The sequence below is a fragment of the Anomaloglossus baeobatrachus genome, chromosome 1 (assembly GCF_048569485.1).
Source record: "Anomaloglossus baeobatrachus isolate aAnoBae1 chromosome 1, aAnoBae1.hap1, whole genome shotgun sequence".
In the NCBI taxonomy this organism is placed as follows: Eukaryota; Metazoa; Chordata; class Amphibia; order Anura; family Aromobatidae; genus Anomaloglossus; species Anomaloglossus baeobatrachus.
In genome coordinates, this window is record NC_134353.1 from 433,201,115 (window position 1) to 433,273,203 (window position 72,089).

Here is a 72,089-nt window from a genome sequence, read left to right on the forward strand (position 1 = left end):
TACAGTGCCTACAAGTAGTATTCAACCCCCTGCAGATTTAGCAGGTTTACACATTCGGAATTAACTTGGCATTGTGACAGTTGGACTGTAGATCAGCCTGGAAGTGTGAAATGCACTGCAGCAAAAAAGAATGTTATTTCTTTTTTTATTTTTTTTAAATTGTGAAAAGTTTATTCAGAGGGTCATTTATTATTCAACCCCTCAAACCACCAGAATTCTGTTTGGTTCCCCTAAAGTACTAAGAAGTATTTCAGGCACAAAGAACAATGAGCTTCACATGTTTGGATTAATTATCTCTTTTTCCAGCCTTTTCTGACTAATTAAGACCCTCCCCAAACTTGTGAACAGCACTCAAACTTGGTCAACATGGGAAAGACAAAAGGAGCATTCCAAGGCCATCAGAGACAAGATCGTGGAGGGTCACAAGGATGGCAAGGGGTACAAAACCCTTTCCAAGGAGTTGGGCCTACCTGTCTCCACTGTTGGGAGCATCATCCGGAAGTGGAAGGCTTATGGAATTACTGTTAGGCTTCCACGGCCTGGACAGCCTTTGAAAGTTTCCACCCGTGCCGAGGCCAGGCTTGTCCGAAGAGTCAAGGCTAACCCAAGGACAACAAGAAAGGAGCTACGGGAAGATCTCATGGCAGTGGGGACATTGGTTTCAGTCAATACCATAAGTTATGTACTCCACCGCAATGGTCTCCGTTCCAGACGAGCCCGTAAGGTACCTTTACTTTCAAAGCGTCATGTCAAGGCTCGTCTACAGTTTGCTCATGATCACTTGGAGGACTCTGAGACAGACTGGTTCAAGGTTCTCTGCTCTGATGAGACCAAGATCGAGATCTTTGGTGCCAACCACACACGTGACGTTTGGAGACTGGATGGCACTGCATACGACCCCAAGAATACCATCCCTATAGTCAAGCATGGTGGTGGCAGCATCATGCTGTGGGGCTGTTTCTCAGTCAAGGGGCCTGGCCATCTGGTCCGCATCCATGGGAAGATGGATAGCACGGCCTACCTGGAGATTTTGGCCAAGAACCTCCGCTCCTCCATCAAGGATCTTAAGATGGGTCGTCATTTCATCTTCCAACAAGACAACGACCCAAAGCACACAGCCAAGAAAACCAAGGCCTGGTTCAAGAGGGAAAAAATCAAGGTGTTGCAGTGGCCTAGTCAGTCTCCTGACCTTAACCGAATTGAAAACTTGTGGAAGGAGCTCAAGATTAAAGTCCACATGAGACACCCAAAGAACCTAGATAACTTGGAGAAGATCTGCATGGAGGAGTGGGCCAAGATAACTCCAGAGACCTGTGCCGGCCTGATCAGGTCTTATAAAAGACGATTATTAGCTGTAATTGCAAACAAGGGTTATTCCACAAAATATTAAACCTAGGGGTTGAATAATAATTGACCCACACTTTTATGTTGAAAATGTATTAAAATTTAACTGAGCAACATAACTTGTTGGTTTGTAAGATTTATGCATCTGTTAATAAATCCTGCTCTTGTTTGAAGTTTGCAGGCTCTGACCTATTTGCATCTGATCAAACCTGCTAAATCTGCAGGGGGTTGAATACTACTTGTAGGCACTGTATGTAAAATGGTGTTCAGAAGTCAAGAAATGGGGTACACAAAGTTAGAGTAAAACTTTGGCACTCAAAGTGAAAACGAGAAAAGGTTTTTCTTTCTAAAGATGCTTTTTTATTTTTGTGTGATCAAAAAGAAAAAAAATGTAAATGTTATTTAGTTAAAATGTTATTTATCCATGTTATTTATTAATTACCAACACTGAGATCAGATTATATATGCACATATCTGCTACGTATTATATTGCCTGCAATTTCATTGGTTTCACTGCTGCATATACTCATGTCTTTCTCTTTGGAGGAGTCAAGCCATCTGGAAACAATCTCCCTGGCAGCGATCACTGCATCTTCTACTCCCTCTGATGACCTCATAGTCTCACCGTTTCATACACTAGCATTTAGCGCGTCAGCACATGCGCAGTTGCGCAACTGCAACTGCGCATGTGTGACGCCCTGGCCTATCAGGTCATCACAGGGTATTGTGCAATCTGTCCTTCTGTGCAATATCCACCTCCTCCTTGGTTACGGGTCCCCAACTTATGGTGTTGCCAAAACCAGCTAATCAAAATCCTAGGAACACTCTGCACCACACCCACCAGACACACCAGTGGACGGCCTGAGTGGAATAGGGTCGCCCACTTGGGAGGTTGGTAAGGGTAGGTCAGGAGTGTCAGGAGTAGGTCAGTGAAGTGTAGGAAGCAAAGGAGAGAGGAGGTCAGGTGCCGGACTCCTTGGAAGTAACTAGGTGGCAGACGGTAGTCTGGGCCTAGTAGGAGCTGGACCCCCGGTCACAGGGGATCGTGACAAGGGGCACGGAGCAGTCAAGGAGGACAGCCAGCGGCCTTGTACCATCACCGGGCTGGGACCAGGGCACGACGGGGTACATGGACCTTAGGTCAGGGAGTAGCTTCAGGCAACCTGACAATTTACCCGATGAGGATGGAGCCTTCAAGATCCTCTCTCCATTCGCTCTAAAATCGGGGTACTAGTGCAACAAGGGGGATAGGACTTTCCACAAAAACGGTCCAGAAAATCCCAAGTGTGAACCCTGAGAGCAAGCTCCCACAGTTAGCCATGCTGGGGAGTGGGACCTGACTAGTTTTACACTACAGGGGCCAACTAGCAAGAGAACTTAGTGCCAAGTGAAAGATTACAGATCATCAGGAAACACCAGTGGGAACGGAACCCAAACTAGCTCTCCTCAGCGGCAGCGGTGTCCAGAACTTTCGTTTACCAAGTTGTCGGTGTCAGCTTTATGGACTGAGTGAGTATGCAAGTGACCCTTCACTCCCCATGGCACTCCCCGAACACCATCACCGAGTCCCGGGGTATTCCCCCTACCCATGGAGGGTTCTAACACCTGGCTGCCCCACTCAATTGCCCCGGGTACTCCCAGCTGCAGTGGTGGTACTCCACCTTACCAAACACCATGGGTGGCATCACGAACTTCAAATATACCATCCCCTGAAAATACCCCCTTTATTTGAGTGGCCGCACGACCCCCAGGTCCGGACGCCCCTTGAGCTACCGCGGATCTGGATCCGAGCAGCCTGGCTGCTGATGTGGGGGCGGCACACATGCGCCGGCGTGCTTCCACTTGTGTTCCACAACCCGGAAGTAACATGGCCACCATCATTCACATATCACTACCGCTCACTATAATAGCGGCATCTGCACCTCTCCAGCAGTGCTGCCACCACTGCTTTTCCGGACATTATTAAGTAACATTATTCTAATACTCTGTATGGTTATGTTCATATACCGACATGTTAATCTTGGAAAAGGCTACTAGCCAAAACGTTGATTGAACAACATGTCCTACATTTTTTCCTTTTTGATCGTGCAAAAATAAAAAAGCATCTTTGGAAAGAAAAACCTTTTCCCATTTTCACTTTGAGTGCCGAAGTTTTACTCTAACTTTGAAGAGGAGGAAAGCAACTGCACCGATGCACAAAATCTTAGCGAGTTGGATCCTGGCAAAGACAAAGTAGGGTTCCAGAAAGAAGAGGAGTAAGACAACATAGATTCTGATGATGAAGTTTTAGCTCAAACTTTGTGTGAAGCCAGAGTGACGCAGCTGTGTAGCTCAGCAGATAAGTAGGAGGAAGCTGAGGAGGTTACATTGGCAATTCTCAAATGGAGTCTTCATTCATACGTGTATGCAAAGGCCGCAACACTGTCAAGCTTAGGTGTAAATGAGTCACTCCAAGTCTGATTATGTCTTTACAGTGTACATGAAAAAGATACCCTTTCTTTCCATCTCACACAAAGATATTTTTGTCTGTAGTGCCAGTCTTCTGGGAGCAAGAAGCCTACACCAATCACTGTTGCATGTCTTCCTTTTTCAAATTCTAATGCCGCACCACAGCATGTGTGTTGCATGGACCGTACCTCCTCGCTCTTTTAAAACCCTATGGGGAGGGGTCCAATTGATGCTATTGTACTGCTGACTGCCAGAAAGGTTTTTAATTCTCAACTCTCTAAGCAGGGCCGTATTTTGCTTTCCTGCTGCCCTAGGCAATATAAGTGATCGCGCCCCTTACTGACAACGTAAAACTATGAGTCTGTGCATCAGACATCTGTGTAAGGCCGATCTACTCAGTAACACACTTGTAGACTTGCTAAACGCTAAAAAAAATGAAGATCTGCACTTGCTGAGTAGCACAATACAATTTCAATTTTAAAAAATATGGCAGTGTTTCCCAACCTGTCCTCCGCCTGAAAAACTCAAAGGATGTGTAAAGGCCATGGTGTGCACATACCCTTTAGATATAGTAGTTAAGGTGCTCATACACAGACTACAATTGGCCGAACCCAGAGATAGACAGTATTGTCCGACAGTCTGCTTGTCAGGGAGATGAGGACCCAGCAGGTCGTATTTTGGAGATCAGACACCACCAGAGATGTCTGGTAGCGTCTGTCTCATAGAAAACATGAGCACTCACCAAAGTGAGTGCTCCTCTGTATGGGAGAGTCAGGTAGATAGCTGCCAGATGAATGATGAGACAGCTGTCTATAGTGTATGGGAGAATCAGGGAGACAGCTGCCAGCCGAATGATGGGGCTGCTGTCTAGAGTGTATGGGAGAGTCAGGAAATAGCTGCCAACTGAGTGATGGGACACCTGTCTATAGTGTATGGGGGCTTTATTCAAATACTCGTTTGGCTGACGTATGGACTCAAACAGCTATATATTTAGTCTGGCACACTGACCCTATAATGATCTACTATCAAGTCTAATTAAATATTGCTACATCTACATGACTACATCCCCAGATCCAACCGCAAATCATGATAACATTACCAGAGCCACCATCTGTACACAGCTACATCATCATAACCAACTGAAGTCACTACTAGAGATGAGCGATGTTCGAGGTTCACCAATTTCATGTTCGAGTGATTTTGGGGGCTGTTCGAGACTTTCGACGAACTCAAGCTTTTTGCTAAAAGCTCAAAGTTCGACTTACGTTCAAGAACGGTTTGATCAACAAAAAGCCTAGCTAGTTACTAGCTGGCTTTTCACTCTAATAGTGTGAGTCACTGTGAATCACGCTATTATCAAAATTCAGCGTATAGTGTGCGGGGGGACGGGGTTTAGATCAGTGCTGCTGCTGAGTACTGAGAGAATGCCGATCGCCATTTTTTTTCCCTAACTGCGTGTACAGTGGGGCGGGCCAGGCTGTCAGCAAATCACAGAGACACACACTGCAAAGTGGATTTTTGCCAGACAAGCAAAGGCATGTGTCATAGGCTGTGCATGTGTCACATGTCCTTGCCTTATAAGACACGGCCATTTTCCCCGTCGCCACCATTATGTCTCTGCTGTGTGAGGGTGACAGTCACCGCTCCCGCTGCTGCTGCTGTGTGCGCTATAGAGATACAGTGCAATCTACACAGCTGTGAGGACATAGGGATATATTCTGAGTTATAAGCCATATTCCTATAGTCGCCATCTTGTCAAGGTACTCAGGCCTAAGGAAGCTTCAATCAGTATGCTAATTAACTTGAGGAAATTGTCTGTGTGACCAAAAGGCAATTTCTTATGATATGGAAATTAGGTGAGCTATTTAGGCCTGAGAACAAAAAGGGAAAGGAAGACCCCCCTCTGTCACTGAAGAAGAAGTTTCTAATTAATTAAGGGGCCTCCTGTACACCTGAGACAGACAGGCACCAGGAATACATGTGTAATATCTCGTGCTTCCTGTAAATATGTCAAGCAGAAATATATGGCATCCCAGCATGCTGACAATTCCAGCACATGTTTTATATAGGTGTGGGACCTCGGTAGGTATCCCAAACTTGATATGGGCCAGTGAGGTACCAGCAGACTACTCATGTGTCCTATTATTGTGAAGGTAATATCATAACTGTAAAAATGAGAGCATTGGCATCCGCCTACGACATTCCCAGGCAAAGTTATGGCCAATAATCACTTTGGGATATTATTTTAGACTCTTAAGCCAGGGGTGAGATCACCAAAAGAGGAGGAGACATGGATTGTAGCCAGTTTGATAAAGGCAATGCGGCCATGTTCTGGTTTGTCTTTACTCGGGGGTGTGGTGTACTGTACACCTGTGAGAAAGTCCATGAAACCCTGGTCGAACGGCGCCCCCCCTGTAGCCAGACGCACAAGGTAACTGCATGATCTGTATGCCTGATTGTGATCCACAACTTACCTGTAAATGTAATCTGACCTATTGATATATTGTAGTTTCTAGTGTGCCTTAGGCCGATTAAAATATATAATTTAATCTTGGGCTCTTTTGTTATCCGAGTCCTGAATCCCACGTCTGTGTGCTCGGCATAATAGTTATCGTAATTGATTGGTGGCAGAGAGTTTATGCCAAGGATCATTGTGGGCCAACCAGTGAGATTTGGAGAGGTTTAGATATATTCCGTCCGCAGAGGTCGGGGGAATATATACCTTACTCTCACCGGGAATCCTTCAATCATCGGCATAGTAGAATAGCGGCCTCCTTGCTTATCGTTAGGCAATTCCATAATTGGCCTGACTAAGAGGGGCGCTAGAGAGCACGTCACGTGCTCGGTCTGTCAGGTGGTGAAAAGGAGGGGTGTAACTTCCACTTCCTACCCCCCAATCGTGACATATTGGTGGCCAGCGGTGGGATCGAGATAATAGTGTGTGAGTGTGAGACCCATACTCCCAGACACTAAAGACTGCCAGTAGCAGCTGTGGCTGCTGGGGTCTTAAGTCCAGCTCAACACTAGAGTGTCAGAGTGCAGATACTAATGATAAGGATAACTGTGGAGAAAAAGGCGCAAAATAGGGTCTTACCCGGTATGACACGTGGGGGCAAGTGTGGGTTAGTACACTCACCTGAAAGGGTTGTGCAAGTCACAACCCCTATGAAGTCACGTAGTAACTCTGGAAGGCAGCGGTCCCGCAGTATAGATGTATTCCAAAGAGGTAGAGCAGAAAGCAGGTTTCGAACAAATAAAAAAAATGAATGAAAAAATAAAGAAAGAAAGAATTTACTGACAAACATCTGGATTCTTTGTGGTTTGGCGCGGATTTTGAAACCTGCTTTCTGCTCTACCTTTTTAGAGTGCAGATACTGTAAGGTGTGTGGGTGCATCAGGTGTCAGTTCTGTGTCAGTGACCAAAGTCTGCAAGAATAGCTGATGGCACCAGGAGCAGAGCTATGCAACTGGCCAATGCTAAGGCAGGAGCCGAAGAGGGGGAGGACGGTGTTGTGCGCAGCGATGAGGAGGTTGTCCACGAGTCCTCCAGGAGCCCGACGCCAGAGAGCCGCTCTGCAGAGGACATTGCACAACCTGGCAATGATGGACAAGACGAGGAGGAGCTCACCCAAAGGTCCTCAGGGAGCCAGATGCCAGTCCTCCACCCTTCAGCGGGTCCGCTCATCACCTGGCTCTGCAGCGTGCCGCAGATCACCACTTGCCAATCCTCTCAGCCTGAGAGGTTCAGAGGCCCTCCTTCAAGCTGCTGTGGCCCGTCTTACAGCTGGTGACCAGAACACCTACCAGATACTCATAGCAGAGCATGGGCGTCTGGCAGCGCGGGAGGCTGCTGAGAGACAGGCAGGGTGTGAGGCTGCGGAGCGACAGGCAGAGCATGTCCACCAGTTGCAGCTAGCTCAGCTCCAGCCCTCATCATCCACCCATGACCATCGAGACACCAAGCTTCCAAAGGTCCATGTTGAGGACTTCCCAGTGCTGGAGAAGGAGGGAGACTTGGACTCTTTTCTGACGGCCTTTGAACGGACTTGCCTGCAGCACCATCTGGACAAGGACCAGTGGGCCAAGTACTTGACCCCCCGTTTAAAGGGTAAGGCCCTTGAAATCCTTGGGGACTTGCCTGCTGATCTAACAGTACAACCTTACTCTGGAGTCCTACCGCAAGAAGTTCCGGAGCCTGCAGAAGGGACCGAAGGACACCTGGGCTGACCACAGGCGGGCCCTTGCCAGAGCTGCCGACCACTGGACCCAAGGCCTGCAGCTTACCACCGGACCGGAGATCCTGGATTTGTTCATCACGGAGCAACTCTTGTGGAACTGCCCCAAGGATCTCCGCCAGTTCATCCGAGACCAGAAGCCAAAGAGGTCCACTGCTACAGCTGCCCTGGCGGATGACTACACCAACAATCGGGCCCCGGAGGCCAAGAGAGCAGCCGCCAGCAGCACCTGGAGAGGGGGTAAGATGAATCCTGCGACTGCCCCACCTGCCCCTAGACTGCAGGGGGTGTCCCCCTCAACTCCCCTCCAGGCCAGTGGCAGAACCAAGACGGTGCCACCAAACTGGACACTTCAAGGCCATGTGCCCCCAGAGCCCCAAGGCCCCGTCCCCAAGACCGCCCATGGTGATGTGTGTGGGTAGGGGTGGTGTTAGATCTCTGGACAACTTCCAACCTGTCACAGTCGGCCGGTCTACGATCCTGGGGCTGCGAGACACCGCCGCTGAGAAGACTCTGGTATGGCCTGAGATGGTGTCCCCCCAAGACTTGGTAGCCGGAAAAACTCTCGCTGTCTCCGGGATTGGAGGCATTGAACCGGCGCTGTCCGTCGCCAAGGTTTATTTGGATTGGGGCACAGGACGAGGAGTGAGGGAGGTGGGAATAACTGATAGGATTCCCGCCAAAGTGTTACTTGGGACAGATTTTGGGCGGATAACCTCCCAGTTTGAGGCCCCCGAATCCCCAAGGGCTGATCTGTCAGCCAGTACTGACATAACACATCAGCATCGCCAGGGAGTATCTATACATGATGTAAGGGATGAGGGAGTGAGCTCTGGGTCTTCTGCTTACACTGACACCACACACAGCTGCAGCTGTGACAGGGGAGGGGGTTGGAGAAGGGTGTGACAATGCCTTTACAAGTGATCAGCCAGTGAGATGGGATCTGTTGCCCTCTGCAGGGATAAGCAGAGAGCAGGATACTGCAGGGAGAGAGCCAGTGTGTGAGGTAGGGGCTACCACAGCAAATGCGGGGTCCCCAGAGATTTCACAGCGGAGTTCTGTTGCAGCAGGGGGGGAGGGGGGGGGGGAGACAGGCAGGCGAGATTGGGGCTGGCCCAGGAGCGGAAGTGCTCCCAGGTAAGATCTCGCTGCAGGTTTCTCCCACAACCGGGGTGTCAGGAAGCCAGGTAGGTCTACCTGAACCGGCGACTTGGTCAGGAACGGAGGAGAAGCAGGCACGCCCCATGGTAACAATGGCCGTGGCTGCTGTCACCCGCAGTGGGAGTGCTGAAACCAAAGGGGCCTCCCGGAGGTCGGATAGCTCTTCCCCTTCTGACCAAGTGGCAGCAGAGTCAGGCGGAGGCCAGGACACAGGTCCCGGAGTACTGACCAAAGATGTGACAGTCTCGTCCATTCTGGCCACATCTACTCAGGGGTTTCAGGCAGCGTTAGAAGCTGATGACAGCCTGAAAGCTCTTAAGGAGCAGGCGGCACAGCCTCCCTCAGACTCGGACCCAGAACAAGTGGTCTGGGACCAAGGACGGCTGTACCGAGTCACGGTCCAGCAGGGTTCACCAGAGGCGTGGCCCAGGGACCGACGGTGGTACCCTATCCAGTTGTTGCGGATTGCACATGAGATTCCGATGGCCGGACACCTAGGGATCGCTAAGACCAAGGCCAGGTTAACCCAGCATTTCTACTGGCCAAAGATTGGGGCAGATGTGGTTGCCTACTGCCGTTCGTGTGACACCTGTTAGAGAGTGAGGAAGGCGGGGCCACGCCCCAAAGCCCTACTGGTATCTTTGCCCATCATTGATGAGCCTTTCAGGAGGGTGGCTGTGGATTTGGTCGGCCCGCTGGCCATCCCCAGCAGCTCCAGGAAACGCGTCATACTGACGGTAGTAGATTATGCCACCCGGTACCCTGAAGTGGTAGCCTTGTCGTCCATTCGGGCTGACAAGGTGGCCACCGCATTGCTGGAGATTTTCTCCCGAGTGGGTTTTCCCCAAGAAATGCTCACTGACCGGGGGACCCAATTCATATCACAGCTGATGGAGTCCCTCTGTAAGCAAATCCAGGTGCAACATCTGGTGACCAGCCCGTACCATCCACAGACTAGTGGCCTGTGCGAGCGGTTCAATGGCACCTTAAGGCAGATGCTTAAGATGTTGGTCGCCTCCCATGGGCATGACTGGGAGCGATATCTCCCCCACCTATTATTTGCTTATCGGGAGATTCCACAGGCCTCAACGGAATTCTCATGTTTTGAGCTCCTGTACGGGCAATGTGTGCGGGGCCCCCTGGCTCTGGTGAAACATTTGGGAAGGGGATTTGGCTACCCCTGGAGTATCTGTCATTGAGTATGTCGTGCGTTTCCGGTACAAAATTCAGGCCTTGACGCAGCTGGTGCACGACAATATGGCTCAAGCCCAGGCTGATCAGAAGCGTTTGTACGACCAGAATGCTTGTAAGAGGACCTACCAAGTGGGTCAAAATGTGTGGGTGCTGGTCCCCGTACCACAGGATAAGCTTCAGGCAGCCTGGGAAGGCCCATACCTCATGTACCAGCAGCTCAACCCTGTAACGTACCTGGTCACCCTGGACCCTGCCCGTGGAAGGCGGAAGGCCTTCCATGTGAACATGATGAAGGCACATCATGAGCGGAAGGCATGTGCACTCCCCTTGTGCAATCTGCCCGAAGAGGGAGAGGCACAAACCCTCTTGGATATGCTTGCCCAGGTCAGGGCGGTTGGATCCCTCGAGGATGTGGAGGTTGGCCACCAAATTTTTGGAGGACCAACGGTCCCAGCTGTGGGCCACCCTACACCCCTTCCGGGAGTTGTTTACCGACCAGCCCGGAAGGACTGAGTTGGCCGTCCATCACGTGAACACTGGGGATCAGCCCCCAATCTGGCGTTTAGCATATCGGGTCTCCCTGGAGGTGCAGCAACACGTGCGCCAGGAGATTGACGAGATGCTGAAGCTGGGGGTGATCCAGGCATCCAACAGCGCTTGGGCCTCGCCTGTAGTCCTTGTCCCTAAGAAGGACCGAACCACTCAGTTTTGCGTGGACTACAGGGGGCTCAATGCGGTCACGGTCGCCGATGCGTACCCAAAGCCATGCATCGATGACCGGCTCGATCAGTTGGCCGGGGCTCAGTACCTGACCATCATGGATCTGAGCCGGGGATATTGGCAGATCCCCCTGACTCGTGAGGCCAGGGAAAGCTCTGCCTTTATTACCCCATTTGGACTGTACGAATCCACGGTGATGACCATCCGCTGGAAAGTGGCAGGGGCATTCTTCATTCCAAAGGGCAACACCCTGCTCAAGGGACTTGAAGGGTACGTGGCTTCGTACCTGGATGACATCGCCATCTTCAGTCCCACCTGGGAGGATCACCTAAAGCATCTAGCACAGGTGCTCAGGAAAATCACCAGGCAGGTTTGACCATCAAGCCGGGGAAGTATCAGCTGGCCATGAGCAAGGTCCTCTACCTGAGTCACTGGGTAGGCGGGGAAGCTCTGAAGCCAGAGCCTGTTAAAGTGGAGGCCATCACGTCCTGGCCCACCCCCAGGACCAAGAAGCAGGTGATGTCCTTTTTGGGGACCGCCGGGTACTATAGGAGGTTTGTTCCACACTATAGTAGCCTGGCGAAGCCCCTGACGGACCTCACCAAGAAGAAGCTGCCCTCCGCAATCCGTTGGACAGTGGACTGTGAGACAGCCTTCCGGGCCCTCAAGACTGCCCTGTCCAGCTCACCAGTACTACAGGCAGCCGACTTCACGCGGCCGTTTGTAGTACCTCGGCCTCGGTGCGGTGCTCAGCCAGTGGACTCTGCGAGCCAAGAGCACCCAGTCTTCTATCTGAGCAGGAAGCTGTTGCCAAGGGAAGTGGCCTACTCCACGATGGAAAAGGAATGCCTAGCCATAGTGTGGGCTCTGCAGCGTCTGCAACCCTACCTATACGGGCGCCGCTTCATCGTGGAGACGGACCACAAACCCCTCAGCTGGTTATACACAAGTCTCCGGGACAAATGGGAGGTTGTTACGATGGAGCCTTGCACTCCAGCAATACAACTTCACCATTCGCCACGGTAATGCCGACGGGCTGTCCCGACAAGGCGAGGTCGCGGACAGGCGTGCGGGGGAACACAGGAATGTGCTGCCCCCTAGCGCCCTCTAAAGGAGGGAGGTGTGAGGACATAGGGATATATTCTGAGCTATAAGCCATATTCCTATAGCTGTCATCTTGTCAAGGTACTTAGCCCTAAGGAAGCTTCAATCAGTATGCTAATTAACTTGAGGAAATTGTCTGTGTGACCAAAAGGCAATCTCATATGATATGGAAATTAGGTGAGCTATTTAGGCCTGAGAACACAAAGGGAAAGGAAGACCCCCTTCTGTGTCACTGAAGAAGAAGTTCCTAATTAATTAAGGGGCCTCCTGTACACCTAAGACAGACAGGCATCAGGAATACATGAGTAATATCTCGTGAGCCATGCTGCCTATAAATATGTCAAGCAGAAATATGGCATCCCGGCATGCTGACAATTCCAGCACATATTTTATATAGGTGTGGGACCTCGGTAGGTATCCCAAACTTGATATGGGCCAGTGAGGTATCAGCAGACTACCCATATGTCCTATCATTGTGAAGGTAATATCATAACTGTAAAAATGAGAGCATTGGCATCCGCCTACGACATTCCCAGGCAAAGTTATGGCCAATAATCACTTTGGGATATTATTTTAGACTCAAGCCAGGGGTGGGGCAGTACTCCCCTGTGAGGTCACCAAAAGAGGAGGAGACATGGATTGTAGCCAGTTTGATAAAGGCAATGCGGCCATGTTCTGGTTTGTCTTTACTCGGGGGTCTGGTGTACTGTAACTCCTTCATGATTATACAACTTTGAATTAGAAAAAACAAAAAGCCAGCACCAAATGTGCACTACAGCACTAAACATTCCAAACTGTACTTATTATAAAAAATGTTTTGAGATTTTTGGCAAAAAATTGCAATTTCTTGAGCTGCTTCGCCACGTCACGGCAAATCTCATTTGAAGCAGTCCTACACTAAAATATTTTTATAAAATGTGCCATACGGCCTCACATATGAATAGTAGAACTGCTCTTAGCAGCACTCACCTGGTCTATTTCAATCCCGTACCCATGACTGAGTCATGGCTGTGGGCGGGACAGGTCCAAGCAAATGCTGCATGAAGTAAATAGCCTGTGGACAAAGCCTGATGACTTAATGTGAACAGTCACCAACCGCCAAAATCCAGACAGATGGAATACATCCCAAATTGGGGTGCATAGCAAGGTGGAGGTCAACCACCGACCAATTCAATGAAGAAAAAACAAAAAGCCAGCACCAAATGTGCACTACAGCACTAAACATTCCAAACTGTACTTATTATAAAAAATGTTTTGAGATTTTTGGCAAAAAATTGCAATTTCTTGAGCTGCTTCGCCACGTCACGGCAAATCTCATTTGAAGCAGTCCTACACTAAAATATTTTTATAAAATGTGCCATACGGCCTCACATATGACTAGTAGAACTGCTCTTAGCAGCACTCACCTGGTCTATTTCAATCCCGTACCCATGACTGAGTCATGGCTGTGGGCGGGACAGGTCCAAGCAAATGCTGCATGAAGTAAATAGCCTGTGGACAAAGCCTGATGACTTAATGTGAACAGTCACCAACCGCCAAAATCCAGACAGATGGAATACATCCCAAATTGGGGTGCATAGCAAGGTGGAGGTCAACCACCGACCAATTCAATGAAGAAAAAACAAAAAGCCAGCACCAAATGTGCACTACAGCACTAAACATTCCAAACTGTACTTATTATAAAAAATGTTTTGAGATTTTTGGCAAAAAATTGCAATTTCTTGAGCTGCTTCGCCACGTCACGGCAAATCTCATTTGAAGCAGTCCTACACTAAAATATTTTTATAAAATGTGCCATACGGCCTCACATATGAATAGTAGAACTGCTCTTAGCAGCACTCACCTGGTCTATTTCAATCCCGTACCCATGACTGAGTCATGGCTGTGGGCGGGACAGGTCCAAGCAAATGCTGCATGAAGTAAATAGCCTGTGGACAAAGCCTGATGACTTAATGTGAACAGTCACCAACCGCCAAAATCCAGACAGATGGAATACATCCCAAATTGGGGTGCATAGCAAGGTGGAGGTCAACCACCGACCAATTCAATGAAGAAAAAACAAAAAGCCAGCACCAAATGTGCACTACAGCACTAAACATTCCAAACTGTACTTATTATAAAAAACTTTGAATTAGACTATAGGTCTGTGCGATGGCTACATAGACAGACAGATAATTATACAACTACATCTACATTTTGATTATTTATATACACAGATATTCTTATTACGTTTGAACAAACAAGCTATAGCTCAGTGCCACTTCCACAGTCCCCCCCTTAATAAAATATCTGTGAATATTATTCTAATTTTAAATTTTGAAATCTTCCTAATTTTACTTTGCTCTACAATATATTGTATATGTGCTAGTGACACCTTTGGACCCCTCCCAACTTCTTTGCCTCAGTTCCCACAGTGCAGTTCATGAGTACCATAGTACTCCCTTACATCAGTCTTCTTTGTATGGGCTTGGGGCGTAGATTTTTGACAGTTACCATAGAACTAATCTGTGTCTGCACTGGTGATGTATACAGAACTGAGGGGAAGGTGGCCATGGCCATAGCCTCATCCGTCCCTTTGTTACAAATCTTCTTACAGCAAGGCAAAATGCAGTAAACAATTATAATAGTGAATAGCAGTACTAAAAAAATTGTTTAAAAGAACAGAGAGTCCTCAGTGGTTGATACCTTTTAATGGCTAACTGAAAAGATGGTAATAATTGCGAGCTTTCGAGACTACTCAGGTCTCTTCATCAGGCATGGTATAACACAAAATCTGAAGAGTCACATATTTATACACAACAGGACTTAGAATAGTGCAGTAAAAAAAAAAAAAAACTGCACTATTCTAAGTCCTGTTGTGTATAAATATGTGACTCTTCAGATTTTGTGTTATACCATGCCTGATGAAGAGACCTGAGTAGTCTCGAAAGCTTGCAATTATTACCATCTTTTCAGTTAGCCATTAAAAGGTATCAACCACTGAGGACTCTCTGTTCTTTTAAACAATTTTTTTATCTCTACTGGCTAACACGGTACAAAGATATATTTTACTTGTAGCAGTACTAGTAATATCATTATACCTAACTGAATGAAAATACCCTTCAGGGAAGTTATCCATGAGAACCAGTTACTCCATGGGTCGGTCACCCCAGAATTTTCCTTCAACTCTTTGGAAAAGGAATTTAGTTGCCTTGCTGTGTCACTTTACCATTTGGACTTGTTTTGTCTGGGACATAAGTACAACAGGCCTCTCCTATCATTGCACAGACACCTCCTTTTTCTGCTAACAGCATATCCAGAGCCATACGGTTCAGGTCGGCCAGAGTAGTCTGACCCAACTGAGTAGCTAACCCAGTCAAAGCATCCCTGGAATAATTAACAAATCTCTGTCGATTATAATAGAGATAATTAATCCATGCAATATTCTTGTTCACAGAGATAATGGGGAGTAAGGACTCAAATCCCACTGCTACTTCATCTCTGGCCTTATATTTATCTGGGACCCCCCCTTGGGACTCCAATTACATCTATATATACATAGGGGTCCTCCATCAGATCGTTGTTTGACACCGCTCTACGGGCTCTGGCTTTACCCTTGGACACTTGTTCTATCTGCTCGAGAGTAACTCCATGATTTACAGGGGCTATTAGGATTGGCATTATCACCTTCATTAGGGCACACTGTTCCGACCAAGGAAAATTAAGTCTGGTTCTTATGTTGAGATCAGCACACAACCAAAAAACATCTGCTACAGATTGAGTATGATTGTGAGCAAGCATGGTCACATTAGCATCATCAGCTTCAGTTATATTTTGGGAAGAATATCCCGGCAGAAAGTACCCATATTTTCTCTGGGCTTGGTGATTCTCTATGGTTATACAAGTATAATTACCAGGGTAGACAGTAATTCCCTGTCCGGGCTGGGGAGCTGTATTTACAAAGGGATATTTAGCCTTCCATTTCTGGCATTTATCTCCCCCCTCAGTGGTATTAGAATACAGACTGAGGAAACAATTAAGTATTTTATTTTCAATATTTAAGGCCACTGAGCCAAGATGTGGGCGGGCAGAAGCACACACATAGCAATCAGATATATTACTGGACTTTGCAGTATATTTAGTCCACTGAAGCCACATATTCGTATCTGTAAATCCTATTTCTACAATAAAGGACTCAGTGGTGGATAATTGAACAGCTGTTCCCGCCGGGATTGTTTTTCCCAAAATTTTCCCAGGGATCAAAGGGTTAGTTTGGGGTCCTTGAGGATGGTCATTATTGTCTCTCAACATTACATGTCCCAAGTATAAGGTTGAAGACCCCCGCGATTGCCACACCCCTAGAGCATATATCCCCAGATCGCAGGATTGAGAATTTTCAAGATTCAAAACAAGTGAAGAACAGCTGTTTCCCCGATTTCCTGTATCACAGATATTGCCTTTCAAACACAATTTGGGATTAGATAGAGTCAGGCGAGTTTTTAAGGTCCGGCCATCCGGCAGAGGGCTTTTACAGTGGAGAATATCACCTGGATTATATTTCCAGTCTCTTCCCGTAGTCCAACCTACATTACTCCATGACCTACAGTTCATATTACCCACTGTTTTACATAGGTAAAAATTAAATATAGACCCTGACTTCCAGTACATCCCTCCACATTCTACCACTTGGCAGAAATCAAAGAAAAAGGTGTTTACTGATAAATTGTGATTGACCCAAAGTTCATAGGGCTTCTTTCCAGGATTCCTGACTTCCAGTGTTACAATTATCAAGACATAATTCAAAAGGAGAATAAAGCTTAGAAATCTCATCTTATCTCTCAACTGGAACAAGTTTGCAGTGAGATGCGTGAATCCAAGTAGCCCTTCCTTCAAGCTTTACAGATGTGGGGGTCACCAACAGCACTTGGTACGGGCCGTCATACAATGGTTCCAGGCAATGTCTCTTAATGCGTATTTTGACCAACTCTGAATCTCCTGGTTTCAGACGGTGGCAGGCCTCATCGCCTGTAGAATCTGGGAAAGAGGAAGACACTATTGCATATGTATTAGTTAATTCTTTAGCAAGATTAATCACAAACTGCACAACTTTATCATTTGATTTTGACAATTCCTGGGGGCTAAACCCTGCAATAGGAGGAATTGACCCAAACAAAATCTCATAAGGAGACAACTTGTGTTTTGCTAACGGAGTGGTTCTTACATGATACAAAGCAATTGGGAGAAGATCTGACCAGCCTTCAGCCGACTCCTGCATCATTTTAGTCAATTTTCTCTTAAGGGTTCCATTCATCCTTTCCACCTTTGCATTGGATTGAGGATGATACGGGGTATGTAGGGCAACTTGTGATCCAACCACAGTCAATTGTTCTTGATAGACAGTTGCTGCAAAGGCAGGTCCTTGGTCACTTTCAATTACTTCAGGTACTCCATATCTGCATACAACTTCACTGATTAGTCTCTTTACTATTGTTTTAGCCGTCATATTGGTCACTGGAAAGGCTTCCGGCCAACTGGAGAAAACGTCCACTGCTACTAGGCAGTATTCATATCTTCCACATTTGGGCAGTTGAATGTGATCAACTTGGATCCTCTGGAACGGGTACAGGGGCTTTGCTAGATGTTTAGATGGAACTTCTTCTGTCCTCCCGGTGTTACAAGTTTGACAAACATGGCAGCTCTTGTTGTAGGCAACAAGCATGGGAGATATGCCTGGAGCATGAAAGAACTTGCGTATCACCTCCAGGCTCTGGTTTTTCCCCCTGTGGGTGGGACCATGTCCCCAGGCAGCTATGGCGACTTACATCCTTCTAGGAAGGCATGGTAGACTGTTGACCATCCAGATGTCACCTTCTAGCTTGGCTCCTTCTTTCTTCCATGCCTGCAGTTCTTCTCTTGTGACTAGTTTTTGTTCTGCCTTGAGCCGATCCATTGGTGTTCTACCAATATTTATACAGTCTCTGGGATCCTCTGGTACAGCTAAAGAGAGATCTTGTAGAATCTTTTTCCTCAGTGCTCTGGTCGTGACCATAGCCATATAGTATTCAGATTCTTCCACTTTCATCAAAGCAGCTTCTTTAGCTTTCTTGTCAGCATAGGCATTTCCTTTGGCAATTTCTGTGGTCTGGGGTCCATGGGCTTGGACCTTCAAGATAGCAACATCAGTCTGCGGACACATTCTGCATTTTTGACTGGACTTCCTGCTGCAGCGATGAACCCTCTGTTTGCCCATATGACTCCGAAATCGTGAGCAATGCTGTAAGCATATCGAGAGTTTGTGTATACATCCGCTGTAGCGTCCTCGGCGTAGGTACAGGCTTCAGCCAATGCCACAAGTTTTGCTTTTTGGGCGGACATCCAGGCAGGGAGTGCTGCAGCTTTGATCACTGACATAGACGTGGTTACAGCATAGCCTGTATGAAAGGTACCCTTTTCATCAGCAAATCGTGACCCGTCTGTAAACAGGGTGTAGTCCGGACTTTCAAGCGGGTGTTCAGAGACATTATCCGGCGTGAGTTTCCTTCTCCATTTCCTGGAAGCAGTCATGATATGCGACTACATTCTCTTCACTATAACCCACTTGAAAGTGGAAGAAGCGTGGCTGGGTTAAGGGTAGTACATCTGTGAAGAGTCACATTGTCAGGCATCAGGAGTGAACAGTGGAGACGCAGGTGACGTTGGTGAGAGAGGTGCTTAGGTTGAGCTAGCTTAAGTATGGCTGCTATGTCATGGGGTGCAAAGACTTTGGTTTCATGACCCAGGACAATGTCAGCAGTCTTGTCAAGAAGTAACTGTGTAGCGTGTACAGCCCTAAGACAGGTGGGAGATGTGCGGGCCACAGGATCCAGTCTTGCTGAATAATAGCCAACAGGGCGTTGCCTTGTACCATGCCTCTGGGTAAGAACTCCAGCCGCGTGTCCAGCATTCTCTGATACATAGAGATAAAATGGCTTAGTGTAGTCTGGGATGCCCAACACAGGAGCTGAGGAAATCTGATCTTTAAGCATTTTAAAAGACAGTCTCATGTACTTGAACTGATCTGGATTGTCACATTGATAAAAGGAAGTCCCATGTTTAAGTCCATCATAAAGAGGTTGCATAGTCCTTGAAGCATCAGGTATCCATTGTCTGCTGTAAGTAATTACAGTGCCTACAAGTAGTATTCAACCCCCTGCAGATTTAGCAGGTTTACACATTCGGAATTAACTTGGCATTGTGACATTTGGACTGTAGATCAGCCTGGAAGTGTTAAATGCACTGCAGCAAAAAAGAATGTTATTTCTTTTTTTATTTTTTTTTTTAAATTGTGAAAAGTTTATTTAGAGGGTCATTTATTATTCACCCGCTCAAACCACAAGAATTCTGTTTGGTTCCCCTAAAGTATTAAGAAGTATTTCAGGCACAAAGAACAATGAGCTTCACATGTTTGGATTAATTATCTCTTATTCCAGCCTTTTCTGACTATTTAAGACCCTCCCCAAACTTGTGAACAGCACTCATACTTGGTCAACATGGGAAAGACAAAGGAGCATTCCAAGGCCATCAGAGACAAGATCGTGGAGGGTCACAAGGCTGGCAAGGGGTACAAAACCCTTTCCAAGGAGTTGGGCCTACCTGTCTCCACTGTTGGGAGCATCATCCGGAAGTGGAAGGCTTATGGAACTACTGTTAGCCTTCCACGGCCTGGACAGCCTTTGAAAGTTTCCACCCGTGCCGAGGCCAGGCTTGTCCGAAGAGTCAAGGCTAACCCAAGGACAACAAGGAAGGAGCTCCGGGAAGATCTCATTGCAGTGGGGACATTGGTTTCAGTCAATACCATAAGTAACGTACTCCACCGCAATGGTCTCCGTTCCAGACGAGCCTGTAAGGTACCTTTACTTTCAAAGCGTCATGTCAAGGCTCGTCTACAGTTTGCTCATGATCACTTGGAGGACTCTGAGACAGACTGGTTCAAGGTTTTCTGGTCTGATGAGACCAAGATCGAGATCTTTGGTGCCAACCACACACGTGACGTTTGGAGACTGGATGGCACTGCATACGACCAAGAATATCATCCCTACAGTCAAGCATGGTGGTGGCAGCATCATGCTGTGGGGCTGTTTCTCAGCCAAGGGGCCTGGCCATCTGGTCGGCATCCATGGGAAGATGGATAGCACGGCCTACCTGGAGATTTTGGCCAAGAACCTCCGCTCCTCCATCAAGGATCTTAAGATGGGTCGTCATTTCATCTTCCAACAAGACAACGACCCAAAGCACACAGCCAAGAAAACCAAGGCCTGATTCAAGAGGGAAAAAAATCAAGGTGTTGCAGTGGCCTAGTCAGTCTCCTGACCTTAACCCAATTGAAAACTTGTGGAAGGAGCTCAAGATTAAAGTCCACATGAAACACCCAAAGAACCTAGATAACTTGGAGAAGATCTGCATGGAGGAGTGGGCCAAGATAACTCCAGAGACCTGTGCCGGCCTGATCAGGTCTTATAAAAGACGATTACTAGCTGTAATTGCAAACAAGGGTTATTCCACAAAATATTAAACCTAGGGGTTGAATAATAATTGACCCACACTTTTATGTTGAAAATTTATTAAAATTTAGCTGAGCAACATAACTTGTTGGTTTGTAAGATTTATGCATCTGTTAATAAATCCTGCTCTTGTTTGAAGTTTGCAGGCTCTAACTTATTTGCATCTTATCAAACCTGCTAAATCTGCAGGGGGTTGAATACTACTTGTAGGCACTGTAGTCCCAGAAACTTCTGAAGATCTGTGAACGTCTTGGGAAATGGCATCTGTTGTATAGCAGTCTTCCGGTCTTCTGTGAGATGTCTGGAACCCTTAGAGATACAATGGCCAAGAAAGATGACCTGTGACCGGCAGAATTGTAGTTTAGAGCGGGAAACTCTACAATCCAATTCTGATAGATGCTTGAGAAGTGACACAGAGAAGGCACGGCACTGATCCTCAGTTACAGCACACAGTAGTAAATCATCCACATACTGCAAAAGGGTCACATCAGAATTTGCAACAATCCAAGGTAAAAGGCACATCGTAAGACAACGTGTAAACTGATTGGGGCTATTCTGAGCACCTTGTGGCATAACCGTCCAAGTATATTGGGCACCCCTAAAAGTGAACGCAAATAAAATACTGACAGTTTGGGTGCAGAGGTACACTGAAAAATGCATTTGTCAAATCGACAACAGTAAACCACCCTGTCTCATTGGGAATATTAGACAACAGAGTATGTGGGTTGGGTACAACAGGTGTCTCTAACTGTGTGGTAGCATTAACAGCTCTGAGATCTTGAACTATGTGGTATCTTGGGGTATCTGCTGGGGCTGATTTCTTTTTGACCGGATAAAGGGGTGAATTGCAAGGGGAAACACAGCGTATTAGTGCTCCACTTTGTAACAAACTGTCAATTTGGTCCTGGAGACCTACTTCTTGGGCTGATTTCAAGGGATACTGTGATACTCTGGGAAGAGGCACACCTGGCTTCATGTAGATCCTTACTGGATCTACAGGGAGTTTACCCACATCATCTGGCCCTTTTGACCATAATTTATCAGGGACTGTTAAAAGCTCTGGATGGTTTACATCAGATTCATCAGCGCACAGCATAGAGAGCATCACAGTGGGGAGTGCCCGTAGGAGGCAAGTCTCTTCACACCCTTCTAGGGAATTTGGTTTTGTCAGGGTGAGAGTGATACCTCCATCTCCATCATAATTTATTTCGGCCTTTAATTTATTCAACAAATCAGATCCTAATAAATTGACTGGACAGGTTTTTGACAACACAAACTGGTTGTAAATTTCTGGGAAAGGTCCTACCGGTAGAGGAATGGTCAGAGTATGCGTAGTGGGTAATCCATCTGCACCCACCAGGGTAAGGACGTCATCAGAAAAAGGCAGGGTATAATCTGGTGGTATATCAGATATTTTAACAATAAAATTGGCCGCCCCAGTGTCCACCATGAATTTAATAGGGGCCCCTGCGACATCTAAAATTACAGATGTAGAAAACCCCTGGTTTGAACTGACCATCACGGTAGAATCTGGTTGGCCACACCTTCATTGTGGATTTATGTGCTGCAGGTTTTGGTTATGGTTTTGAGGGTGCCCGGTCAGGCACTGGGATTGGGGGGTATGACAGTTTTTTGGATCTGACCGAGCTGGCCACAACGCCAACAGCTCAAATACTGGCTTTGTTGGCCACGTTGATTGCCAAAATGCTGATTGGATCTACTATTGGACCGGGACGGATTCACAATAGGGTTTGGTTGCTGTTGCATATGCTGTGGCTGAAAGAACTGTTGCTGCTGCTGCATAGGGCAGTATTCCTGCTGCCACTGTTGGTTTGGAGATACATATACAGGGTTTGGGCTTTGTTGGAGCATGGGCTGTGGTAAGGGCTGCACTGGTGTGTTAGTATACACCAATGCTGGGGTATTCTTTTCAGATTTTGTGGCTGGATGCTTTACCAGGTTTTTCTGAAAACTTTTAACAACCAGGATAGCATCTTTGGCAGGAAGATTTATGATCTCGGGTCGAGTGGACATCACCATGTCCTTAAGATCTGTTTGCAGACCTTCAATAAAGGAAGTGGTTAAGAGGGTGGCTTGTGATTTATTAGTTGCAGTGAACCTGAGATCTAGAAAGACTTGTTGGAGCCTGGCATAATATTTTTCAGCAGATTCCCCTTCCTCCTGCACAACGTCCTTCAGATTAGTTGCTTGTTCCACCAATTGATCTTGGGCCCATCTTTTTAAAGCGGCACAATACTGTTCTCCACTTTGGAAAGTGGTGTCATCAGTGCCTGGGGACATTGGGAGATGATGTTCCATTAAGGGCCAAAAACTGTCTCCTGCTTTTACTTTGGTGAGATTAACAAGGTCCTTCCGGGCAGCTGAATACAACTGGTGGACCTGTAGTATTTCCCTAATAAAATTGCATATGGTTAATTTCGGGATCTGGCAGGCGGTGGATTAATGCCGCTGACTGGGTGGGGTTGAAGGGGACATATTTGGGTGTGGGCTGTTCCTCGTCAGGTTCCGAGTCTACTGAATACTTCGAACGGCTTTCTGTGTCAGTCTTGACCGACACATGAGGTGCTGTTGGCAAGGGAACAGAGTCCTCCCGTTGAGCTGTTGCTACTGCATGATAGACAGCAAGTTCTCCATCCAACACTAATCTGACCTCCTCCAAATGCAAATTAGAACCTCTGATTGTAGACATGATGCTTTCAACAATCACCCTTGCAGCCCTCTCCACAGAAAATCCAAATAAACCAGCAGATATCAAGGGCAGTGAAACACTTCTACGGGTCAGCAAAGTAACATCCAAATCAGAGACATAAACAATCGAATGGTTTACACAGTCCCTGAGAACATTTTCAGAATCCCGGGGATGCATGGGATCAAACCGGGGGCCCACAGCATGAACAATATAGGCTACCGGAAGGGCACCTCCTCGAGTTACACCAATATGACCAGGTTCAACACAACCATGCTGTCTGACATATTCATCTGATTCTTTCTGGATTATCTGACCACCCTGCAATACCATTTGCCGGGCCACGCCCCCAGCATGATGTAATTTTTAATTAGTCGGATTCATATACACTCCTCTCTCCTGTGTCAACAAATCTCCCGTTCCTATCCTAAACAAAATCTGAGCCCCTCCTGGCGTAGCAAGGATCTGAACATATCGTGGATTAAACAACTCTGGACGGGTCCGTGATCGTTCGGAATAAGGCTCACTGGAACGTGGTGTCAGACTGGCCGGTGGAGGGAGAGACAGCATTGCAGGCACAGGAGGGGCCAGGGGTATAGGTGTGGATAACAGCTCCCGAGACTGTTCGGTTGTTCGTATGGGGGCGGTTTCTCAATTGGTACTTCTGGATAGACGGGGGCAGGAGTGGGCAGAGTCAATGTGGGGGTTGTGGAGGATAGTTCTACTAACTGAGGTGGATGCTGGAACAGAGAGAACTAATGCCGGTGTGGGCAGTACAGGAAGAGTTAAGGAATTCCGGCTAGTAGGTGGGATCGCAGCATCTATGAGCAGCTCTGAAACAGGGGGAATAGAATGGGGATCAGGTTGTGGGGCAGCAACAAAACAACCTGCCGGAGGACCCTCAGATCCTTCCTCAGACTTGGGTAACATATAGTAAAACACAACATCCCCTTGCTCATCTTCATCTTCAACCTCAATATATCCTTCCAACAGAAATGCCTGCAATATTCTGCCAAACAATTCTGCGTCATTCAACAATCTCCTGTCTTTTAACTTGCCCTTTTTTACTTTCAATGCTGTTGCCCATAGTGACGGTTGTAACCAACCTCTTTTGGTAATTCTAACATTTTAAAAATCTCCGGGGCATGATGTACAGCTTTCTTCCATTCTCTCTCTGCAACTAAACTAACACGGTTTGTGAACCTTCAGGCCTCTCAGCTTTCTGTCTCCTCCGTCTGAACATTTTTACTATCTTGGTGGTGTCTGGATTACACTGATTTATGACCATGCAGTGAGCAATAAGGTGGCTTTACACACTGCAACATCGCAAACGACATCGCTGTAACGCCACTGGTTTTGTTACGTAATAGCGACCTCCCCAGCAACATTGCAGTGTGTGAAACACATCAGCGACCTGGCCCCTGCTGTGAAGTTGCTGATCGCTACAAATCGTTCAGGGCCATTCTTTGGTCCTTTGTTTCCCGCTGTGCAGCATGATCGCTAGAAAGTTTCAGTGTGTAAAGGGGACTTTACAGTGATTTTGTTAGCGACTTCCCTTTCAAAAAGCTGCTTTACAATGTCCCCAATGACTAGCTAGGTCATTCTGCAGGTCCGGATCGCTGTTGCGTCGTTGGCCAGGTTTGCCTGTTTGACAGCTCACCAGCGACTCACCAGAGACTTTGTAGCGATCCCGGCCAGGTTGGGATCAGTGGTGGGATCGCTGAAAGTCTCAGTGTGTAAAGGGGCCTTTAGAGTCCGGCCGGCACCTAAGGCTACACCTCTATACTAGCTGGCAACTCCTCAGCTATACAGTAATAAGGGTATCCCGTGATATGGAGGAGGGGTACAAAATGTATTCCCTCCGGACTTGATCAGCTGCACCAAAATTAATGTCCTAATCCCTATCTTCAGCCACGGGAACCCCCCTGCATCTTTAATTACAGACCGGGTGAGTCTAACTAGCTATATCCAGCCACAACCGTCTTTCCTGCCCTAACAATCGTCCTCTGGATCCCGTGTGATACTCGATCCACACCTCAGGGCTGGGATCGTGCTCTGAGCGCCAGGGGGCACTACCCCTGAGTCACAATCAGGTACCTTTCAACACCGATTTGGACACATTTGGTCACTCCCTCCTCTCCAAACCAACCACAACAGCAGTGAAAAACACAGTATGTAACACTTACCGAGTTTGAGTTGGAGATGATCAGTCTAATTGGAGCGGAGGGAGATCTCAGTTCGCGACGTCCAAAGCATCGGTATTTTCAGGTCGGTAATGCGTCCTTGAAGGAGCCCCACGTTGGGCACCAAACTGTCAAGGTAGAGATTTTTGATGAAGACTGCTAATGGAGTCCTCATTTGGGATATCCAGAGATGGTGCTGTATTAGCCGTATATCAGTGCCAATATATATATCAATGTATATAAGACAAAGAACACAGACATGCTCTCTTGTCAGCCAGCATCACCAACTGAACTAGTTTAATTCGATAGATCCAATTATACAGTAAGTAAGCATAAATAACCTTGAAGCTAATGAAGGAGTGCTTTCACTCCTATTTTTCCCATCCCATTGCCTGCCCTTCCGTACATTCCTTCTATGTGAACATTACTGATAAGACTTTGCAGCTTCACATTCTGGGTTCATCATCTTTGGTTAACTCCTTCATGATTATACAACTTTGAATTATACTATAGGTCTGTGCGATGTTTACATAGACAGACAGATAATTATTAGTGATGAGCGAGTACTAAAATGCTCGGGAGCTCGAGGCTCGGGCCGAGCATCTCAAAATACTCGTGTACTCGGCCCGAGCACCGAGCCCAATGTTATCCTATGGGAGACCCGAGGATTATTCTGAAATGACCCCCGGCAGCATGTAGAAACCATAAAACTGTAAATTAAAAAAAAAACGTGCGTGTGTGTGTAAGCGTGCATATATATATATACACGCGGAGTGGAGTGCGGGAGGGGCCGTAGCCGAGCGGGGAAGTGTCGGGCTAAAGGCACGGTCACGCTGTGCGGGCTGGCCAATCACTGCAATTCCACAACAGGGCTGTGGCATTGCAGTGGTTTGCCAGCCAATCCCTGCATAAGGGATGGCTGTAAAAAGAGCGCCAACATGAAGACCACGAGTACAGCACGAGTATCGCGAGATTACTCGTTCCCCGCCGAGTAGCCCGAGTACATTGATACTCGTGCGAGTACCGAGTAGTAACAAGCATACTCGCTCATCACTAATAATTATACAACTACATCTACATTTTGATTATTTATCTACACAGATATTTTTATTACGTTTGAACAAACAAGCTATAGCTCAGTGCCACTTCCACACTACCTTAGTGTCCCTTTGCTGCCAATCACGGAACAGCACCTGTGCATGCTACACACCTGTCCATTTTTGCTATGCAATTCTAATTGCAAACTGTGCTGCCACTGTTCGGGGCATACTAAAATTGTCTGGGATAGTCAGTGTTGGTTCTTCAGCGGTCAATAAACCTAGGCCACCTCTGCAATGTACACCACCTCTCCATTTTTGCTACCACATTTTAAGTGTCCAATCTTGTTGCTAACAAAATGAGTGGCAAAAGGATAGATGCTGGTGGAAAGGGGAACAGGCATGTTGGAAAAGGAAAAAAAAAAAAAGGTTTGTGTCCATGGGGTAGGTGGGAAAGCTACATTAACATCTGCTGAAGAAAGGCCATCTTCCAGCAAAAGTAAGATGTGTACTACTTTCTGTAGACAATCGGATGTGCTCCCTTTTTTACGGAACCGAACAACTGTAACAAAAGGTAGATGATGCACAAAAAAAAAAGAACATGCTTGAATGGATTGCAAGTGCTCCAACAAGTGTCCTCTACTCCACCTCCACTTCAACATCCAAAAAACAACAGTCCTCTGAATTGTCACCCCAATCACACTTGCTTTCTCCCAGCTCTCAAGTCTCCACCCGCCCTGCAGAGTATGGGTAACCGAGATGGCTGAGTCTGCAGAGCTGTTCAGTCACACTATAGGCTGGGAATCAGAGGTGTGCTCCCAAGCTACAGTGAGTACAGACCAGGAAATGATCTGCAGTGATGCCCAGAAGCTTTGTGAGTCCTATTCTCGCCCTGATGACCAAGTTTCTGAGCATAATATAGACCCTCATTCCCAAACTGTAACACCTGTTGGTGGAGACAATGAGGAACATACTGATGATGATGAGACGCAGATACCTGATTGGGATGACAACTTAACTATTCAGTCAGGGCAGGAAGAGGTTAGGTCTGAGGGCGAGGGGAGTGCAAATACAACACTTGATGATGAAGTACTAGATCCCACTTACTGTCAACCCACAGTCAGGCCCTCTAGGAGGTCACCAGAGGTGGTGGAGGAGGATGCGACTGACGACGAAGTTACCTTGCGCCTTCCTGGACAGAGTCGGAGCACTGGAAGCACGTCAACAACTGCATCCTCAGCCACAACTCTGCCTCTGAGCACTAGTCGGAGTGGCTCTGCAGGTCACATGGGCTCTAAGCCTTGCCTGGTCCTTTTTGAGATCGCAAAGGATCTCCAAAATCATGTGATCTGTAAGATTTGTCGCCAATCTGTGAGTAGAGGCCAAAACCTCACTAGTTTGACAACTTCTTCCATGAATCGTCACATGAGTATGAAGCATAAGTCCCAGTGGGAAGCTCACCGTGCTACAATGCGGCCTAGCGGAGCGGGCCAACCACTGTCTGCCCTTCCAAGTGCATCCGCGCGCTCTTCATCCTCTATGACTGAGGGGACAGCTGTCACACATGTTTTTCCACGCAGACCTTCCACCTCTAACTGCAACAGGCAGTTTGCTTGGTAGGTCGTCAGTTGGTTTGGAAGGGGAAACAAGTGCGTGTGTACAGCTTTCGCAGACATCGATAGCACCAACGTTGGATGAAAGCAACATCATGTCTCCGCCTGCACTTTCCTCACAAACCTGCAGTTTTCCAGGGACACCCTACTCCACACCGTCTCCACACAGCAGCCAGATCTCGGTCCCTCAGATGTCGACAAATAAAAGGCCATTTCCTCTGAGCCATGACAAAGCTAAGAGGTTGACTTTATCCCTCTGTAAGCTCTTGGCTACCGAAATGCTGCCTTTCTGCCTGGTGGACACAGAGGATTTTCAAGACCTTATGTCAGTCGCAGTGCTCCAATACCAGATGCCCAGTCGCCACTACATCTCTAAGAAAGGTGTGCCTGCGCTACACCAGCATGTCGCACACAACATCACTGCTTCCTTGAGAAACTGTGTGTGAACGGGTGCATTTCACCACGGATACTTAGACCAATAAGCATGGACAGGGGCGTTACATGTCACTGACTGGGCACTGGGTAACTATGGTGAGAGATGGAGAAGAGTTTGCTACACAAGTCTTGCCGTCCCCACGACTTGTGTGTCAATCGTCTGTATTTCGAAGTTCCTCCACTACTTCTGCCTTCTCAACCTTGTCTGGGTCCTCCACCTCCGCCCCAAGGCTGCCTGGTCATCCCACCCACTTTGTAACTCTGCACAAGGAATCCCGCACACCTTACTATGCTGGCAGCAGAACTCAACGGGATCAGGCGGTCTTTACCTTGAAATGTGTGGGAGATAAGAGTCACACAGCTGAGGAGTTGTGGTCAGCTCTTGCGAGCGAGTTTACTAAATGGTTGTCTCCACTCAACCTGCAGCCAGTGAAGGCCGTGTGCGACAATGCTGCAAACCTGGGTGCGGCCCTACACCGGGGCAAGGTGACACACGTGCCTTGTATGGCTCACGTGTCGAACCTTGTTGTCCAGCAATTTTTAACCCACTCTCCCGGCCTAGATGGGCATCTTCACAGGGCACGGTCACTCTCTGCTCACTTCTGCTGTTCAACCGCCGCAGCTGAGAAACTTGCATCACTCCAGAAGTCTTTCGGCCTGCCGGTTCATCGCCTGAAATGCGGTGTGCCGACACACTGGAATTCGACTCTCCACATGTTACAGCGACTGTGGCAGCACCGCCAAGCCCTGGTGCAATACGTTATGACGTATAGCCAGGGTCAACGAGATGCAGAGGTGGGGCAGATCACACTGCTGGAGTGGTCACAGATCAAGGACCTATGCACCCTTCTGCACAGTTTCAACATGGCGACGAATATGTTTAGCGCTGACAATGCCATTAGCATGACAATTCGTCATTTACATGCTGGAGCACACGATAAACACTATTCGGAGTCAGGGGGTGGGACAAGAGGAAGGGGAGGAAGTACAGGAGGATTCATTTGCGGAAGGGATACCAACATCTACAAGGTCCAGACATTCAGCATCACCAATGTGGCAGGCACGGGACGGTGGGGGAGAGGGATTAACAAGGGCGAGTGGTAGCAGACAAAATGTTGAGGAAGGTGCAGGAGACCAGGAAGAAATGGAGGACGTACTCTCGATGGGCATGGAAGACTCAGCAGATGAGGGAGACCTTGGTCAAATTTCGGTTAAACGAGGTTGGGGGGGGGTGGGTTGCCACACTATTAGATCCCCGGTACAAGTCCAAATTTGGCGAAATAATTACAGCCATAGAAAGGGACGCACGTATGCAGGAGTATCAGCAGAAGCTGTTACTTAATCTTAGCTCGGCTTTTCCACCAAACACCAGTGGTGCACGGAGTGAATCTTCCAGTTGTAACTTGCCAAGCATGGGACTGTCTCGTCATTATCAGTCAAACCGTACCAGCAACACCATATCTGGTGCTGGTACCAGCAATTTTATGGAATCGTTTCATAATTTTTTTTAGACCATCCAATGCAAGGCCACAAGAGACAAGAAGTCTGACACATAGTCAACGGCTGGAGAGGATGATACAGGAGTATCTCCAAATGAACATCGATGCCATGACTTTGCAACTGGAGCCTTGCTCATTTTGGGCTTTAAATCTTGAAAAATGGTCTGAGCTCACCACTTACGCCTTGGAAATCTTGTCGTGTCCCGCAGACAGCGTGGTCTCTGAACGTGTCCTCAGAGCTGCTGGGTGTGTGCTGACAGATAAGCGCAGGCATCTGTTCTGTGACAATGTGGACAGACTAACGTTCGTCAAGATGAACAAGTCATGGATCCGCAAGGACTTTACTACCCCTGTGTCATCCTGGGGAGAGTAAAGGCTGGCGTATTTTGGAGTGTGCTTCATGCAAATCAACCTTTCAAGTTTGCAACTGGGGGACAACTGATGCCACTGAAGTGGTGTGTGTGGCCCAATTTTTGGAAAAAAGGGAGACTCAGCTTTGAGTACCCTTGATGTGTTTTACATGATTTTAGAAGAGCATGACATGGCTATATCTGTGTCTCCTCCTCTTTTTCCTCGTCCAGCTGTTTTGTTTTCGCATGAGTATATGTCCTTATCACTTTCCCATGTGTTTGTGGTGTCTTGGGAGTTGTTTGTCACCTTTTTTGACACCATTGAAGTTGTTTTCTATGTGTTTTTATGTGTTTGTGTTTGCCTCCCATTGTTTTCAATAAGGTTCATGAGGTTGGTCGAACCGAACTCAAACGGGGCCTCCGTTTGACGAACTGAACTCAAGCCTTTAGAGGCTCGCTCATCTCTAGTTACTACATCTCCAGAACCAACCTCAAATGACAATAACGTCACCAGATATACCATCTGTACACCGCTACATCACCAGAACCAATATCAGATCACTACTACATCACCAGAACCAATCTGAATTCAAGATTACATCACCAGAACCAAAGGCAGCCCAACATATAATTGTAGTAGGAAGGACAAAGCTTGGGCTAAGAAAAGCACTCAACTCACAAATGTCTCAAATATCAAACATGTTTATTTAGACAAAAAATAAAACCATTTTAAAACCAATTTCCATCCATCATGAAAAATTGTATAAGTCATAAATATAGTGGGCCAAGTTATATCAAAGTCATCACAAACAGACAATGGAAAAACAATGATTAGCAGGTACTGTAAGTTGAACAAAACATCCATGCATTTAAATTCTCATAGCAAAAAATATAAAAAATACAAATTGTATAATAACCTGGAATTAGCCTGAGCTATTAAGATCCAATAAACGCCAACATGATAATGTCAAGCAAGATCACAAGAAAGTTCAACATACATCCTGCATTTGGTATCCAAGATGTTACAATCCTATGTGAGAAAAGCCCACATCACTATAGAAAATTCAATAAAGATATAAACAAGATTTCAGGAGATCCATTAGCCCCCACACAACGCGTGTCGCTTATAAAACAAGCTTCATCAGGGAAATAAAGCTTATTTTACAAGCAACACGCGTTGGGTGGGGGCTAATGGATCTGAAATCTTGTTTATATCCTTATTGAATTTTCTATAGTGATGAAGGCTTTTCTCACATAGGATTGTAAAGCTTGGATACCAACTGCAGGTTGTATGTTGAACTTTCTTGTGATCTTGCTTGATATTATCATAGTGGCGTTTATTGGATCTTAATAGCTCAGTCTAAGTCCAGGTTATTATTATTATACAATTTGTATTTTTTATATTTTTTGTTATGAGAATTTAAATGCATGGATGTTTTGTTCAACTTCCTTGCTAATCATTGTTTTCCATTGAATGTTTGTGATGACTTTGATATAACTTGGCCCACTTGGTGCCAGCAATTTTCAGCACGTCTGCATTGCACCCTCCTGCTCATTTTTACTAAGCTATTATAATAGCAAACACTGAGGAAACTTAGTGGCATTCAAAAAGTGGCAGTTGGACTTGATTAGTGTCCCACTGGTGCCAAGCAATTTCCAGCACCTCTGCATTGCACCCTCCTGCTCATTTTTACTAAGCCATTATAATAGCAAACACTGAATAAACTTAGTGGCATTCAAAAAGTGGCTGTTGGACTTGATTAGTGTCCCACTGGTGCCAAGCAATTTCCAGCACCTCTGCATTGCATCCTCAAGCTCATTTTTACTAAGCCATTGTAACAGCAAACACTGAGAAAACTTAGTGGCATCCAAAAAGTGGCAGTTGGACTTCATTAGTGTCCCACTGGTGTCAAGCAATTTCCAGCACCTCTGCATTGCACCCTAAGGCTCATTTTTACTAAGCCATTATAATAGCAAACACTGAGAAAACTTAGTGGCATTCAAAAAGTGGCAGTTGGACTTCATTAGTGTCCCACTGGTGCCAAGCAATTTTCAGCATGTCTGCATTGCACCCTCCTGCTCATTTTTACTAAGCTATTATAATAGCAAACACTGAGGAAACTTAGTGGCATCCAAAAAGTGGCAGTTAGACTTCATTAGTGTCCCACTGGCGCTAAGCAATTTCCAGCACCTCTGCATTGCTCCCTCAAGCTCATTTTTACTAAGCTATTAAAATAGCAAACACTGAGAAAACTTAGTGGCATTCAAAAAGTGGCAGTTGGACTTCATTAGTGTCCCACTGGTGCCAAGCAATTTTCAGCACGTCTGCATTGCACCCTTCTGCTCATTTTTACTAAGCTATTATAATAGCAAACACTGAGGAAACTTAGTGGCATTCAAAAAGTGGGAGTTGGACTTGATTAGTGTCCCACTGGTGCCAAGCAATTTCCAGCACCTCTGCATTGCACCCTCCTGCTCATTTTTACTAAGCCATTATAATAGCAAACACTGAGGAAACTTAGTGGCATTCAAAAAGTGGCTGTTGGACTTGATTAGTGTCCCACTGGTGCCAAGCAATTTCCAGCACCTCTGCATTGCACCCTCAAGCTCATTTTTACTAAGCCATTATAACAGCAAACACTGAGAAAACTTAGTGGCATCCAAAAAGTGGCAGTTGGACTTCATTAGTGTCCCACTGGTGTCAAGCAATTTCCAGCACCTCTGCATTGCACCCTCAAGCTCATTTTTACTAAGCTATTATAATAGCAAACACTGAGAAAACTTAGTGGCATTCAAAAAGTGGCAGTTGGACTTCACTAGTGTCCCACTGGTGCCAAGCAATTTCATGCACCTCTGCATTGCACCCTCCTGCTCATTTTTGCTAAGCCATTATAATAGCAAACACTGAGGAAACTTAGTGGCATCCGAAAAGTGGTTGTTGGACTTCATTAGTGTCCCACTGGTGCCAAGCAATTTCCAGCACCTCTGCATTGCATCCTCAAGCTCATTTTATAAGCTATTATAATAGCAAACACTGAGGAAAATTAGTGACATCCAAAAAGTGGCAGTTGGACTTCATTAGTGTCCCACTGGTGCCAAGCAATTTCCAGCACCTCTGCATTGCACCCTCAAGGTCATTTTTACTACGCCATTATAATAGCAAACACTGAGGAAACTTAGTGGCATCCAAAAAGTGGCTGTTGGACTTCATTAGTGTCCCACTGGTTCCAAGCAATTTCCAGCACCTCTGCATTGCACCCTCCAGCTCATTTTTACTAAGCCATTATAATAGCAAACACTGAGGAAACTTAGTGGCATCCAAAAAGTGGCTGTTGGACTTGATTAGTGTCCCACTGGTTCCAAGCAATTTCCAGCACCTCTGCATTGCTCCCTCAAGCTCATTTTTACTAAGTCATTATAACAGCAAACACTGAGAAACCTTAGTGGCATCCAAAAAGTGGCAGTTGGACTTCATTAGTGTCCCACTGGTGCTAAGGAATTTCCAGCACCTCTGCATTGCACCCTCATGCTTATTTTTACTAAGCTATTATAATAGCAAACACTAAGAAAGCTTAGTGGCATCCAAAAAGTGGCAGTTGGACTTCAGTAGTGTCCCACTGGTGCCATGCAATTTCCAGCATCTCTGCATTGCACCCTAAGGCTCATTTTTCTAAGCCATTATAATAGCAAACACTGAGGAAACTTAGTGGCATCCAAAAAGTGGCAGTTGGACTTCATTAGTGTCCCACTGGTGCCAAGCAATTTCCAACACCTCTGCATTGCATCCTCAAGCTCATTTTTACTAAGCTATTATAATAGAAAACACTGAGGAAACTTAGTGGCATCCAAAAAGTGGCAGTTGGACTTCATTTGTGTCCCACTGGGGCCAAGCAATTTCCAACACCTCTGCATTGCACCCTCAAGCTCATTTTTACTAAGCTTTTATAAAAGCAAACACTTAGGAAACTTAATGGCATCCAAAAAGTGGCAGTTGGACTTCATTAGTGTCCCACTGGTGCCAAGCAATTTCCAGCACCTCTGCATTGCACCCTCAAGCTCATTTTTACTAAGCCATTATAATAGCAAACACTGAGGAAACTTAGTGGCATCCAAAAAGTGGCAGTTGGACTTCATTAGTGTCCCACTGGCGCTAAGCAATTTCCAGCACCTCTGCATTGCACCCTCAAGCTCATTTTTACTAAGCTATTATAATAGCAAACACTGAGAAAACTTAGTGGCATTCAAAAAGTGGCAGTTGGACTTCACTAGTGTCCCACTGGTGCCAAGCAATTTCATGCACCTCTGCATTGCACCCTCCTGCTCATTTTTGCTAAGCCATTATAATAGCAAACACTGAGGAAACTTAGTGGCATCCGAAAAGTGGCTGTTGGACTTCATTAGTGTCCCACTGGTGCCAAGCAATTTCCAGCACCTCTGCATTGCATCCTCAAGCTCATTTTATAAGCTATTATAATAGCAAACACTGAGGAAAATTAGTGACATCCAAAAAGTGGCAGTTGGACTTCATTAGTGTCCCACTGGTGCCAAGCAATTTCCAGCACCTCTGCATTGCACCCTCAAGGTCATTTTTACTACGCCATTATAATAGCAAACACTGGGAAACTTAGTGGCATCCAAAAAGTGGCTGTTGGACTTCATTAGTGTCCCACTGGTTCCAAGCAATTTCCAGCACCTCTGCATTGCACCCTCCAGCTCATTTTTACTAAGCCATTATAATAGCAAACACTGAGGAAACTTAGTGGCATCCAAAAAGTGGCAGTTGGACTTCATTAGTGTCCCACTGGTGCCAAGGAATTTCCAGCACCTCTGCATTGCACCCTCATGCTTATTTTTACTAAGCTATTATAATAGCAAACACTAAGAAAGCTTAGTGGCATCCAAAAAGTGGCAGTTGGACTTCAGTAGTGTCCCACTGGTGCCATGCAATTTCCAGCATCTCTGCATTGCACCCTAAGGCTCATTTTTCTAAGCCATTATAATAGCAAACACTGAGGAAACTTAGTGGCATCCAAAAAGTGGCAGTTGGACTTCATTAGTGTCCCACTGGTGCCAAGCAATTTCCAACACCTCTGCATTGCATCCTCAAGCTCATTTTTACTAAGTTATTATAATAGAAAACACTGAGGAAACTTAGTGGCATCCAAAAAGTGGCAGTTGGACTTCATTAGTGTCCCACTGGTGCCAAGCAATTTCCAGCACCTCTGCATTGCACCCTCAAGCTCATTTTTACTAAGCCATTATAATAGCAAACACTGAGGAAACTTAGTGGCATTCAAAAAGTGGCAGTTGGACTTCATTAGTGTCCCACTGGTGCCAAGCAATTTCCAGCACCTCTACATTGCACCCTAAAGCTCATTTTTACTAAGTTATTATAATAGTAAACACTGAGGAAAATTAGTAACATCCAAAAAGTGGCAGTTGGACTTCATTAGTGTCCCACTGGTGCCAAGCAATTTCCAGCACCTCTGCATTGCACCCTCAAGCTCATTTTTACTAAGCTTTTATAATAGCAAACACTAAGGAAACTTAGTGGCATCCAAAAAGTGGCAGTTGGACTTCATTAGTGTCCCACTGGTGCCAAGCAATTTCCAGCACCTCTGCATTGCACCCTAAGGCTCAGTTTTACTAAGCCATTATAATCGCAAACACTGAGGAAACTTAGTGGCATTTAAAAAGTGGCAGTTGGACTTCATTAGTGTCCCACTGGTGCCAAGCAATTTCCAGCATCTCTGCATTGCACCCTAAGGCTCATTTTTCTAAGCCATTAAAATAGCAAACACTGAGAAAACTTAGTGGCATCCAAAAAGTGGCAGTTGGACTTCATTAGTGTCCCACTGGTGCCAAGGAATTTCCAGCACCTCTGCATTGCACCCTCATGCTTATTTTTACTAAGCTATTATAATAGCAAACACTAAGAAAGCTTAGTGGCATCCAAAAAGTGGCAGTTGGACTTCATTAGTGTCCCACTGGTGCCAAGCAATTTCCAGCACCTCTGCATTGCACCCTCAAGCTCATTTTTACTAAGCCATTATAATAGCAAACACTGAGGAAACTTAGTGGCATTCAAAAAGTGGCAGTTGGACTTCATTAATGTCCCACTGGTGCCAAGGAATTTCCAGCACCTCTGCATTGCACCCTCATGCTTATTTTTACTAAGCTTTTATAATAGCAAACACTGAGGAAACGTAATGGCATCCAAAAAGTGGCAGTTGGACTTCATTAGTGTCCCACTGGTGCCAAGGAATTTCCAGCACCTCTGCATTGCACCCTCAAGCTCATTTTTACTAAGCTTTTATAATAGCAAACACTGAGGAAACTTAATGGCATCCAAAAAGTGGCAGTTGGACTTCATTAGTGTCCCACTGGTGCCAAGGAATTTCCAGCACCTCTGCATTGCACCCTCAAGCTCATTTTTACTAAGCTATTATAATATCAAACACTGAGGAAACTTAGTGGCATTCAAAAAGTGGCAGTTGGACTTCATTAGTGTCCCACTGGTGCCAAGCAATTTCCAGCACCTCTACATTGCACCCTAAAGCTTATTTTTACTAAGCTATTATAATAGCAAACACTGAGGAAAATTAGTAACATCCAAAAAGTGGCAGTTGGACTTCATTAGTGTCCCACTGGTGCCAAGCAATTTACAGCACCTCTGCATTGCACCCTCAAGCTCATTTTTACTAAGCTTTTATAATAGCAAACACTAAGGAAACTTAGTGGCATCCAAAAAGTGGCAGTTGGACTTCATTAGTGTCCCACTGGTGCCAAGCAATTTCCAACATCTCTGCATTGCACCCTAAGGCTCATTTATCTAAGCCATTATAATAGCAAACACTGAGGAAACTTAGTGGCATCCAAAAAGTGGCTGTTGGACTTCATTAGTGTCCCACTGGTGCCAAGCAATTTCCAGCACCTCTGCATTTCATCCTCAAGCTCATTTTTACTAAGCTATTATAATAGCAAACACTGAGGAAACTTAGTGGCATCCAAAAAGTGGCTGTTGGACATCATTAGTGTCCCACTGGTGCCAAGCAATTTCCAGCACCTCTGCATTGCACCCTCAAGCTAATTTTTACTAAGCCATTATAATAGCAAACACTGAGGAAACTTAGTGGCATTCAAAAAGTGGCAGTTGGACTTCATTAGTGTCCCACTGGTGCCAAGCAATTTCCAGCACCTCTACATTGCACCCTAAAGCTCATTTTTACTAAGCTATTATAATAGCAAACACTGAGGAAACTTAGTGGCATCCAAAAAGTGGCAGTTGGACTTCATTAGTGTCCCACTGGGGCCAAGCAATTTCTAGCACCTCTGCATTGCACCCTAAGGCTCATTTTTACTAAGCCATTATAATAGCAAACACTGAGGAAACTTAGTGGCATTCAAAAAGTGGCTGTTGGACTTGATTAGTGTCCCACTGGTGCCAAGAAATTTCCAGCACCTCTGCATTGCATTTTCAAGCTAATTTTTACTAAACTATTATAATAGGAAACACTAAGGAAACTTAGTGGCATCAAAAAAGTGGCAGTTGGACTTCATTAGTGTCCCACTGGTGCCAAGCAATTTCCTGCACCTCTGCATTATACCCTCCTGCTCATTTTTACTAAGCCATTATTATAGCAAACACTGAGGAAACTTAGTGGCATCCAAAAAGTGGCTGTTGGACTTCATTAGTGCCCCACTGGTGCCAAGCAATTTCCAGCACCTCTGCATTGCACCCTCAAGCTTATATTTTTTAAGCTATTATAATAGCAAACACTGAGGAAACTTAGTGGCATCCAAAAAGTGGCTGTTGGACTTCATTAGTGTCCCACTGGTTCCAAGCAATTTCCAGCACCTCTGCATTGCACCCTCAAGCTCATTTTTACTAAGCTATTTTAATAGCAAACTGTGCTGCCAGTTTAAGGGCCATAGTTGCATTGTTAGGGATAGTCAGTGCTGTTTCTTCTGTTGTCAAAAAAGCTAGACCACCTCTGCAGTCTACACCACCTCTCAATTTTTACTACCACATTTTAAATGGACAATCTTGTCGCAATCAAAATGAGTGATAAAATGACAGATGCGGGTGGAAAGGGGAACAGGCGTGTTGGAAAAGGAAAAAAAAGTTTGTGTCCGTGGGGAAGGTGGCAAAGCTCCATTAACATCTGCTGAAGATTGGCCATCTCCCAGCAAAAGTAAGATGTCTACTACTTTCTGTGGACAATCCGATGTGCTCTCTTTTTTTATGGACACGAACAACTGGAACAAAGGTAGATGATGCCAAAAAAAGAACATGCTTGAATGGATATCAAGTGCTCCAACAAGTGCCCTCTCCTCCACCTCATCTACCGCATCCAAAAAAAACCCAGTCCTCGGAGTTATCAACACAATCACACTTGCTTTCTCCCAGCTCTCAAGTCTCCATCCGCCCTGCACAGTATGGTGGAACAGAGATGGCTGAGTCTGCAGAGCTGTTCAGTCACACTATAGCCTGGGAATCAGAGGTCTGCTCCCAAGCTGCAGTGAGTACAGACCAGGAAATGGTCTGCAGTGATGCCTAGAACCTTTGTGACTCAGATTCAGGCCATGATGACCATTTTTCTGATCATAATGTTGACCCTTATTCACAAGCTCTAACATCTGTTGTTATCGACAATGAGGAACATACTGATGACGATGAGACGCAGATACCAGATTGGGATGACAACTTAAATATTCGGTCAGGGCAGGAAGAAGCTCGGTCTGAGGGTGAGAGGAGTGCAAACACAATGCTTGATGAGGAAGTTCTAGATCCCACCTACTGTCAACCCACAGTCAGGCACTCGAGGAGGTCAACAGAGGCGGTGGAGGAGGATACAACTGACGATGAAGTTACCTTACGCCTTCCTGGACAGAGGAGGAGTACTGGTAGCACGTCTACAACTGCATCCTCAGCCACCACTCTGCCTCTGAGCACTAGTCGGGGTGGCTCAGGAGGTCGGTCGCATGTCTTCTAAGCCTTGCCTAGCCTGGTCCTTTTTTGACATTGCAAAGGATCGCCCAAATCATGTGATCTGTAAACTTTTTCGGGAATCTGTTAGTAGAGGCAAAAACGTCAGCAGTTTGACAACTTCTTTCATGAATCGTCACATGACTAAATATCATATTTCCCAGTGGGAAGCTCACCGTGCTGCAATTCGGCCTAGCGGAGCGGACCATCCATCGCCTGCCCCTTCCAGTGCATCCGCGCGCTCTTCATCTTCTAGGACTGTCACACCTGGTTTTCCACGCACAACTTCCCCCACTGTAACTGCAACAGGCAGTTTGCTTGGTTTCCTCTGAGCCATGACAAAGCTAAGAGGTTGACTTTATCCCTCTGTAAGCTCTTGGCTACCAAAATGCTGCCTTTCCGCCTGGTGGACACACAGGATTTTCGAGACCTTATGTCTGTCGCTGTGCCCCAGTACCAGATGCCCAGTCGCCACTACTTCTCTTAGAAATATGTGCCTGCGCTACACCAGCATGTCGCACACAACATCACCGCTTCCTTGGGAATCTCTGTGTGTGAACGGGTGTATTTCACCACCGATACTTGGACCAGTAAGCATGGACAGGGACGTTACATGTTGCTGACTGGGCACTGGGTAACTATGGTGATAGATGGTGAAGGGTCTGCTGCACAAGTCTTGCTGTCCCCACGACTTGGGCGTCAATCCTCTGTCTGTCCAAGTTCCTCCACTGCTTCTGCCTCCTCAACCTCGTCTGGGTCCTCCACCTCCGCCCAAAGCCTGCCTGGTCAGGCCACCAGCATTGTAACTGCGCAGAAGGAATCACGCTCACCTCATTACTATGCTGGCAGCAAGCGCAACGGCATCAGGCAGTCTTTATCTTGAAATGTCTTGGAAGTAAGAGTCACACAGCATCTGAGTTGTGGGCAGCTCTGGAGACTAAGTTGGTAAATGGTTGTCTCCACTCAACCTGCAGCCTGGTAAGGCCGTGTGCGACAATGCTGCAAACTTGGGTGCGGCCCTTTGCATGGGCAAGGTGACACATGTGCCTTGTATGGCTCACGTGTTGAACCTTGTTGTCCAGCAATTTTTAACACACTATCCCGGCCTAGATGGCCTTCTGCACAGGGCACGAAACCTGTCTGCTCACTTCCGACATTCAACCGCCGCAACTGAGCGACTTGCATCGCTCCAGAAGTCTTTCGGCCTGCCGGTTCATCGCCTGAAATGCGATGTGCCGACACGCTGGAATTCTACTCTCCACATGTTACAGCGACTGTGGCAGCACCGCCGAGCAGTAGTGCAATACGTCATGACGTATAGCCTGGGCCAACGAGATGCAGAGGTGGGGCAGATCACCCTCATGGAGAGGTCTCAGATCAAGGACCTATGCACCCTTCTGCACAGTTTCTACATGGCGACGAATATTTTTAGCGCTGACAATGCCATTATCAGCATGACAATTCCAGTCATTTACATGCTTGAGCACACGCTAAACACTATTCGGAGTCATGGGGTGGGAGAACAGGAAGGGGAGGAACTACAGGAGGATTCATATGTGCAAGGGACAACAACATCACCAAGGTCCAGACGTTCATCATCACCAAGGCGGCAGGCATGGGACCATGGGGGACAGGGATCAACAAGTGCGCATGGTAGCAGGCGAAATGTTGAGGATGGTGCAGGAGAACATGAAGAAATGGAGGACGAACTGTCCATGGACATGGAAGACTCAGCGGATGAGTGATACCTTGGTCAAATTTCAGTTGTAAGAGGTTGGGGGGAGATGTCAGAGGAAGAAAGACCGGTTAGCACCTCTATGTCACAAACACAGCGTGGGCTTGGTCCGCATGGCTGCGCAAGACACATGAGCGCCTTCTTGCTGCATTACCTCCAACATGACCCTCTTATTGTCAAAATTAGAAGTGATGATGACTACTGGCTTGCCACACTATTAGATCCCCGGTACAAGTCCAAATTTTGTGACATAATTCCAGCCATAGAAAGGGACGCACGTATTCAGGAGTATCAGGAAAAGCTGTTACTCGATCTTAGCTCGGCTTTTCCACCAAACAACCGTGGTGCAGGGAGTGAATCTCCCAGTTGTAACTTGACAAACATGCCACGGTCTCGTCATCTTCAACAGTCTACCCGTACCAGCAGCACCGTATCTGGTGCTGGTAACAGCAATTTTATTGAATCTTTTCATAATTTTTTTAGACCATCCTTTGCAAGGCCACCAGAGAGAACAAGTCTGACACATAGTCAACGACTGGAGAGGATGATACAGGAGTATCTCCAAATGAACATCGATGCCATGACTTCGCAAATGGAGCCTTGCTCATTTTGGGCTTCAAATCTTGAAAAATGGCCAGAGCTCTCCACTTACGCCTTGGAGATCTTGTCATGTCCAGCTGCCAGCGTTGTCTCTGAACGTGTCTTCAGTGCTGCTGGGTGTGTGCTCACAGATAAGCGCACATGTCTGTCCAGTGACAATGTGGATAGACTAACGTTCATCAAAATGAACAAGTCATGGATCCACAAGTAATTTACTACCCCTGTGTCATCTTGGGGAGAGTAAATGCTTGTGGATTTGGAATGTGCTTGATGCAAATCTACCTGTGAAGTGTACAACTGGGGCACAAGTGCTGCCACTGAAGGGGTGTCTGTGTGGCCCAATTTTTGGAAAATGGGAGACTCCGCTTGGAATAAGCCTTGCTGTGTTTTTTAAAAGGAGCCAAGATGAACAGATCTGGGATCAGGAAAGACTTTGCTACCTACCCCGGTGTCCTCCTGGGGATGGTTAAGGATGGCATATTTTTGAATGTGCTTGATGCAAATCTACCTGTGAAGTTTACAACAGGGGCACAAGTGCTGTCACTGATAGGGTGTCTGTGTGGCCCAATTTTTGGAGAAAAGGGAGACTCTGCTTGGAGTAACCCTTGCTGTGTTTTTTAAAAGGAGCCAAGATGAACAAGTCATGGTTCAGCAAAGACTTTGCTACCTACCTCGGGGTCATCCTGGGGACGGTTAAGGATGGCGTATTTCTGAATGTGCTTGATGCAAATCTACCTGTGAAGTGTACAACTGGGGCACAAGTGCTGCCACTGAAGGGGTGTCTGTGTAGCCCAATTTTTGGAAAAAAGGGAGACTCCGCTTTGAGTCACCTTGCGGTGTTTTACATGATTTTAGAAGGGCATGCCATGCCTATATTTGTGTCTAGTCCTCTTTTTCCTCGTAACGCTGTTTTGTTTTTGCATGAGAATTTGTTCTTGTCACTTTCCCATGTGTTTGTGTTGTGTTGTGAGTTGTTTGTCACCTTTTGGACACCTTTGAGGGTGTTTTCTAGGTGTTTTTATGTGTTTGTGATTGCCTCCCATTGTTTTCTATGGGTTTGGTTTGCCGAACCGGTTCGCCGAACCGAATTCGAACTAGACCTCCGTTCGACGAACCAAGCTCAAGCCAATCCGCGACCGGTTCGCTCATCTCTAATCGGGAGCTTATGTGTTCTTCTGGGGAGTAGTCTCTGCCCCACCTTCTGTGATAACCAAATGTTTGCTCTCGCGTGTTTTGTGGGGTAACCTGGTGATTGCTCTTTTTTGGCTAAACGGAGATACCACATATATGAGGCCATAGAGGAATGTCCCACCAGTTGTGCTTCCAATTTTACCCAGGCTTTTGGGGAGTTCCCATCCCACCAGTATCTCGGTTGATCTAGCATAGTAGCTCGGTAGTATGCACGTACACACGGGCATCCTAGCCCCCCTGACCTTATTGGCATGAACAGGAATTTTGCCAATACTCTCGCTTTTTGTCGGTTCCATATGAAACTCATTAGAGCTGACTGGAGCTTATTGAGGGTGTGCATTGGTATTTGAATTGGTAGGTTGCGAAAGTAATATAGGATTTGGGGTAATAACATCATTTTTACTACTGATATCCAGCCTAACCAGGATATCATTGCCTGGGGGTAAGCTTGTATTTCCTTATTTATATTTTGCAATAGATTTGCATAGTTTATTTTTCCCAGGTTTTTGATCAGATAAGTTAATTGAATCCCTAGGTATGGGATTTTGTCTGCCTTCCAAGTCAGTGGCTACTGTTCCATTAGTTTCTGTTTTGTGGCCTGTAGGATACCCATATCAAGGATTAAGCATTTACTCAGATTAATTTTATTGTAGCTAACTTGCCCAAATTGGGTAATTATTCTAAATATATGAGGTAGGGAGACCTCAGGGTTCGTGACACATAGTATGACGTAATCTGCAAAAAGGCCTATCTTGCTCTCCAAGGCTCCCACACTGATCCCGGAGATTTCTCTCTCCTTCCTTATGGCCTGAGCAAATGGTTCCATCAATAGAACGAATATCAGGGGGGAGAGAGGGCACCCTTGCGTCGTTCCATTTGTTATATTAAATCCTGAGGACAAATACCCATTTGAATATACCTGGGCCGAGGGCTTAGAGTATAGTGCCATGATGGATGATAGGATCGATCCTTCAAAACCAAAGCCTTGAAGCGTCCTTTCCATGAATCCCCAGTGGATTCTGTCAAACGCCTTCTCTGCGTCCAAAGATAGGAGCAGAGAAGGCGTTCGACTCACCTCCACCTCAGCGATCAGGTCAATAAGGCGTCGGGTTCCATCACTGGTCTGTTTATTTTTGAAAAATCCAACTTGGTCCCAGTGAATTAGCTCAGGGAGGATGTGCAGGAGCCTTAGAGACAATGCTTTAGCATATAATTTGACGTCCGTATTTAATAACGAGATTGGCCGAAAATTTGCTGGAGTGTCTGGGTCCTTTCCAGGTTTGGGCAGGGTAATAATATGAGCATTCAGCATTTCTACAGAAAAGGAGCTGTTCTTGGTAGCCTCATTGAACACTCTTACTGTTAGGGTGAAATCTTAATCAGAGATCACTAGTTGCCTACTGCCTGGCTGAATTGGTATGAACCAAGTGCATGCGTAAAAGAATTCACACCAGACACAGTCGGATATGAAATCTTTTCTCCGTCACAATAAAGATGGCACCGAAACAGACTAAGGAGAAGCATGCATCCTCTTGATATAGGCTAGGGGCGTACACAAGTTCAGATATGCACATTTAGTGGGACAGTTCATGAGCTAGCCAATGGGGAGATCCATGTTGCTGTTGATGGGCGGGTCTGACTTCAGTGGATGAAACTATGGTGATGGGAGGGACGTCATCTGGTGGATCCATGCTGATGGTTTGGTCTGTGATGTCATCTGATCTGTGGGTTGGTCTTCTAGCTTGACCAGGGGTCTTCCCTTATATGGTATCTTCTTTCATCTGGACATTCCTTGCATTCCAAGCAAGGTGTGGAGAACAGGGAATGGCAGCCATCTTTATATCTGTGTCATGTATTTGATCTGAAACCTGAATTATGTAAGGCAAATCGACATATTTCCCACAATCCCTTGTCAAGAAGTTAATTAAGTATTTCATCTTATGGCTCTCCTCAACATTACCAGGTATGGTGAGACTGAGTTTTTATACTTTTTATAGTAGTCATTTGGAATGCCATCTGGTCCCGGGGCCTTGTGTAATTTCAGGGTATCTACAGCTCTATGAATTTCCAATGTTGTAAGTGCCTGGGAGAGCAATTCTTCTGTGTAATTGATAGTTTTGGTAGATTTACTGATTCTAAGAATGTCATTATGTCTGCGTCATTTGGTTGGTGGGTCCATTTGTCTCCTTTTAAGTTGTATAGGGTTTCGTAATATTTAGCGAATTCGTTTGCAATTTGCTGAGGGTCCATTATTTTTTCCTTGTTGGGGCCAGTTAAGTATGGGATACGGGATTTCGCTGCACGTATTTTCACCTGTTTAGCCAACAATTCCCCCGATTTATTTCCTTGCCAATAATACTTCATTTTGAGTTTTTTGAGGGCATGCTCCTATGTGTGTAGATTAAGCTCATGTAGCTGTTTATGTAGATCTGAGATCTCTGCGGCTCTAGTGGGTGAATAGGATTGTTTATGCAATCTATGTAAATTCCCCAGCTTAGTTTGGATATCAGTTACTGCCATTTGCGTAGTTTTTTTGTAATGTGAGGCCTGTTTTACAAAATGCCCTCTCATGACCGCCTTGTGTGCACACCATAGGGTTGTGTCCGATACTTCTCTATTGTCATTTTGTGCAAAATAATCTTGGATGGTTTTCTGTGTTTGTGGTGCGTAAGTAGGGTGGTTCAAGATATAAGTATGAGCCTCCATATTGGAGATTTATCTATTTCATGCTTCTCCTCTATTTCCAGTGTGATGGGAGCATGGTCACTCCAAGTGATATTTCCTATTTTTGCGGCTAACACTCGTGGAATTACTGTTTTTATCAACTAGAAATAAATTAATTCTTGTGTAGGTATTGTGCGGGTGTGAAAGAAACGTGTAATCTCTTGTGGATGGATTCTTTAATCTCCAAACGTCATATAATTCATGTGTGTGAAACAGTTTTGTAAGTGGGCTAGGGTTAAGTTTTTTTGATCTAGATGTGGAATCCATGTCTGGCCACAGTGCTACATTGAAATCCCCTACTAGTATTAGAGGGCCCTTTTTAACTTTGTTGGCTTTTACTATTGTTTTCCTAATGTGTGTATATTGTCCTTTATTAGGGGCATATACAGTTACTAGTGTGTATGGGATATTGTTAATTAAACATTGTAATATAATATATCGTCAATGAGGATCTATAATTTGGTTTGTTTGAGAAAAAGCAACTGAATCCCTTATTGCAATTGCCACCCCTCCTTTCTTCCGATCAGCTGGTGCCAGTAGCACATGCGGGAATCTTTTATGTTTTAATCTACTTGTATCTCCACTGTTTAAGTGAGTCTCCTGTACACACAATATGTCTGCATTGTTCTTCAATGCTTCTTTCCATAATGTTGACCTCTTGTATGGGGAATTTAGACCTTTGGCGTTAATAGATATGAATTTAACCCCCATCTAAATGTTTTGTCTTGTTTGCTAAATGTCTCTGCTGTGTATATTTTGTCCCTTTTCTCTTATGTGAACTGATGGGGCACACTGTTACACTCTCAATTTCATACTCATCTACATTACTGATGCCCACATCCATCGTATGACCACGTCGCTTCATACCCCCCTCTTTCTTTCCCGCAATTCCGACTGGAAGTTTCTTGAGCTGTAAATAAAAAAACAAACAAACACAAGTAACTGTTGCACAAGTAAGGGGTGCTTCACACACAGCGAGCTCGCTGCCGAGATCGCTGCTGAGTCACGCTTTTTGTGACGCAGCAGTGACCTCATTAGCGATCTCGCTGTGTGTGACAATGAGCAGCGATCTGGCCCCTGCTGCGAGATCGCTGCTCGTTACACACAGCCCTGGTTCGTTTTCTTCAAAGCCGCTCTCCTGCTGTGACACACAGATCGCTGTGTGTGACAGCAAGAGAGCGACAAATGAAGCGAGCAGGGAGCAGGAGCCGGCGTCTGACAGCTGAGGTAAGCTGTATCCAAGATAAACATCGGGTAACCAAGGTGGTTACCCGATATTTACCTTAGTTACCAGCCTCTGCAGCTCTCACGCTGCCTGTGCTGCCGGCTCCGGCTCTCTGCACATGTAGCTGCTGTACACATCGGGTTAATTAACCCGATGTGTACAGCAGCTAGGAGAGCAAGGAGCCAGCGCTAAGCAGTGTGCGCGGCTCCCTGCTCTCTGCACATGTAGCTGCATTACACATCGGGTTAATTAACCCGATGTGTACTGTAGCTAGGAGAGCAAGGAGCCAGCGCTCAGTGTGCGCGGCTCCCTGCTCCCTGCTCACACTGGTAACTAATGTAAACATCGGGTAACCATACCCGATGTTTACCTTAGTTACCAGTCTCCGCAGCTTCCAGACGGCGGCCCCGTGCAAGCGCAGCGTCGCTTGCACGTCGCTGCTGGCTGGGGGCTGTTCACTGGTCGCTGGTGAGATCTGCCTGTTTGACAGCTCACCAGCGACCATGTAGCGATGCAGCAGCGATCCTGACCAGGTCAGATCGCTGGTCGGATCGCTGCTGCATCGCTAAGTGTGAAGGTACCCTAACCTTGCTCTCAAGAGCGAAAACATAGGGTGCCCTTATGGGCTTCCCATATTGGGTATCAGGAGCCAAACTTAGGCGTATCAAACAAAATTTGGCCTGGGCTCTGACATGTTCCCCAGGAGTAGACCAGGAAAAAGAAAAATGCCTGTTCAAAAGAGAAACAGAAAAATAAAACAAAGAGAATAAAAAAGGAAAAAATTTAGGAAAAAATTCAGGTAAATTATCAGTGTAGAGAAAAGAAAAAAAAAAGGAGAAAAAACAGAAAAGCAAGATCTCCAAGAAATCCAGGAAAAGGGTCCATGTCCAAGTCCCGATATCGTATGGGGTCCATGCCATAAGTGACCCCCGGCTTCTTCAGATCCGAATTTTCTTCCCAAAGAGGGGCCTTACTGCTCTCAGTCTGTTTATCCAAATGGCGAATCCCAAAGAACTTTTCTGTAAAGGATCAATTAGCAGAGTTCAATTCCGATTTTTCAATCTCTGTTCCTGGCGCCTTAAACACTTTCTCTACATGCAGAATTCATGCTTTGGACCATTCCTCCACGATTTGTCATGGTAGTGGGTTTCTTTCCAGGCCTTCCCTGGCTGTAGAGGGTAGATTTCACTCCTTGCAGAGTCGTAAGGCTTGTTCCGGGCTGCTTGCCACATGCTTGTGCCCATCTTTAGTTATTATGAGCTTTACTGGGAAACCCCATTTGTATGGGATGTTGTGATCCCTTAGTATCCCTGTGCATGATGAGAATGCCTTTCTGCATGTTAAAGTGAATGCCGATACGTCTGCATATATGGATATATCTTTAAAACGATCAGGCAGAGATGGCGGGTTTCGAGCTGCCTCCATCACTTTTACTTTGATGTGGAAGAAATTTATTCTAACTATTACATCTCTGGGTATTGAGGCTCGGAGATGCTTAGGCTTAGGAAGCCTATGGGCTCTGTCCAGAACCAGATCCATCTGCGTAGAGTCCGGCATCAGGCATCAGAAATAATCAGTGAGAAATTCTTTGAGAGTATCTATTTTAACCATCTCTGAAATACCTCTCAGTCTGACGTTGTTGCGGCGTGATCTGTTCTCCATATCCGCTATTTTGAGCTTTAGTGCGTCTACCTCTTCATCTATAGACACAACTAAATCCACCACCTCATTGTGCGCCGTTGTTAGCTCCGCCATCTTATCTTCTATGTGAGACGTGCGTTCTCCTATAGCATTAATGTTCCTTTGGATATATCTAAGCATATTTTGCATATCTTTTTTAAATGTGGACATTATTTCAGACATAAGCTGTCTCATAGTATGCTCATTGAGTGGCTCTGCAGCTGTAACATTTGTATTGCGATGCCTGTACTCTGTAATGCTGCTGGTATCTTTCAGGCCTCTTCCAGGAGAGGAAGCCTGGGGCTGGATTACTGGGTCCTCCCCCTGGTCCCTCTCCTCCTGGCCCGTGTGCTCCCTGAGTGTATCCCAGTCCTGTTCTTCTTCCCTGCGGTTATAGGGGCTGCTCCCTCCATGTTTCCCTTCTGTTGTCCCCTGCATGATGTCTCCTACCTCTCCCAGGGCGCATGGAGTTGTGGATTTCAGCACTGCCACATTGTGCTTGTGCTTTCCGGCACCATTTTGAGTGCCCTCTGCTGCAGGATAAAACTGGGTGAGTTTGATGGGGCTTTTCCTTCCTTTGCCCCTGCCGCTCTGCTGCTCTTTCATGGCTCCTTACTCCTGACTTCTTCCACTGACAATCGGGTCTGGAACTGCTGCTAAATAAAGCTGTGTGCCGCTGTATGAGGTCAGTATGCACCGGAGACTCACTACTGTGCTTCCTTCTCCATGTGCTGCTGCCCTAAGACTGTGTTTTAATAAGAGCAAGCCACTATGTAGGTTCTGTAAGACATGAAGCCTCCAAAATTACACTAGGTGGCAGATAGGAAGGTACTGGCCTTGAGGCACAAGTAGTTCAACTGACACCAAGTATTACCGTATTTTTCGGACTATAAGACGCACCCTGGTTTTAGAGGAGGAGAATAGGAAAATAAAACTTTGAGTAAAAAAATGTGGTCATGACACACTGTTATGGGGCGAGGATCTGCTGCTGACACTGTTATGGGGGTAATGTCCCCAAATTCTCTACTAAGGTACCCCATCCTGGTAATGATCCTCCTGCCTTGTATAGGATCCGGCTATAAACCCCCATCCTGCTCATATACCCCCATCCTGCTCATATACCAGCATCTTGCTCATATTCCCCCATCCTGCTCATATACTCCCATCCTGTTCATATACCCCATCCTGTTCATATACCCCCATCCTGTTCATATACCCCCATCCTGTTCATATACCCCCATCCTGTTCATATACCCGCATCCTGTTCATATACCCCCCATCCATCCTGTTCATATACCCCCATCCTGTTCATATACCCCCCCATCCATCCTGCTCATATACTCCCATCCTGCTATATGCCCCCATCGTGCTCATATACCATCCTGGTATATGGCCTGTATCCTATAGGACAGAGAAAAAAAATAAACGTTTATACTCACCTTTTCCTCACTCCCTGCAGCACCGATCATCTTCCTCTCTGCGCCACTGACCTGTGTGTGTGGAGCCGTTCCTCTGCAGCATCGCGATGTCTTCCTGTCTGTGCCGATCAGCTGATCAGCACAGATCAGCTGACCGGCACAGACAGGAAGACATTGCGTGCTGCAGAGGGACGGCTCCACACACGGGGACGGGTGAGTACACTGATTCACTGAACCACGCGATGATGATGACGCGCGGGGGGCAGTGAATACAGCCGCACATGATCACTCCAGGCTGTAATTGCCAGTGGTGATCATGCGGACCGGCTCTTTACTATGCGCACATCCCCACTCGTCCTCCCGCCCACCTGTCAGCGCCGGCTTCTGTGCTGAGAAATGGGCGGGAGGATGGGCGTGCATATGTAATGAGCGGGCCCACGTAGTCACGGCAGGCACTGCTGCTGCCTGCTCGTGCCCCCGATGACCCGCTCCACCGCAGCACCCTCATTCCCGACCGCAGCCCTATAGTCAGACCATAAGACGCACCCCCAACTTTCCCCCAACATTTGGGGGAAAAAAAGTGCGTCTTATGGTTTGAAAAATACGGTAATAAAAATTGGGTAATGCTGAGACTGTAAATTGAGATGGTGGCTGACAGGCATTACACTACACCTGAACCCGTTGTTTTTACAATTTTGGGACCTTTTTTATGCAAGTTGCAATACCTATTGCTAGTATAACAGACACAAGGGATGTAGCAGTGCTGATATTGTTGATTATTAGATTATTAGTAGCAGATGTCAGGATAGCTTTAAATCTTTCCCTGTCTGTGAATAAGCTCTCCCTATATCACACACTGCAATAACAGACCGTATGCACCACTAATAAGAGGATTTTTTTTTTGCAGGTTTAAAACAGGAACGGCTGTCACCAGACTAAGCAATAGAGTAAAGGGGGCTTTACACGCTACGATATTGTTAATGTTTTATTGTCGGGGTCACGTCGTTAGTGACGCACATCCGGCATCATTAACGGTATTGCAGCATGTAACACTTACCAGAGACCTTAAACGTCCTCCAAAGTGGTGAAAACCGCTCACCATGGAGAGGTCGACCTAAAACCAAAAATTGTTAATGGTTGTTTAAAGATGTTGTTCCTCGTTCCTGCGGCAGCACACCTCGCTGTGTGTGACACCGCAGGAGCAAGGAACCTCACCTTACCTGCATCCCGCGCGCAATGAGGAAGGAAGGAGGTGGGTGGGATGTTCGTCCCACTCATCTCTGCCCCTTTGCTTTGTTTGGCCGGCCGCTTAGTGACGTCGCCGTGACGCCGAACGCAACTCCCCCTTGAGGGAGGGATTGTTCGGCAGTCACAGCGACGACGACGACCAGGTAAGTGCGTGTGATGCTGCCGTAGCGATAATGTTCGCTGCGGCAGCGATCACACGATATCGCATGCACGACAGGGGCGGGTGCTTTTGCGTATGATATCGCTAGGAATTGCTAGAAATATCGTAGCATGTAAAGCCCACTTTACACTGTCCCTATACCTTGTTCTATGATTTAAACAGCTGCTAGTACACAGTAGACACTCTCTTCAGCCCTTAAAAGGACTATTTTGGATTGTGCAGCAGGAACACTATCTCATAGAACGCACTGTACTGTCCCTATACCTGTTTCTATGATTTACACAGCTGCTAGCAGCTAATGCTTAATATCTTCAGCCCTTATAAGGACTATTTTGGATTCTGCAGCAGGAACAATATCTCATAGAATGCACTGCACTGTCCCTATACCTGTTTCTATGATTTACACAGTTGCTAGCAGCTAATGCTAAATATCTTCAGCCCTTAGAAGGACTAGTATTAGTTGGCTGGAAAAACTCTGTACCGCACACAGTACAGTGTAGCCACAATGGCAGCTCAGGAATGAATGCATGCACATAAAATGGCGGCAGCCTTATATAGCCCCTATAACGCTGTGCGGCCAAGCCAATCACAGTAACACCACAACAAAGATGGCTGCGGCATTACTGTGAGGGCAAGCAACGTCAGATGTGTTCATTGGCTGGAAAAAGGCACCAGGAAGTCCAGAAATGAGAATGAAAGTATCGTAGCGAATACCATATTAGCCGTCGGGTAGCGAATACCTCGAATACCCCATTATCCGCCGGATACCAAATAGTGGCGAATACATTTGCTCATCCCTATTCATGATGCCACCTGTGGTTCACGGTAAAGGGGAGTACCGCCGCTGCCGATGGGAGAACCCGGGGGAGATGGAGTGGGGCAGCCAGATGACGTTTCCCTCCACGGACTCTAGATGCTGGGACACTGGTGCAGGGGAGCGCAGGGCTAGTTGAAAGCAGGGAAAGACCATGTACTCATTCAGGCAGCATTGGTGATGAAAAGAAGACTCTGGCAACAAGGTAAATAAAGTTCTCCAGGTGCCGCTGCCCTCTTGGGGGAGCCCGTCCGGGTATCTGCCCCTATAGTACTGCCGGGTGGTCCGGAGCCTGCCTCCGTGCACAAATTGGAAGTGTTCTGTGGCACATTCGCGTAAAGCTGTCCGGGCCACGATCCCTACTGTTGGTAGTAGAGCTGTGCTCTCAAAGGCTCACGCGTGGGATTTCTGTGGGCTCAGTGGGTTGGAAAGCCCTATCCCCTTCGTTGCGCTAGTGCCCCTGATCTCTGAGCTTCTTGGGGACAGTCCATAAAGTCACTATCCTCCGCAGGTTAATTGCCGGATTGCCTGAAGCTACTCCCCGACCTAGGATCCAGTACCCCACCATGCTTTTGGTCCCGGACCGGTTATTAGACTCGAGCTGCTGACCGTCCTCCAAGACCAGGTTCAGGCACCCAGCCTCAATACCCTGCAACCAGGTCTCCGACTCCTCCGGGCCCAGACCACCGTTTGCATCCCAACCTCTAACACCCAGGGAGCCACACGCTCCCCCCAGCTCCTCACTACTCGAGAGCTACCACTCAATTTTTCTACTTCCCTCCCACCAGTCTGCCTGAACCCTAGGTGGGCGGCCCTATTCCAGCTCAGCAGCCCACTGGTGTGTTAGACAGGGTGTGGTTTGAGGTGTGGTTGGGATTTGGATGCTGATGGAGGCAGTACTATAGGTTGGGAACCCAGAACCATGAGGTGTTGAGTCCTGCATTAAGAGGTAAAGAGCGAGTAGTACCCTGTGATGCCCTGACTAGTCCAGGGGCGTCACACATCCATCAACAACTGAGTAAACTAGCTGCGTGCCTCTGGGTTCACACCAAGGTGGATCTACAACTTTGTCGTCATGCTCTATGTTGCCCCCCTCCTCCTCTTCCTGACGTGACATCACAGCATAGTACGAATGCAACTCAAGTATCTGAGTTTCATCATCATCACTGCCATCCCAGGGGATAAACATCAGTTGACGAGGATGGGGATCCTGCTGGGACCCTACTTCGTCCGAGCCAGGATTCAACTCACAAAGATTTTAGGCATCAGTGCAGATACTTTCCTCCTCAACAGTCTGGGAATTTTTGGAGCGGACCTGTGATGTCCATGGGATAGAATGTGTGAAGAATAGAGATGAGCGATGTTCGAATCGAACCGTTCGCTAATTTCAAATTCAAGTTGTTTTGGGCGATGTTCGAGTCGTTCGATGAACTCGAACGATTTGCTTCACGTTTGACAGTTCGAGTTAATGTTCGATAATGGTTCGATCATCAAAAGTGTGGCTTTTCACAGTAAGGCTATGTGCACATGTTGCGTATTTACATGCGTCCTGCATCCCCAGCACAATCCCTCTCTCTTTCCTACTCACCGATCAGCTGCATGGCTGTCACAAAACTCCGGCGGCTTTTCCTCTTTTGAAAATGGCTGCCGCTCATTATTCAATTTCATATTCCCTGCTTTCTTTGCTCACCGGTGCCCATGATTGGTTGCAGTCAGACACACTCCCACGCTGAGTGATAGCTGTCTCACTGCAAACAATCATAGCCGCCGGTGGGCGAGTCTATATCGTGCAGTAAAATAAATAAATAATTAAAAAAACAACAACAAAAAAACCCCTGCGGGGTCCCCCAATTTTGATACCAGCCAAGATAAAGCCACACGACTGGAGGCTGGTATTGTCAGGAGATGGGGAGCGCCATGTTATGGGGATCCCACCACCATAACAATATCAGCCAGCAGCCGCCCCGGAATTGCCGCATCCATTAGATGAGACAGTCCCGGGACTCTACCTGACTCATCCCGATTTTCCCTGGTGCAGAGGCAATCAGGGTAATAAGGAGTTAAATGTCAGATTATAGCTGCCACTAAGTCCTAGGTTAATCATGGCAGGCGTCTCCCCGAGCTACCTTCCATGATTAACCTGTAAGTGAAAGTAAATAAACACACACAACGAAAAATTCTTTATTTGGAATAAAAGACAAAAAAAACCCTCATTCATCACTTTATTGATCCCCAAACACCCATTCTGGTCCGAAGTAATCCATGCGACGCTTTCAGCTCTGCTACATGCAGCTGACAGGGAGCGCCGTAGAACACGACCGCTTTGTATCAGCTACCCGCAGCAACTGAAGTGAGAAGTGCTGTCACCGGGGACTTCACTTAGGTAGTGCCTGCATGTGTGCGGGGATGATGATGGGGGCGGTAGTGCTTGCATGTGTGCGGTGATGATAATGGGGGTGGTAGTGCCAGGGTGTGTGCGGTGATGATGATGGGGGCGGTAGTGCTTGCGTGTGTGCGGTGATGATAATGGGGGTGGTAGTGCCGGGGTGTGTGCGGGGATGATGATGCGGGCGGTAGTGCTTGCGTGTGTGCGGTGATGATGGGTGCGGTAGTGCCGGTTGTGCGGTGATGATGGGGGCTCGCGCTCTCTCTCGGCTTAACACAACGCATTATTTCACAGGAATCCGTTGCCTTTATATCACACTATTTACAAACGCATCCGTCACATGCGTCACACAATGCATTGTGACGGATGCCTTTCAACGCAAGTGTGAAAGTACCTTCTGCTGTCAGCGGGCATGGAGCCGAGCTGAATGGCAGAGCAAGCATCCAGCATGCATACATTCTGAATCAATTCTGCAGTCACATGTGCTGCCAAATAGCTGCGGAATTATACACATGGACACTACGCAATGTGCGCAATGTTAACACTAGAACTACTGGACTCGTAGTCACAGAGGAGAAATACATAGTGCGAAGTAGTCAAAATGACTACCTCAGTAGTTCTAGTGTTAATAATAATATCCAAATTCAGGGTATATTGTGCAGAGGGGGTGGGCAGGGGTTCCTAAAATAATGGCAATCTCCATTTTTTTTTCCTAACCGCGCGTACAGTGGGGCAGTGCAGGCTGTCAGCCAATCTCACACACACACACACACAGCAAAGTGCATTTTTTGCACGCAAGCAAGGGCATGTGTCATTGGCTGTGTGTGTGACATGTCCTTGCCCTATAAGGACTTCTGCTTAGTTTCACTTTTGGACACCATAGAAGGAGTTTACTTTGTGTATACGTACTGTGAGACTCATGTGGGATTAGTGGATGAGGGCAGGTATATCTCACCCCGGTATCGGTCCTATGTGACTTAGCCTGGTCAGGATCACCTGGCTACTAATGGATTAATGGGAGGTGAAGGACGGAGGTAAAAGGAATCTGGGAAGTTGGGGGAGGTTCTCCATCTGGGAACACAGTAAGCCTGTCTGTGTAGGAGACACTTGTGAGGAGCAGTGCCTGATGTTTGTATGGTGTAGCTGGAAGGGAGAAGCCCTCCAGTTTGTAGTTAGGATATCATCCTGTATAGTTAGCGCCGGACAGGCAAGGATTTATTTTGTTGGTGTTTTTTTTCTTTTTGTTTATGCTTCACTGCAATAAACCTGACCAAGCGTCAGTTACACCTTGAATTCGGCTGTCTGCCTGAGGTGAATACGTGCCCTTTGAACCCAGCAAAGGCGATCCCGGAGCGTGTTATCACAGTACTTTATACCAGAACTGGCTCATCTGGATCGATCCATGCACCTCTTGATTTGTCCTGTGGCTTCTACGCTGGTAAGCTGAACCTTTTTTTGTGTTTTCTATGTGTTTGTATGTGTTTGCCTGCCATTGTTTTCAATGGGGTTCGAAGGTATTCATCGAACGTTTGCCGAATGTGCGACGAACACACCCGCCGTTCGACGAACCGAACCGAACTCGAACACTAGGGGGGTGGCTCATCTCTAGTGAAGAGCTCTGCAGACTCGAACATGTCCGGCTCCCAACAGTCAGTTTGCCGGTTGGAGATTTGTGACGCAGGAGCAAACAAGTGTAATTGGGGTGGCACGTCTGAGGAATGAACTGTGTGTGATTTGGAGGTGGAGGAAGAGGTGGAGAAGTTATTTGATACAGCGCTTGAAACCCACTCTACCACCTGATGTTGATGAGCCTCATTTCCATGTTGAATCGATGTATGACTGGCAAACAGATTTAGTGTAGTAGGCTGTCGAGTAACATACTGTAAGTTGTTCTCATGACGTATCTGTGGCGCCCCTGACCTGGTCAGGCACCACTGAGTACTGCACCCATGCTGGGGACAGTACAACCCAGGTAATCCAGAAGGCTGACCGGGGTGTGGAACACAGGCGCATAGTGATCAGGTCTCACACATGTACCCATGAGAGGACCCCTGGGGATCCCAGGAGGGGGCAAGCCTTCACCTTCACTGGAATAGTGGAGGGGGTAGAGCCTCCATCTCCTCTCAAGGGGTGTGGTGGAGAGTCTGGTTGCTAGGTGGCGTAGGCAAGAACAGGAGAGGAGGAGCAGTGAGCCAGTTCAGTGTAGAGTCCAGGGAGCTCAAGTGAGGAGCAGATCCCTGGAGCTGTGCAATCTGACAGCGTCCGCGCAGTGGCTACAGACGGGGGAGAACGGTCAACTAGGAGTGCTACCTGAAAGCCAGCTTCAGCTAGGGAGTGCAACGGAGTGGGAAGTAAGGAGACTGCTAGAGAGCACCAGGCCCAACCGGGCGGCAGATCCCGAAGCAAGGATAGATCCACCTTTCCCTGCTAAACCTGCCGGTGTGGGGCTCTCAAAGCCCACACCACAACACCACAAAAGCCGCAGCCACGTAACCACAGTGAGGGCCCATAGGTCACAGGAGGCAAGCAGCTGGAGTGGCCTGGTCCGGGGAACAAGCATACGGCGAACGAAGGGGAGAGAGAGGCTGCAGCATCTTCCCTGGGCGACCCCCATAGGGACTAAAAGTCGGGGTCACCCCAAACCACCAAGGGCTAAGGAAGGCGAGTCAGTAGTCACCCTCATAAAGTCAGCCTGAAGGATACCTGGTTCCCACCTGGTTCATCCCAGCTACGCCCGGGTTACTCACCCTGCCATCAAATGTGAGTAAAGCCCTTGAAAGACATTCCTGCCTGTGTGGTTATTCTGCGACTTGTGGTACTACAAACCTACACAGGGCCCTGGGGCTTGCCTCACTCTCAGGAGGCTACTACATCCGACTGCACCCACCATCAGCCCCAGGCGTCCCCTAACCTGCAGTGGCGGTCCCCACTGACCGCAATACTGAGAGTGGCGTCACGATCAAACAAGAAGATTTCCTACCAGTGACGGAGATCCAGCAACGTGGAGTCCCTGAAGGTAATGCACCGACACTGACACTACACCTGTGGGGCTTCACATCTGGCGTCACGAACAGGATAAGGACTAGACCTGTTCAGACAGGTGACCATGTGCCTAGGCGGTCCGCTTGAAAAATTGGAAGCGCCGCCATATTGCCACCATGAAAAGCGCGCTGAAAAACAACAGCAGCCCGCGCTGGGAGAAGTTACCGCCCACGAAGAGGTGTGGCTACCCAGAGATCCTCTGCAGAGTCCTGACCTCGCTGATGAAGAAAGCGGAAGCGTCCAGAGACGGCGGAGCAGAAGAGAAGCCAGCAGCTTGTTAGAGAAAATGGAGTCCAGACGTGGATACCCAGAGCCAGGCTCTGCTGCCTGGTGGTGCCGGGAGCTTGCCATCTTCTGCGACCGGCTGGAGGCCGGGATTGTGCGACAGCTTAGGGAAGAACACACGGAGCTCCTGGAGATGGCTGCGGCGGTGCGGACCTACGAGGAGGGAGCCGCGCGACGCATGTCAGACCGAGCGGCGACGACGCAGACCCCGATGCAGCCACAGATGGGTGAGTCGAGTGATGCCCCGGCCAGCACAAGTGCCCCGACCCCTGCTGCCACGCCCGCGGTCCCGGAAGAGGCGCCCGGCGCGGCGCCACCGAACCAGGCCGCAGCCACGCTAGATGCGGCCCGCCAAATCCAGGCCGCCGCAGCCATGCCCCGCCTGGCCCGCAAAGGTCCGACTACCACTGCGATACTGATCCGTGCCGCAGGTGTGACACTGACCCAGGCTGCCACCCTGCTGAGCCCAGTCCGCCAAGACCCCACCGCAGCAGCGACGCTCGTCCGCGCCGCAAGTGAGATGCTGAACCAGGCCGCAGCCCCGCCGGGTGCGGCCCGCCAAGCTCCGATCGCTGCAGCGACGTCCAGCCCAGCCTGCACAGAGCCCCCTGCAACAGCGACCCTGATCCAGGCCGCCGCCATGCCGGGCGCGGCCCGCCAAGACCAGGCCGCCGCCATGCCGGGCGCGGCCCGCCAAGACCAGGCCGCCGCTATGCCGGGCGCGGCCCGCCAAGACCAGGCCGCCGCCATGCCGGGCGCGGCCCGCCAAGACCAGGCCGCCGCCATACAGGGCGCGGCCCGCCAAGAGATTGCATCATTATTTTCCCCGGCCTGCAAGGCCAGAGCAGACACCGCTCCCCAGTCCAGAGAGGTCCCTGCTAGGAAGACCCTGATAGGAGAGGACCCTGAATACTGGAAGCTGAAGGCTGACCTAGAGGCCCAGTTCCCACAAGAGATGGTGGATCGGTATCTGCTCCCTCCGCATACCCCCAAGGAGATTCAGGCAACCCCTGCAGCCGCGCCAGAGAGTCCACCGCCCAGACCAGCTGAAGAAAGCCCATCCCCAGCACTGCCACAACCAGAGTGCAGCGAAGAACTAAGGGGGAGAGGAGGCCAGGAAGCTGAGGAGCTGACTCCGGAGCCACCAGCAGTGGATCTATACTCAGAGCCGGAGATGCTGCCCTATTCACGCTGGGATGAGGAAGATCTGACCCTGTCTGCTGACGAAGATCAGCCCAAAGACCTCACCTGGGAGCCCGCAGGCATGAACCCAGCCCGCAAGACACGGCGCAGCAGAACAAAGTATCCTCCAACACCACAGTCTCCAGAGCAGAGAGAGGTCACAGCCAGAGACCTGCAGGAGAAAAGATTACTGAGAAGGTCTAGAGTCCAGGTCAGAGGACTTTACAGAGGAGTTGTAGAGGACTTCAATTTGAAAAGCGGATACGGCTTTATTGTAGTAAGAGGAATAAAAGAGGGCATATTTGTGAATCGGAGAGATGTTCAAGCCCACCTGCCCAGAGGACATTCAGGCAGAAATTTGAAAATTGGAGACGTAGTACAGTTCACCTTGCATCAAGGAGAAAGGGGCTACTATGCCTTAGACGTAGCACCATGTCCCAAAGAGGAAAGACAAGACAGAGATAAAGAAACAGATGCAGAAAAGGAAACAGATGAAGATCAAGAAAGGAAAGACAAAGAGCCTACAGATGAAACTACCTCAGAGGATGACAAGGAGCAAGAAAGCAGCAGGTGCCGCAGCCCAATAGGCCAAAGCCCTGGTAAAGAGGAGTAAAGTAAAGAAAGAAGTACCGAAAGTTTGACCAGTTTGACAAGTTGAAAAGTTTGCAACGTTATTGTTTAAGTATGTGCCCACAAAAACTATTGTGAGAAATAAACTTTAAGGCTATGAACTTGCTATAGCCACAAACTCTCGCAGTGTAAATAGTTACACCAGTGGCACCGCCACCAGAGCCAGCCTGTTTAGGGGCTTGGCTCGTCTGCAACCAGGAGGGGCCCGTCCGTATATAGGGCCTTGGCTCACCTGCGACCAGAGAGCACGCCTGTTTATGGGGCCTTGGCGCACCACCACAAAGAGGGTACCTGGTCAGCACCAACTGTGGAGGCCGCCTCTACATCCTGCCAGAAGAGGCTGACGGCGCGAATCCACCAGGCCAGGTATACCCTGAAACCACCAGCCCATGAAAGCCGCCTCTACATCCTGCCAGAAGTGGCTGAAGTCGCGGCCAACGGGAGAGGAAGATTGGAGGAAAGGTCTGGGGAAACGGATGGCCCAGACCTGGTTACCAACAGGACCGGTGACCTGCCTCCTGAGAGGGTTTTGGGTGGGTTAACGGACTTGTGGGTGGAGGGTGGTGATGTCTGATACCTGGTGGTTTTAAAAATGTTTTACCATGTTTTAATGTTTTATGCATTTTAAAATGTTGTCTTGCAGCCCGAGGACGTGCTGGTGATAACTAAGGGGGAATGTGGCGCCCCTGACCTGGTCAGGCACCACTGAGTACTGCACCCATGCTGGGGACAGTACAACACAGGTAATCCAGAAGGCTGACCGGGGTGTGGAACACAGGCGCATAGTGATCAGGTCTCACACATGTACCCATGAGAGGACCCCTGGGGATCCCAGGAGGGGGCAAGCCTTCACCTTCACTGGAATAGTGGAGGGGGTAGAGCCTCCATCTCCTCTCAAGGGGTGTGGTGGAGAGTCTGGTTGCTAGGTGGCGTAGGCAAGAACAGGAGAGGAGGAGCAGTGAGCCAGTTCAGTGTAGAGTCCAGGGAGCTCAAGTGAGGAGCAGATCCCTGGAGCTGTGCAATCTGACAGCGTCCGCGCAGTGGCTACAGACGGGGGAGAACGGTCAACTAGGAGTGCTACCTGAAAGCCAGCTTCAGCTAGGGAGTGCAACGGAGTGGGAAGTAAGGGGTCTGCTAGAGAGCACCAGGCCCAACCGGGCGGCAGATCCCGAAGCAAGGATAGATCCACCTTTCCCTGCTAAACCTGCCGGTGTGGGGCTCTCAAAGCCCACACCACAACACCACAAAAGCCGCAGCCACGTAACCACAGTGAGGGCCCATAGGTCACAGGAGGCAAGCAGCTGGAGTGGCCTGGTCCGGGGAACAAGCATACGGCGAACGAAGGGGAGAGAGAGGCTGCAGCATCTTCCCTGGGCGACCCCCATAGGGACTAAAAGTCGGGGTCACCCCAAACCACCAAGGGCTAAGGAAGGCGAGTCAGTAGTCACCCTCATAAAGTCAGCCTGAAGGATACCTGGTTCCCACCTGGTTCATCCCAGCTACGCCCGGGTTACTCACCCTGCCATCAAATGTGAGTAAAGCCCTTGAAAGACATTCCTGCCTGTGTGGTTATTCTGCGACTTGTGGTACTACAAACCTACACAGGGCCCTGGGGCTTGCCTCACTCTCAGGAGGCTACTACATCCGACTGCACCCACCATCAGCCCCAGGCGTCCCCTAACCTGCAGTGGCGGTCCCCACTGACCGCAATACTGAGAGTGGTGTCACGATCAAACAAGAAGATTTCCTACCAGTGACGGAGATCCAGCAACGTGGAGTCCCTGAAGGTAATGCACCGACACTACACCTGTGGGGCTTCACATATCTATAAGGGATAAGCGGGTCTCCAGTGACAAACTTCCCCTTAATTTAAATATATTAGTAACGACACAGACTCCAGCTTTATTGCCGAATGGCCACAGCTTTATTAAACAGTATATATGTACCAAACTTGTGGCTCAACATGCCACCCCATTAACACCTGAACCTGTACATATATACATATTCTCCACAAAATGACACCTGATAGGTCCATCCGAGAGGCAACCATCATTCCTATCCCCCGGCCGTAACCTCCAACCGGCCCAGGGGACCACCTCGGCCGTGACCAACCGACCCGAGGTGTAGGGTAATTAACGTTCCATCGTTAATTACCCCTCCCCAGAACCTGCAGGACCTCCGCCTACAAGTTCCCATCCAACTCAAAGCCACTCCCCCTGAGTGGCTTCATACCAACAAACCTACTGTCGGTACACCAAACCTCTCTGAACGGACCTATCACCCCGCCACAGACCGGCCAAGTGACACCTTACTTGGCCCGGGTCCCCCACACCCCCAATGCTCATTCCAATCCATCCTTCAAACCCAACATCCACAAATCCAAACCGCCATCCGTGAGATGGACCCCATCACGCCTCAAATACTGCTCGGTGGACTTCTCCAACTCCTCAAATCGAACCACCAAACCTCCGTTCCACGCTCCAAACCTGCCAATCGCCCGGTTCAATTTTTTCCCGGGCCCTGTTAATCCGATCCTCCGCCCTCCCAAAACGCCACTGCATCCGGGCTACCATATCGGACCTCACAATCACAATGCCATGGAACGCCCTCCACAAATGAAGTAAATCCAACTTGATATCCCTTTTAACTCTCTCGCCGTCCACACTCCAAAGTCATTCCCCCCCACATGCAGCATTAAAACAGGTTCCTTGTCAATCCGGCTATAATACGCCAATTCAGGGCAAACTCTACTCCAAGTCATGCCCCGAACTCCGAGCCGTTTCACACGGGCTTCCTATATCGCCGCTCCGTACAAAGAAACTGCCCACCAAACCATCCTCAATAAAGGACCCCCTGTCACCAAACATCACCTAACCAGATGTGGTCTAATATACAAACGAAACCTGGATGAATCCCAGCTCCCAATCCACCGGGTCCAATCCTCACTCAGCCCCCCACTTAGCCGCTTCGGTCGCTGCCCCAATCCGAAAGGAGTGGGACCCATAATCCCTTGGCTCCTCCCCCGGCCTTTACTAAAGCCGTCTTCAACACTGCCATACTGGAATCACGATAAGGCAAATCCATCCACATGTCCAATGAAAACACCGGGGTAGCCCCCCCACACCTGCAAGAATTCCGCCACCTGAACCACTGGGCATAGGTGGTGCCCTGGCAATTCAAACAATGTCACCAGACGTCCCCGACCTACTTGATCTGTCTATTGAAAACCGTAGCCGGCACTCGCGCCATCCTTTCCAAGCGTAACCACCTCCAATAACAGCCCGCCTACCGCATGCCTGGCAGGGCTACCCAATTCTCTGATGCAGAAAGCCCCAAAAATGCCAATACGAAGGCAACCGTAAACAGCCTCGTTCCTAATCGGACGAGCATATCTCTCCCAAACACCTCGCCAAACAAACCAACGACAGAAACAATAGTGGCCGTATCCTGTCTCGCGACCGCGCGTCCTTTTGAAAATCCTTCATCACCTGCCGCACCAGAAAATCCTTTGTCACTTCCCGAACCCCTTGCATTTTAACAAGAAGGCCAAACACCGCCCAACTTGTAATCATCGCCGAAACAGACCGGCCAGCTGAAAAATCCCAGCTAATCAATGACAAAAACCCCCAGCACTCGGCCTGTCTAACCAAGCTCCATAAAATCCGCCTTCTCCAACTTCTCCCATTCCTGCCACACAGCCTGGTATCGGCACAAGTAGCCTCAGTCACCAGTCTCCTGGTTCCCTCAAATGCTACACCGACACCAGGTACCACAGCCATGCCGGGCATAGTTCTCCAACCTTGTCCGCTCCTGGCACCAGTCGCCTGAACCCGTGGAACTGAAACCGAGAGAGCGCACCAGCCACTTCATTTTGCACTCCGGGCACATGCTCCTCCACCACGCACATGTTGAGTTCTAAGCAACCCAACACCAGATGTCTCAAGTAGCACACCCCCGGGGGCGATTTTGACGACCATGAATTGATCGAAATGCACCACTGCCATGTCATTACAATGCACACAAAGCTTCTTGCCCGCCACTTCTGGGCCCCACAACTCCATCGCCACTATGATGGGGGACATTTCCACCAGCGCCAAATTCGTCACAAACCCCTGTTTCCACCCAAAGCCGTGGCCATTAGCCCACACACCAATGCGTCCTAAAATTGCCCCAAAACCTGATGCCCCCACCACATCAATAAACAGTTCCAGCTGGCTATCTGATACTGCCCTGCTCACCCATAACGGCCGTCCGTTGTATCGTTCAAGGAATGCAGCCCCACACCAGCAAACCTCCTTTCATCGTCATTGTCACTCTGACAAAATGATTTGTAGCAATCACCCCTGCCATCGCGCTCGCCAGACGCCTGTTAAATATTCGCCCCATCGGCCTAATGCGACAGGCAAAAATTCAACTTCCCAAGGAACGACTGAAATCCTGTAACCGCCCCTTCTTAGCCCGGTGCAACAACTGCACCGACGCCTTCAAAACACGCAGCTCGTCCTCCGGCAATCGGCATTCCATAGCCACCGTGTCAATTTCAATGCCCAGGAAACACAGGGACGTCACTGGCCCTTCTGTTTTCTCCCGTGCCAATGGAATCCCAGGCTTCCTGCAATTCGTTCTCATGTAAATAACAGCAAGAAACAAACCGAGGAGCCCGCTGGGCCCACACAAAAGAAACCATCCAAATAGTGTATTACTGAGTGGACACCCGCCACAACCCTGACTACCCATTCCACAAACGAACTAACGCTTCAAAATAAGCGAATGAAATAGAACAACCCATGGGCAGGCACCGATCCACATAGTATTGCCCATCCCACATGCACCCAAAAGGTGAAAACTCTCCGGGTGCACCGGAAGTAACCGTAAAGCTGCTTCCACGTCCGCCTTGGTCAACTGGGCCCCTTGCCCACTACCCACACTAACTCCAAAGCCTTGTCAAACGATACATAACAGACCGCCGGCAACTCGGGTGAAGTCCCGCCGTTCACCCACAACCCAGCCGGGTAAGAGATGATGAAGGAGCCGATACTCGTTCGACTCCTTCTTGGGTACCACTCCCAACGGCGAAAAAACCTCAAGTTAGGGAGTGCCGGGTCCTGGACCAGGACCCGCCATCCATCCCACTCCACCTCCTTCTGCAGCCTTTCCGTCACCACCTCCGGATGTTCTTTCGCGGACCCCGAATTACCCGGGCGAAACACCGGCGCCCCAAATTCAAACGGAATCCGGAAACCTTCCATAAAAACCTGTAGCGAACAGCTCCACCGCCCGATCATCCGGATATCCATTTAAATAGGGACGCATCGCCTCGACCCTCACTGGCGTCCTCCCTGTTACCAAAACCTTCCCCAGACTTTTCTTTCCCCCTTTGAAACACCTGGCCAAAGAGTGGGAAACCTCCACCACCGGAACACTCGTGTTCGAACTGACACGCTGCCCCCCAAACTTACATTGCCCCTCACTAAATTGCCAACACGCCCCTTTCTTTTTTCCAGCCAAAGACCCGCCACTCGCACCCGGGCCCCTGGCACCCCCTCAAAAGGGGTGCGCCGGAGCCGTTATCAAACGCATCCACAAAACATATATCTTTGTGTTCCCACCGGATGCCCGGCCGCATAGCCTTACGTTGCCAGTTAGTAAACGTCCTCGGGAACAACCTACACCTCCCTTTATTTTTTTTTTTATTTTTTTTATCCTTCTTTTCTTTTAGATTCACTTGCCTTCACTGGATCTAAGTTAAACTTTTCCAAGGGAAGCAGTGAAAATATTTCCCCATACTCCCCTTTTCTTATCTACTCCCTCACCTCCTTTGTCAAATGCACCCCTAACGGACTCTCAAAGCACCCGTAACTTCGCTCCGTGCCCTATCATCCAAACGCACAACCTCATCATCCTTTTCCACGTCCTCGCTAACCAACGCCACGGCCGCCGCGCCGTCCGCCTGACCCGCAACGACCGCCGGCACAACCTCCTAAGCCTCTACCTCGCGCACCGGTACCACCGGCAGCCACCCCGACCGTGGGACCCACCCACGCCCCCCGCCAGGGACCCAGGCCCGCTTCGACCTGACTGCTCAGCCGACCACCCCTGCAACACCCCTAGCAGCTGCCCCCCAAAACTCCGCCCCGGGTAACCCCGACTGACCGACCGCACTAAACCCCCAACAAACCACTCCCCGCGGTGGAACCCCCGCCCCCGCTAACACTACCCACAACATTAAACATATTGATTGTCCTCTCACCGGGCTGCCTCTGAACCGAATCCGGAGCAGCCGTACCGCGAACATCCTGCTGCCGTTCATCCGTCCTGCCGCCTCCTCCGGTCCTTCTTCCTTGCCCGAATAAGAAGAGCTGCTGAAGTCCGCTGGGGGGACCAGCGAGGGGACAGCCCGCACCTTGCGGCCGTCAACCCCCACGGTCACCGCACCCTGCTCCTCCGTGCGCCTCCTGTTTGTCCTCTGTTTCATGCCGCGGCACGGCGTCCTGCCGCCATCCTTCTTTGCTAACCCCTCCTGCTGCACCGCTGTAAGCTCTGTAGCTCCCGGTGCTCCCCCTCCCTGCCGACTGCAGGAAGGCCGTGCCTCTCCGTCCGGATGCCGGGAACACCCCCCCCCAGCCTGATCCCTGCTGGGAGGTACCGTAATAACAGACCGCCGCAAGGGCCCTGCCGACTGCATGACCCTGCCACCAGCCCCCTCCGACTACTGCTCCGATCCGCGCCGTCCTTCCATCCCTGCTCTCTCCCCTGCCGTCTGCAGGGAGTCTCCCCGTCCGCTCTGTGGTGCCGGGCGCCACCCCCAGCCCGCACCTCACTGGGGGCTGCCGCCGCTCTGGTCCGTGGCCGTGCAGGCCGCAGACCGGAAGTAGGCCTCGCATAAGCTCCGCCCACCCCCGGCCCGCGGGATCTCCGACGAGGATTCCTCCCGGCGGCCGAAGACACGTCTGGAGGTGAGGTGCACTCCGCTGCCCCGGAGGGTCCCCGAAGGGGCTCCTACATCTGTTTACTCCCCCCCCCCCCCCGCCGGGGGAGTAGCGCTCCGGCGGTCGCGCCCGCCGAGCGCGCAGCGCAGGTCCAGGCGCAGGAGCAGAGATAGCCGCTCCAGCCCTGCATACGCGTCCTCGCCGATGTCCTCAGATGCCCCCCGCCCCCAGCTCCAACACCGCCACCATTCTTCAGTCAGGGAGGCAGCAGCGCAGGGGGGACACACTGTCTGTAGGTCAAAAGGGGCAGTGACCTCTGCACAGCCCCCTTTATATCCACCACAACAACCCTCCCATATCTTGTCCCTCACCCAATCCCTTTTCCCGACTCTCCCACCAATCAGGCAGCCCCTATGTGCCTCCAACCTCAGCACTTAACTCTTTCCTACCCTAACCCTCACGATCGTCATGGGCCTGTTCACCCCTATGGGGCTCTCTGGCCGTCTTTTCTCTTGGGACAGGCTGAGACGGTTTTTGCTCACTAGACCTTTGACTAACAGAACTTCTAACACGTACACCTCCAACACCCTGCCTATTCCCTTTTCTACGACAACCTCATCCTGATTTACCACTCATGGTTAATATACCGTTCCCCTTTTAAAGAGATGTTTCACAATCCTATGACTACACCCCTCAGATCCCTGGCACAAAAGATACATTATTTAGTTACTAAAGGTTAGAACAACACCGTTTTAAGTTGTTCCATAGCAGTTTTTGAGCAGTCACCACTAACAATACCTATACATTTATTTCAGTGCGTAATTTACAGCAGACCCAGAAAAGTGGCAATAAACACTTTTTAGATACCGTATTAAAAATTTTGTTAGGACCACCAATAATACGTGGTTATACGCAGAGCAATGTTTTTCATTTTCTAAAGGCAATTTGAATTGGCAAGATGCAGTGTGTAGATACTGCACTAACATTTTTTTTCAGACCACCAATTATACGTGGCTTTAACCAGGTGGTGTTTTTCAATTTTTCTAAAGGTAATCAGTAAAGTAAAGGTAACAATTGCCAACATGCAGTGTTTAGATTATTACTATTATTATTATTATTATTATTATTGTAGATTGAGTGGAGCCAGCCATTTATCAAACTCGCTCACTAAAGTACCGAGAGAGGAGCAGCTGGATATTCCTGATGACAGGTTCATTCATGCAATGAGTACATACTGCATTAACATGTTTTTTTTATAGACCACCAATAATATGCGGTTACAGTGGCTAAAACCAGAGCAGTCTTTTTAATTTTTTCTAAAATAAATTACAATTGCCAACATGTTGTAGCCTCAGCCTGTGTAATTTGGAGCAGTCACCAAGACCTATTTGGATGCCTCACTGCCTCACAACTGTTTTTCACACACTACAAGTACCTGCAATCCCTATTTCTATGATTTCATGTGCGTATTTGTGGCACAACATCTCTCCCTACAGTTCATGTCCCTATTCTAAACTATTGCTGGCATATGTAACTAAACTGACTAGCATTATACTCCTAATCTCACTATCTAGCAGTGTGACGCCCTGGCCAGCCAGGTAGTCACAGATAGAGCCCCTGCATTACACCAGTCCCTAACTAGTTAACACCAGCCAACCACATTAAAACCCTAGTCACCCCCCTCAGTGCTTGATGGACACACCAGGGAGTGGAGCCAGGCAATTGGCCACGCCCACCTAGGAGTTCAGAGAGCCAGGTGCGGGAAAAAGCGGAAAGAGTAGTTTTGAAGGTAGAGTTGAGTGGAAGCAGGCCTGTTTGTCAGGTCTGCAACTATCTGACAGGTGCCAGGGTAGGAGCCCTTGTACCTCTGGCTAGGAGGCATACGGAGGCCTCTGTCTGCAGGAGCCGGGAAGATGGCTCGGTGGAACCGTGGTGGACCGGGACAGGGTAGTAGCCCGCCGGTACCAACCCGGGAACCGACTCGGAAACCGGAGCACAAGGGGGGTACTCAGATCCTGAAACCAGGTCCAGAAGCTACTGGACTGAGTTAATTAACTGATTGCGGTCTGGACTTGAGGTCCTTTTCCACCCAAAATCCCTCATAGAAGACAACAGCCCAACGAGGGGGATAAGCAGCCACCGCCAAGGCTCAGAGATCCCACGGGCCAGCGTCTGCGGGCAAAGGGCTCCTTAGGCGACCACAAGCCGGTGAGCAGACTCCTGAAGTTGCAAGCGCAGGTAGTCCAACATCACAAACAGGTGCAGGAGAAAGCAGAGACCACCAACCGGGTGGGGGACCAGACTGCAGCCGGCTGCGGGCACCGACCACCATCATCTTGGTTTACCAGAGACTCGAGTGTTTCACTCTAATAGTGAGTACATCAGTGCCCTCCGGCCGCCCATCTCCCTGCACCGCCAAACAACCCCCAACGGGTCCCAGGGCCACCATCCCTGCCCACGGAGGGGTTAACAACTTGCTGCATACCATCTCCCCCAGGTGCCCCCTAACTGCAGCGGTGGTGTCCACCTTCACCACATCCCGTGGGTGGCGTCACGAACTTAAACACGGCTCCGGCCGTACACCTACGTCCTCATACCACAAATCCCCCTTTCTCAGTTGGAGCGATCGCAGGACCCCCGGGTCTGGAGACCCTGGAGCCACCCACAGAAGGTCCGGATCCGAGCGGCTGCCGCCGAGCACGGGGCGGTAGACCCTCCAATTTCTGGCATCATGAACAGGATACTTACCTTGTGGAAGTGCACCTTGTAGAGAAGTCAGCGGTGACCCGTTGCAAAATTTTCAAAATCCGCCATCTTGCCGCCATTGTTTGGCGTGAAGATTCCCGCCAGAGTCTTCTTCCCCGCGAAAAGAGAGCGAAAACTGAAGCCCCGCCCCCTGGGAATACGGCTGTAAAGCAAGGCCGGAAGTCGGAAAACGAAACTTACCGGCCGGAAATAGGAGGGCCGCAAAAAGACCAAGGGGGAAAAGCGGGAAGATATCCGCACCAAACCCTGATGGCGGAGTGGCGCCGGCAGCTGGAGTGGTGGCGCCCGCAGGTGCGCCCGATGACGGGAATGTAGCGGCGTCCGCTCTGGTCACAGGAGTGGGAAAGGTCGCGGCTCCAACTGTTACCCAGGTAATGCCAATCTCCTTGCCCTATGTGCCCGGTGCTACCTGGCTACCCCAGTACGATGGGAAGCCTGATGCGTTGCAGGTGTTACGGAAGAAAATATGCACGATTCTTGATTTGTACGCCATGACTGGCAAACAGCGTTCAGCGGTAGTCCTGGGGCAGCTGACTGGCGCCGCCGAGCAGGAGGTGGAGACTTGGGCAGACGCGGACCGGGCCTCAGTGACCGCCATTTTTGAAAAACTCCAGATTGTTTTTGAAACCCGCACTGAAGCGGAGTTGCGGATGCAGTTTTACCATTGCCAGCAGCGGCCACAGGACAGTATCCGAGATTATGCCCTGTGGCTACAGACGGCCCTGCATACGCTGGGGCGGGTGGGCCCCATAAATGAGGCTGACAGTAACAAGATGCTGGTAGAGCAGTTCCTGCAGGGGCTGGGGTCCGCCAAAGACTGCAAGCAACTGCGGCTGTGGTCTTTGGAGCACACCGACCTGAACTTTACAGTCCTAAAAGAAAGGGCCATAAAAGCCCTCCAGGCGCCGGATGTTAGCGCCCCCGACCCGACACCTTGGCCGGCTGACACTGCTCCCGTCTCAGTAGCAGCCACCATGTTGGCCCTACCGGCCCCTGCTGCAGCCACCGGAGCTCAGGAAGATCTGCTGTCGCAAGTTCAGCGCCTGAATGATGACGTCGCCAGGATCCTCGCCGCCCTCCAGCTACAGACAAAAGTCAAGCCGGCAGAGAAGATACAGCTCGCAGAAAGCTCGGAGGATGTCCCCTGGATGCAGCGGAGGAGGAACAATGATACGCGGTATAGGCCACCGGTCTGCTACAAGTGTAACAAGACCGGGCATTACTCTAGACGGTGTCCGTTAAACGAGCAACCCCTGAGGCTAAGGGCCAATCCTCAGGAGTAGATCCTCAAGGCCCAGCTGACTGGTGGGACCGGTACGTTGGAGGTCGCCCCATCATCTCCCTGGCGGTGAACGGTGTCCCGACAATGGCTCTCCTCGACACCGGATCACAGGTAACGACTATATCTTATACATTGTACCAACGGTATTGGTCTGATAGCGAACTTGCCCCACCGGACGATGGTCTAACCATCATTGCGGCCAATGGGCTCCCTATGACCCAAGTGAGGTTCAAGGAAGTGACTTTGACCGTGGGGCGAACTGTGCTGAAACGTCAGGGGATGATTGTGGTGCTGAAAGATTCCAGTGATCGTAACCCAAAAGTGGTCCTAGGGACCAATGTGATTGAGAACTGCATGGGGGAGGTGTTGAGCCTGTTGCAGCAATTGTCTGCCACTGCAGGAGGGGACCGGCAGAGGGCTCTGCAACGCAAATCCGGGCCCTCCTGCAGCGGCAACAGGTGAATATGACGGGTGGAGAGATCGGTGGTGTGCGAGTGATGGACGCAGCGCCTTTGGTGGTGCCGCCGCGGAGTGAGATGATGATCTGGTGCAGGGCAGCAGTAGGCCTCCAGGAACAGGATTACCCGGCAGTGGTGGAACCGCTGCCTTCGGAGCATTGGCCCACAGAGATGGCGGCCAGAGGGGTGATTGATGTCAAGAAAGGGAGAGTGCCCGTGAGAGTGATGAACTGCGGGTAGAAGAAGTCAGACTACCCCGCTACGCCACCATAGCCAAATTGTTCACAGTAGCCGCACATGCTATCCATGAAACAGTCGCCACAACCACATCACCTCATCCAGGCAGTGACCCTCCCCCCAGACAGTTAGAGGAGTGGTGCCGGGAGTTGCATGTCGGCACCGAGTCCACACCCATGCATCACAAAGAAGGGGTATGTCGGGAAGTACAAGAGTATGGGCAGGTTTTCAGCAAGCACCCGTTAGATTTTGGGAGAATTAAGGGGGTTCAGCACCATATCCCCACAGGCACACATCCACCCATCAAAGAGAGGTACAGACTGATCCCACCAGCACACTACCAATGCGCCAAAGATATGTTGAGGAACATGAAAGAGGCAGAGGACCGCGAGAAGACCGCATTTGCTACTCCGATGGGACTCTGCGAGTTCAACAGTTTGCCCTTTGGGCTGTGCAATGCCCCGAGAACCTTCCAGAGGCTCATGCAATGTTGCTTGGGGCATCTCAACTTTGAGACTGTTCTGCTGTATTTGGATGATGTGATTGTTTATTCCAAGAC